The 61732-nt window shown below is 37.0% G+C and overlaps 4 protein-coding genes, 1 non-coding gene and 1 pseudogene across 6 annotated transcripts; 5 read left to right on the top strand and 1 right to left on the bottom strand.

Moving 5' to 3' along the window:
* The first annotated feature begins 15363 nt into the window (after positions 1-15363).
* Positions 15364-20781, top strand: LOC125216305 (mitochondrial inner membrane protein OXA1-like). Its single transcript, XM_048117986.2, has 9 exons — positions 15364-15966; positions 16285-16375; positions 16545-16592; positions 16775-16833; positions 17910-17985; positions 18122-18253; positions 19056-19163; positions 19980-20034; positions 20195-20781. Exons 1-9 carry the CDS (start codon positions 15500-15502, stop codon positions 20473-20475), a joined length of 1317 nt encoding a protein of 438 aa, XP_047973943.1. The 5' UTR covers positions 15364-15499; the 3' UTR covers positions 20476-20781.
* Positions 20782-27374: 6593 nt separating this feature from the next.
* LOC125211764 (long chain acyl-CoA synthetase 4-like) lies at positions 27375-35616 on the top strand. Of its 2 annotated transcripts, XM_048111683.2 has the most exons (19): positions 27378-27673; positions 28769-28832; positions 28955-29044; positions 29471-29527; positions 29798-29846; positions 29972-30048; positions 30282-30321; positions 30408-30502; positions 31800-31967; positions 32111-32221; positions 32301-32388; positions 32765-32831; positions 33151-33226; positions 33320-33437; positions 34157-34402; positions 34484-34623; positions 34884-35069; positions 35181-35300; positions 35418-35616. In XM_048111683.2, the coding sequence occupies exons 1-19, from the start codon at positions 27522-27524 to the stop codon at positions 35451-35453; spliced, it is 1980 nt and encodes a 659-aa protein (XP_047967640.1). In that variant the 5' UTR covers positions 27378-27521; the 3' UTR covers positions 35454-35616. The 2 variants fall into 2 exon arrangements, with proteins under 2 accessions (XP_088925602.1, XP_047967640.1); XM_089069476.1 differs by having other exon boundaries at positions 27375-27673; positions 34157-34623.
* Positions 35617-39959: 4343 nt separating this feature from the next.
* On the top strand, positions 39960-41373 carry LOC148931013 (putative late blight resistance protein homolog R1A-10; annotated as a pseudogene).
* A 217-nt stretch (positions 41374-41590) lies between these two features.
* Positions 41591-42493, top strand: LOC125210256 (putative late blight resistance protein homolog R1B-16). The gene has a single exon (XM_048109819.2). It carries the CDS (start codon positions 41591-41593, stop codon positions 42491-42493), a length of 903 nt encoding a protein of 300 aa, XP_047965776.2.
* Positions 42494-48200: 5707 nt separating this feature from the next.
* LOC148931012 (small nucleolar RNA Z247) lies at positions 48201-48336 on the bottom strand. Its single transcript, XR_016137484.1, has one exon. It is a non-coding gene; the product is annotated as a small nucleolar RNA Z247 (small nucleolar RNA).
* An 8626-nt stretch (positions 48337-56962) lies between these two features.
* Positions 56963-58340, top strand: LOC125210252 (abscisic acid receptor PYL8-like). Its single transcript, XM_048109814.2, has 3 exons — positions 56963-57206; positions 57282-57497; positions 57792-58340. The coding sequence occupies exons 1-3, from the start codon at positions 57096-57098 to the stop codon at positions 58023-58025; spliced, it is 561 nt and encodes a 186-aa protein (XP_047965771.2). The 5' UTR covers positions 56963-57095; the 3' UTR covers positions 58026-58340.
* Positions 58341-61732: the final 3392 nt, after the last annotated feature.

The following is a 61732-nucleotide window of genomic DNA, read 5'->3' as shown; positions in this document are numbered from 1 at the left end:
TTTGGGTATAGCTAGGAGTGAGGCTTTGTTGATAGTTTGTCAATAGTGAATGTTGTTGAGAGTGGTTGCTACCATAATTTTAGTGGGGATTCTTTGGTTCCATTGAAGGTCATTTTTTTGTTGAGTTGAAACTCCTATTTTTTTGTTGTTTTTATTATTTTTTGTTAGAATCGGCGGAGGAATCCGGCCCAAAACAACAACCAACAACAGAGAATCAATCAAAATGGAACAGCACCCACAATTACGTGGTTCGGTCGTAAGACCTACGTCCACGGAGAAGCTTTCAACCAATTTATTCAACGCACAATCACAATCAGAGTATTTGATTACAATCGCTCAAGAATCACGCTGAGAATCACTCAAGAAATCAAAACGCTCAAACTCGAGAGCTCACTCTACAACTTTCGATTTCCTCACATAGAAAGTAAGTCTCTCAATCATGATCAATCTATCTCTAACTGAATTAATCCCTTATATATTTGGGATGTGAGAACTCACCCATGGTTCAGTAGAATTGAGGTCAAACTGCTCCGGTTGTAACCTCCAAATACAGAAATAGCCGTTGGGAGCTAACCCTTCTTTCTCCCCCTTTTCTCTTTTCTACTTTGCTATTAAGTCCCTCAATTTTCATGTTATACAATATGCATCCACATATCACAAATTCTCCACCTTGGATCATGATTGAATGACTTGATCTGTTTCTCTTTCCCTTTACTTTCTTCAGTGTTGGACCACATTCACCATGTACAAGCATTTCTTAAGCTCAGAACATGGCAGAGTCTTGGTAAGCATATCCGCTGCATTGTCTTCCGTGGATACCTTCATCACTTTCACATCCCCTTTATTCACTTCATCCCTGATAAAATGCAGCTTCACATCCACATGTTTACTCCTCTTGTGGAAAGTTTGATGCTTGGTGAGGCAGATTGCACTGCTTGAATCATATAAAATAGTAACTGCCTCTTGCTTTATCCCAAAGTCAGACAATATTCCCTTCAGCCAAAAACTTTCCTTTACAGCCTCAGTTAATGCCATATATTCAGCTTCCGTAGTAGATAATGCCACCACTGACTGTAGGCATGACTTCCAACACACAACTGAACCATACAAGCAAAAAATATACCCAGTTTGAGACTTCCTTGTGTCACAGCTGACTGCAAAGTCTGAGTCACAGAACCCCACCAATGGGTCTTGATCAATTCCCTGAGCACATAATGTTGTAGTCTGATGTCTCTCCCAGATACCTCAAGATTCATTTCAAAGCATGCCAATGTTCAATGCCAGGGTCTGCCATGAATCGGTTTGCAACACTTATAGCATGGCTTACATCAGGCCTTGTGCACACCATCGTGTACATCACACTCCCAACAATACTTGCATATGGGATTTTGTCCATTTCTTTCCTCTGAGCTGCTTTCTCTGGTCTCTGAGTCACACTCACTTGAACTGTTGCCCAAGTGGTACTGAAATCGGCTTGCTTTTATCAAGCTGAAACCTCTTCAATACCTTGCAGATATAATCATTTTGTGCGAGCCAAAGCTTCTTCTTATGTCTGCTCCTAACAATATCCATACCTAAGATTCTTTTGGCATCCCCAGATCCTTCATATCAAATTCAGACTCCAATCCTTTCTTTATTGATCTGATTTCTTCCATATTTGCTGCTACAATGAGCATGTCATCTACATAAAGCAAAAGGTAAGCAATTGGTGTACTGCCCTTTCTCTTAATGAAAACACAACTATCATACATAGACTTCTCAAAGCCTAAATTCTGGATATACTCATCAAATCTCAGAGACCATTGTCTGGAACTCTGTTTCAAACCATACAAACTCCTCTTGAGTAAATACACTTTCTGCTCATCCCCTTCTTTGACAAAACCTGGTGGTTGTTCCATGTAGATCTTTTCTTTCAACTCACCATGTAAGAAAGCTGTTTTTACATCCAATTGATGTAATTCCCAATCTCTATGAGCCACTATAGCAAGTAAGATTCTGATGGAGGCATGCTTCACAACAGGTGAAAAGATTTCATTATAGTCGATTCCCTCTTTCTGAGTGAACCCTTTAGCCACCAACCTGGCTTTATACCTCGCTTTGTTGTTGTTGAATGCTTCCAATTTCTTCTTGTATATCCATTTACACCCAGTAGTTTTCTGACCATAAGGCCTAAGCACCAGAATCAAAGTTTGATTCTTATATAGAGAATCAATTTCATCCTACATTGCCCTCAACCATTTGTCTTTCTCCTGACTTCTAATGGCCTCCTTATATGAGGATGGCTCATGATACTCCACTTCTTCTGCTACAGCCAAAGCATAGTAAAGCATGCTATAATCACTGAATTTGGAGGGGAGTTTTATCTGCCTTCTTGCCTTTCTGGCAGCAATGCTTGGCTCAGGTGGTGTTCTAGATGGGGGCTCTGGATCTGGTAAAATAGTATCTGAACTTTCATCATCAGTGTGCCCCTTATCCCCAGCTGCATTCAGCTCCACCTCAACTCGAGTGCCAGCTGATTGTTTGCTCAGATAAGAAAACTCTTTTTCTTGAAAAGTAGCATATCTCCCGATCACTACTTTCCCATTCTTTGGTTCTGTGCACCATAATCTGTAGCCTTTAACCCCTTTCTGATATCCCAATAGTGCACACCTCAAAGCTCTTGGTTCAAGCTTGCCCTGCTGTATGTGTGCATAAACTCTACATCCAAAAGTCCTCAATCTAGAATAATCCCCATGTGAACCATACCACTTCATGTCTGGAGTCTCAGAGTCAATGGCTGATGATGGGCATTTATTGATCAAAACCGCGGCTGTGGAAGCTGCTTCTGCCCAGAAAGTTTTAGGCATTCCAGAAGTGAAAAACATGCACCTCACTCTCTCCAAAACTGTCCTATTAGCCCTCTCTGCAACTCCATTTTGTTGTGTGTTGTTAGGGACAGTTCTATGCCTCTTAATACCTCTTTCCTTGCAGTATTGATCAAACTCATGTGACAAAAATTCCAAACCATTGTCTGTTCTAAGGCATTTCACAGTTTTTCTTTTCTCCAATTCTACTTCTTTGCACCATTCTTTAAACTTAGAGAAAGCTTCTGATTTTTCCTTCATAACATATATCTTTTCTAGAAAAATCATCTATTATGGATAGAAAATACCTTCCTCCACCTGTGCTAATGGTCTGTGATGGCCCCCAAATGTCTGAGTGTGGATAATCCAATGGAGCTTGTGAACTATGCTTTGCTTCCTTAAAACTTAGCTTCTTGCTCTTGGACAATATGCACTGCTCACAGCTACTAAGATCCACAGCAGCAGTTGACTGGTCAAATTGAATAAGTCCCTTCTTGACTAAATCCTTAATCCCTGCTTCACCTACATGCCCCATTCTTCTGTGCCATATGGCTAAATCAATTTTCTATACTGCATTGACCTCTGCTGCTATAACATTTGCCTTCAGATAATAGAGGCTATTTCTTCTAACTGCCTCCATCACAATATTGCCATTTTTTAGCACCTTCAACACACCACCAGCTGAACTGAAACCATTCCCTTCCTTTTTAGAGTCCCCAAAGATATCAGATTTCTTTAGATTTCTGGGATGTATCTCACATCAGAGAGTATCTTGGTTGATCCATCATGCATACTCAACTTTATGCTTCCTATTCCTTTTATATCACAGGTGTGTGATTGTCCCCCAAATGCACTGTTCCATCTGCAACTTTTAACTCAGAAAACCATGCTTTGTTGGAGGTGATGTGGAAACTGCATCCTGAGTCCATCACCCAAGAATCCAAGATTTGTGCATCTGAAACATTCAAGATATGTCCCTCTTCAACCATTTCTGTAACATCAGTGATGTGTATTTTTCGAGTTTTTATATCAATGAACTAATAACACACAAATATATCAAATAGCTATAAAATTACAACCGAATCTGCAAGAGTACAAATGTAGTTGTAGTAAAAGAGTGTCGAACCACATGGAGGCGTACGGTTATCTAATTCGAAAGCAAGTAAATTTTGGAATTTTTGGATTGAGAAACTAAATTGGAACAAGAATAAGTGAAGAAATAAAATGCAAACACAAAATATAACCAAGGGAGTGAGAACATTGCTCCTAATATGCTCCAGATGTGAATTAACTTAATGGACCAGTTAACCTATGGATTAAAGATTAATCTAATGAAAGTTGTAAATATCTCGTTCATTCTACTCACACTGAACATGTTCGCAGATGCTTGAATTTAACCTTGCTGAACACTAAGATCAAATTCGTACTCATTGGATTATCACTTCTACGGAAGCATAGTAAGCTCTAATCCAACTTCTAATTTCCAACGTACATGATATATTTACAAAATCAATTGAACATTCCTACGGAAGCACAGTAAATGTCCAACAATTATTGTAACGACATGAAATCAACTTATCCAAGATTCATATGCTTAACACAATACAAATCTCAAATTCTTTATCTACGTTTCCACCTTTTAACCAAGTTAAAGAGACATTGGCTAAAAGACACGATTGAATAATAAATCAGGCCGGAATTATAGTTCAACGTAAAAAGCATCGTAGAAAAAGATCATAAATTAATATTAATCCATAGAATCCAAAAGTAATTCACATCTTTCACAAATTAGGAGCAAAGTAAGAGTTTAGTTACACATCCACAAACAATAAAGAAGAACCATAGAACTCATGAAATTGATGTGTGGATGGTAGCAAATCTCCTCCGGGATGATGGAAGTTGAGTGATTGCCCTCCAATCTTCCTCCTCTCTTCCTCTGATAATTTTTCATGCCAATCTCCCTGAATATCCCCTAAAAACTGCCTCAAAACTATTTAAAAAGGGAACTCGGCAGTAACTGCGTCATCGTACCCGGCCGCGTGAATTATTAGGCATGAAATTCACCCGGCCGGGTGGCTCATTTTGAGCATATTCTGGACTCGCGATGCAGACTGGGCAAGCTGTCAAACTGGGAAGTCTGTCAAATTGGGCAGTCTGTCAATGACTTTGTTCTCCATCCAAGCTTCATTCCATGTCTCGTTCACCATCCATTCCGCTTCCTACACTATAAAACATATTTTTGCAAGCATCAAACCATACAAATCATGTAAAGTAGGAATAACCGTGACAGTCAATGAAAAGAATGAGGTCTTAGCAACTCGATTGGTGAACTCATGGAGAGTTTGTATGGACTACAGAAGATTGAATAAGACGACAAGAAAAGATCATTTTCCGTTGCCATTTTTGGATCAGTTGCTTGATAGGATTGCGGGTTATTCTCATTACTGTTTCTTGGATGGATATTCGGGGTATAATCAGATTGCAATTGCCCCGGAAGATCAAGGAAAGACGACATTCACTTGCCCTATTGGTACTTATGACTTCCGTCGGATGCCATTTGGTTTGTGCAATGCCCCGGCTACATTTCAACGTTGTATGATGGCAATATTCTCCGACATGAATGAGGACATTATGGAGATCTTCATGGATGATTTCTCCGTGTTTGGCTAATTTTTTTACGGTTGTTTACACAACTTGGGTCGTGTGCTACAAAGATGTGAAGAGTCAAACCTAGTGCTTAATTGGGAGAAATGTCAATTTATGGTGAAGGAATGTATTGTTTCGGGACACAAGGTGTCGGAGTTGGGATTGGAGATGGATAAAGCTAAGATTGAAGTGATTTCCAAGTTACCTCCTCCAACAAATGTGAAGGGCATCCGTAGTTTCCTTGGTCATGCGGGATTTTACCGGAGATTCATAAAAGATTTTTCAAAGATTGCAAAACCTCTTTTCAATCTACCTGAGAAGGATTTCAAGTTCGTCTTTGATGATAAATGCCTTGAGGCATTTGATTTGCTCAAGAAGAAGCTAGTCGAAGCTTCTATTATTATCACACCTGATTGGTCGAAACCATTTGAGTTGATGTGTGATGCTTCGGACTACGCTGTGGGAGCCGTTTTAGGACAAAGAAGAGAGAAAGTCCTACATGCCATCTACTATGCTAGCAAAGTACTCAATGATGCCCAATTGAACTACACCACGACGGAGAAGGAAATGTTAGCAGTTGTGTATGCTTTTGAGAAATTTTGTGCATATTTACTTGGCACGAAGGTGGTAGTGTTCACGGACCATTCAACTATCAAATATTTGATGAACAAGAAAGATGCAAAACCTCGTTTGGTGAGATGGGTCCTATTATTATAAGAATTTGATGTGGAAATCAAAGATAAAAAGGGGACCGAGAATTTGGTAGTTGATCATCTTTCTAGATTAGAAGGCGTGGAAGAGACAGAAGATGAGAAAAAGAAAAGGATCAATGAAAAATTTGCCAATAAGCAAGTGTTACAAGTGGAAGCTCGGGAAACATATGTGCCATGGTTTGCTAACTTGGCAAACTACCTTGTCACGGGTATTCCACTAGAAGGGTTATCTTCTAACCAAAAGAAGAAATTTTTTAGTGACACCCGCATGTATGTTTGGGAAGATCCATTTCTCTTCCGTATTTGCAGTGATGGAGTCATTCGAAGGTGTGTTGGAGAGCATGAGTGATGTGAATCAAATTGTAGTCCTTATTGTATTGTTTTAACACACATTTTTAGGTGAAAAATGGACTCATTTTGATATATTGTAGGACAAAAGACCAATCCATAAGAGAGAGGAGGAAGAAAACAAAGGTCCAAATCTGATCAGTAATCAGCCCTGCAATATTAACTTAAAATGCTTCTACAAGTCCACCATTCCATTCACCTTCGAAAGAGCTTCGCGTGGATACCTCGCACGCCTCAATCGGAGTCCGGATGAAGAAGATACGGCTGTTTTACGAAGACTGCGCAATGCAGTGCAAAACGCGCGACCGGGCGTCAAAACGCGCGACCTGATCGAGAGTATGACAAAACGCCCGATCGGGCGTTTTTTCAAGATGCAAATCGCCCGACCGGGCAAATGCTACTGGGCCTGTTTTTCGGGCCCTAACTATTTAAATAGCTAGGGCACGACTTCTAATGCATCTTTTGGCGGCTGGAGGCGATTCTTAGAGAGAGAAAGAGGCTTGAAGTCCATTTTTCGGAGGAAGAAGAAGAAGCTTGAGGCTAATTCTTCCCTAATCTTGCCCATATGGTAGCATTTACTTGTTTTCTTGTATTGTTGCCCACCATGAGTGGCTAGATTTTAGGGATTACTCCTAGTTTGTTAGGGAAGCTTGTAAATATGAATCTATGATTGTGTTTTGATAGATTTCCATGTTTTGGTTCTTGTCTATGTGTTTATTTCAATCCGTGTTGGGTTTTGCTAGCAAACTTAATCCGGTAAAGGCCTTAACTTCAATGTCTCTTTAACTTGGAGTAGGGAGCTAACATAGATAAGGAACCCTAGGCTAAAACTGATCAGGGGATAGTCCGGGGTGGATCTTATGTGTTGAATGTTTGTAGAAGCCAATCTCGAGCTTACTATGCGACTGTAGGAGTGAGGGGTTGGTGAGTAGAGCCTAGGAGACGTGATCAGCTTATCCTAGGTGTAAAATTCCACGATCAGTGATCAGCTGCGTGAGAGCGTAAAAAAATCAACACGATCCCGATAAATATTGAAAAGTAATTAGACTTTAGGATTCATGTGAACAAGCAACCCGAAACAAGCTAGGAGTAGTCTTCCCTCTTTATCGTGATTCCCTTGTTCTTTTTCCTTCTCGTTTCGTTCTTCACTCGCCTCTAGATCAAAAAAAAAACCCAAAATTAATTTATTTTACTGCTTTTTAGTTAGATTTACTAGTTTTAGCAATTAATCTCCTCCCTGTGGGTTCGACACCTTTTATACTGCATTGCACGTCTGTATACTTGCAGAGGTAGTATTTTTAGGGATTTATTACTTGTTTTGTGTACTTAAATTGCACCCTAAAAATCACAACAATGAGCACCTTCAGATTTTGTCTGCTTGCCATGATTCTGAGTATGGCGGCCATTTTGGAGCACGTCGAACTGCATTTAAAGTGCTTCAGTCCGGATTCTTTTGGCCATCTATCTTCAAGGATGCAAAAGCCTATGTAGATAGATATGACAGTTGCCAAAGAACCGGCAATATCTCGTGGAGAAATGAAATGCCAATGAATAATATTCACGAGGTAGTTCGCTTTGATGTTTGGGGAATAGACTTCATGGGACCATTTCCCAAGTCTAATGGGTAGCAATACATACTTGTAGCTGTTGATTATGTCTCTAAGTGGGTAGAGGCAGTGGCCTCGGCAACCAATGATGCCAAAGTTGTATTGAGATTCATCAAGTCTCATATTTTCAACCGTTTTGGAACACCTCGAGCCATCATTAGTGATGGAGGTACTCATTTTTGCAATAAGTTGTTTGCAAATCTCCTTGGAAAATATGGTGTTCAACATAAAGTTGCTATCCCTTATCATCCCCAAACAAGTGGCCAAGTGGAAGTCTCCAATCGTGAGATTAAAAGAGTTCTTGAAAAGGTGGTGAAGCCGACGCGAAAAGATTGGTCTCAAAAGCTAGATGATGCCTTGTGGGCATATCGAACGGCTTATAAAACTCCTATTGGAACTTCCCCTTACAAGATGGTGTTTGGAAAGGCATGTCATTTGCCGGTTGAGCTTGAGCATAAGGCATTTTGGGCCTTGCAAATGCTGAATTTGGATTATGATTCGGCAACTAACAAGAGGATGCTTGAGTTGAATATCATGGATGAGTTTAGGCTGAATGCTTATGAGAGTGTTGATCTCTACAAGGAGCGGGCAAAGAAGATTCATGATACAGCCATCAAACCTCATCGATTCCATGAAGGACAGTTGGTCCTATTGTACAATTCTCGGTTGAAGCTTTTCCCGGGAAAACTCAAGTCAAGATGGTGGGGTCCGTTTGTTGTGCACAAAGTGTATCCTTATGGTGCAATGGATATTTGTGATCCTAAGTCCAATGATGTATGGAAGGTGAATGGTCAGAGGTTGAAGGTTTATCTAGGCGGTGACCTGTTGATGGAAGAAAGGGAGGTGGTCGCACTACAAGATTCACAAGTGTAGACCCAAGGATGAAGAAGGTCGAGCCAACGACTATAAACAAAGGCGCTGATTGGGAGGCAACCCAAGTTTTTATTTATTTTTCTTTATTTTTATTTTCATATGTTGGAGGTTTTGTTTACTCAATTCTTTCCTCTAGCATTTATTTTGAATTGAGTGTTTCTTTATGTTTTGTTTTGTGTTGTTTTGTTTTGTTTTGTAGGAGCACATTGGAGCTTATGAAAGAGCACACCTACAAATTGACGATACACCCACCCTCCCACCCATATGCTACGAATTTCATGCCAAGTTTGGGGGAGTCCTTAATCCCTTTACTTTTTATGTTATTCTTTGCTTGCATTGAGGACAATGAAGCATTCAAGTTTGGGGAGATTGTTTGAGTTTGAACGAATTTTATGCACGATGCATGTTTTCTTGAGTGTATTGTATGCTAAAGGTGTTTTGAATCAATGTAAATGACGGGTGCATGCTTTATTTTCGGCTTTCTAGTTGGGAAATCTTGCTTGATTTTACTTGATCTTTGAAGCTTAGGATGGATGGAATTTGTGCATTGATTTATTTGAAAAAGCATTTTGTGACTACAACCGATTTCTTGAGTTGAGGAGAGTATGAAAGTCATATGTCTTGTGGAAATTATCTTGGATCGCTTTGCTTTATTGAGTTGCGTGCTTGCATTCATATGTGTTAATGATAAGGGACGATAAGGCACTAGGATGAACTTCATGGCCAAATATTCACATGCCTAGTCCAACAAATGATCCCCTAGAAGCCACTTTGAGCTTAATCCCTTTTGTTGTGTACAAATATTTAGCCAATCACTTAGCTACTAAAAATAAGCCTCATTTTAGTCTCATCAATAAACCTTACTACTATTTGGGTGCTAAATACAAGTTTGAGCTTTGTTGATTGTGTTGTAAGTTTTGGGTGGTGTTTTATTAAAGTTTAGAGACTTTTCAGATATGATGTTATGTATAAATGTTGAGAATGAAGTTCTTTGAAAGGAAAAAGACGGCCTCCAAATTGTAAAAGTCGAGGCCTTTGAAAAAAAAAGAGAGAAGAAATAAAAAAAAAAGTGTAATAAAGTAGAACTTCCATTGCTTTGTAAAGATGTACTCTTGTCTAGAAAATATCTCAAGTTTGGGGGATTGAAAGTTTGGGTTGTGAAATGTATTTTGTTTGGTTCTTTAGAAGGAAGTTGTAGGAGTGAAGAATTTGGCACTCAAATATGTAGTTTTTGAGCTACTATCCATATTTATCCTACCTCATCCCTAGCCCCATTACAACCTTTGAATAAAGACCTTGGACTTTATTGTTGATGCATTATGGGTGTTTTGTAAATGGCTTGGTAGAGTTAAAGAAGTTTGATTTGAAATCCACGGGTCTATGTGATAAGTATTGCTTGACGAGTCAATAACGACGGTTTGAGTTGTAGGATCTTATGCTTGGAGTTCTAGGTGGATGAGTGATTGATCTTGAGAGTGGGAAATCTTGATTGGAAATGTTGGGGGTTTAGATTTTGTCATTCACGTCCTTACATACTTGATTCTTTGTGATGAAAACTTTTGTGAGTTGAGTTATAAAATGTTGTGTTTTAAGTGATCTTACTCGAGGACGAGCAAACAAATAAGTTTGGGGGTATTTGATGCGAATCAAATTGTACATTTTTATTCCCATAACTCTACATGATTTATATAGTTTGATGCTTGCAAAAGTATATTTTATGGTGTAGGAAGAGGAATTAATGGTGAAACGAAACATGGAATGAAGCTTGGATGTCATTGAAAAAGTCGTGCAAAATGCCCAAGTTGACAGATTGCCCAAGTTGGCAGATTGCCCTAGTTGACAGACTGCCCAGTCTGCGTCATGAGTCCAGAAACCTCTCAAAATGAGGCACCCGGCTGGGTGAATTTTATGCCTAATAATTACACCCGGCCGGGTACGATGTTCAGAACACGAAAATTCTAGAAAGCCCTCAAAATTGGCCACCCGGCCGAGTGAATTTAATGCCCAATAATCCACCCGGCCGGGTACGAAGACGAATTAACCTCCAAATTGAGTTTTCATATAGTTTGTAGGCGGTTTGGAGAGGGGGATTCAGACATTCTTGGACGAGAAAAGAGAGAGAAAAGGAGAGAAAGAGAGGAGGAAGAAGAGAAGGAAGAAATTCCGGCCAACATTCCGACGATCTGTCTCCACATCTCAATTCCACTCATCGAGAGCATGATTCCTATGGTTTTTATTGCAAATTCCACCATGTGTTTAGGCTAAACTCTCTATGTTGCTCCAAGTTGTAATCTAGGCTTTGTATGGATGTTTCTATACCTTTGAACTCATGTGTTCGTTACCAACAATGTGCTTAATGTTTATACACTATGTTTTTGGCTAATAATGTAGTGTTGTTCTTTCCTTTGCTATTGTCTCTTTAACATAGTTTAGGAATGTTTGATTGTTGGTATGCTATTGAATTAGAATTGTTCAGAGGATAATTTGATAGTGGATTAAGTAGGTGATCATAGTAGATGTTTATTTCTCCAGTGCTTCCGCAAGAATTTATAAACATTGAAAATTGGTTCATAGTTATGTGTTCAGCTAATTGTGAACTACTCATCGTGTACAGGTTCAGTGTATGTGATTAGGTTGATGTTTTAATCCCTTCATATGTTTCGTTATATAGGTGTAGAACAATACAAGCTTAGTGAGCAACTTGGAGTGGCGTATTTTCTCTTTTGAATAGTCTTTCTTTAGTTAACTTGTAGCTTTATTTTGTCAACATCTTTCAAAACCAAAAATCAAGTCTTTATGCTACATCTTTTTAAGTTTTTAAGTTTTAAACAATCTTTTACCTCCCTGTGGATCGACACTTGAAATACTACTAACGAGTTGTATCAATAGGTTTCTCAGCCTCTGCTTGCTTCCTTTTCCAAGCATAACAGTTTTTCTTCAAATGTCCGGGCTTCTTGCACCAGTGGAAAGACCTGGTTTCCTTCTGAGGGTGCGATTTGCCCTTATCAGATGCAGCCTTCTTGTTCTTGAAGGGCCTCTTGCTAGCAGCTTTCACACTCAGACTTTCAGCTGCCGGATCAGTGGTCTTCCCTGCTGATTTCTGGAATTCCTTGAGCTTGAGTGCAGAGTGTACCTCCTCATAGGTAATCTTGGAGTCTCTCCCAAGAAGTATGACATCTTTGAACTGCTCATAACACTTCGGCAAGGAGTTGAGAAGCATGAGCGCCTTATCCTCATCTTTGAGCTGCTCATCAATGTTCTCCAAATCATCTATACATTTCCCAAACTCATCTAACTGCTACATCACACTTCTTGACTCTGAAATCTTGAATGTGAACAATCTCTGCTTGAGATGCAGACGATTGGCAAGAGACTTGGTCATGTAAATTGATTCAAGCTTCGCCCAAATTCCAGCAGTTGTCTCCTCTTTAGAAACTTCCCTTAATACTCGATCACCGAGGCTAAGAATCAAGGTGTTGTAGGCCTTATTTTGGAGCTCCTTCTTCTTCGGATCAACCACCGCCTCATCTCTGGTCGGCTCCTGATCCTTCTCAGTCAAGATCTCTACAAACCATGTTGCATCAACACCGGTTTGATCTTGAGCCTCCACAAACCAAAGTAGTTTTTCCCCGTGAATTTCTCCACATCGATCTTTGCCGAAGCCATCTCGCCGATCAACAATCAAACCCTCAATTCCCACAGACGGCGCCAATTTGTTAGAATCGGCGGAGGAATCCAGTCCAAAACAACAACCAACAACAGATAATCAATCAAAATGGAAGAACACACACAATTACGTGGTTCGGTCGTAAGACCTACGTCTACGGAGAAGCTTTCAACCAATTTATTCACACACAATCACAATCGGAGTATCTGATTACAATTGCTCAAGAATCACTCAAGAAATCACAACACTCAAACTCGAGAGCTCACTCTACAACTTTCGATTTCCTCACACAGAAAGTAACTCACTCAATCTTGATCAATCTATCTCTAACTGAATTAATCCCTTATATATTTGGGATGTGAGAACTCACCCATGGCTCAGTAGAATTGAGGTCAAATTGCTCCGGTTGTAACCTCCAAAAATAGAAATAGCCGTTGGGAGCTAACCCTTCTTTCTCCCCCTTTTTCTCTTTTCTACTTTGATATTAAGTCCCTCAACTTTCAAGTTATACAATATGCATCCACATATCAAATTTCTTATAAGAATAAGTCTTGGGCTATTTATGTCATGCTTTGATTCATATCATTTTGGCATCAGAGCCAAGTTCTTGTTGTTGTAAATTTATGATTTCCTTTTTTTATTGATATTTGTCCTTTTGCCTATTTCCTTTTGAGTTTGGAAATAATTAATGTTGCGGGTGAGTTGAAATTTTAACCATAGAAACTTGGATATTGCATTCTTAGCTACAATATATGAGCCATAAATTCCATTGTTTGATTGGTAAATAAATGCACGAAGTTATTGAATTTGAAGTTAAATTAAAAAATCTTCTACATTGGGGTTATTTTTCTCATATTCTAGATCCTTTAATCTTGTTGTCCACAAATTTTCATTTATTTTGAGGTTGAGTAGTTATGGCAAAATAATTATCCAAGTTGATCATATTTTTCCGCAAAACTTTCAGTTCTTGTTTGCCTTGTTTGTCTTGCTGTTTTTCGTTGTTTGTTGGTTGGTGTTTCTTGTTCCTTTGTCTAGTGGTCGTGTGCATAGTTGGAGTGTAGTTGATTGGTTTGTTGACTAAACACTCGACATCGATTTTGATCGAGATTGAGTGTGGAGAAGAGGATATGACTTGGGAAGTGATCACCTCATAAAAATCCCTCATTCTTACCATGAAGTCACTTGGCCAAGTCATATCCGATGTTGCTATTCAGAAGTTTCCACTTAGCCGAGTGAAATCTAGCTCTTGTAATCACTCGGCTGAGTCACGGAGACATTTTCTGCCATATACTCATTTTATTCCATTTTTGAGCCCTAGGTAATGTTCTTATTTGAATAAGGAGAGAAACCATACACAAAAAGTTTAATTTCAATTAAGTCTAAGCTAGAATGCACCCTAAATGACTATTTATTCTTGGAAAGGAAAATAAAGCATGAAAGGCTAAAATAGGACTTATGTCTGGGTGGGCGTTTGGCTTAAACCTACCCGGTTGGTACACAAACTTTATATGTTTCTAATATCTAGATTTGACTCGTTCGAATGCATAACATATTAATTATGGTCTGATATCTATATATTCTATACTTTAGTATTTTGATATGTTTGTTGAGTGTTGGTTGTAAAAGACTTGAAAAATGCATAAATCGAGAAGAAACGATTTCGAGTCACTAGCCGAGGTCAACGATCTGCTAAACCTCTCGGCGATCGATAAAGATACATCCAACAACTCGCTTCGGAAACACGCTAATAATCGAGAACACGTCCAGCTACCGTACAGATATGGTCAGCAACCCGCCGAGCACATGCCGAGAGACACCGAGAGTAGTCCGCGAAGATTGAGCAGTGCATGTAAGAAGCCATGATTCGAGCCGATTATGTCTTTCGAGCTTTAATTGTTCTCAAATTTGAGAATAAGCCTCCATTTATATATATGCCCCTCCACATACTCCATTAAAGATGATCCATCTTTTGATATTCAATTTCATATTTTTCCACTTTCCACCCATCTCGAAGTTGTGATCAAGGCAAGAGGAACTTAAGACTTCAAGATTCAACCCCATATTTTATCCAGTTGTTATTCATATTTATTCGATTATTGTTTTGATATTCAGGACTCATTTACTTTATTGTTTTTTTGGAATAATAATTTTGATTGCTTGACAACAAATTTATGTACTATGATTTATTTGTGTGTGGCAGTATCGAAAGTGGAAATACACATTGAATTATACTCCCTCCGTCCCAGTTTAAGAGTAAGATTTAGCTATGGCACAAGTTTTAAGAATATACTCCCTCCGTCCAGATTGGGCAGTGGCGGACGCATGATTTCAACTCTGGGAGGTCCAAATTACTCATTAACAGTTGCAGAGTATTTTTCGATATTTACCTCATCACAAATAGTTATGAGGTCCACTACCAAAAAATGGTAAAAGTGAAATGGGACAAATTATGTGGGACGGACCGAAATGGAAAACTGAGACGAATTATCTGGGGGACAGAGGGAGTACTTCTTTTTACTCACAAAATTTAAAAAAAAAATCATTTTATTTTAGTATAAACATAAAAATAAATATTTTATTCTCGAAAATTAATATTGATTCCGCCATTCCGGAGTGGCAATAAAACTGGATTAACGATAAAATTGGGTATTTAAGTGGAAGGTAATTGAATATTCTGGGCGAATGCCTAAACCCAGTTAAACCCTACCTCCTTCAATCCTCGAAATAATTCCCTTCAAACGTTCTATTAAGATCCGATAATTCCTTAATAGAACTGTATCATCTGTCTCGATTTTTGTTGGAATGGCGTACAGGCGGAGCATCACAGCTCGGGCGAAGCTCTTTTATCAACAGCAGCATCGAATTTCTCCTTCAATTTCAAATGTGAATCGCGACGATGATGATTCTCACAAGTTGCAGAACGAACCGATTTCGAGCTATCATGAAGGTGGGAACAATATCTACAACCGATTTTTCGTAGGCAGGGATAATTTCAGCAATTACCGCCGGCCAACAAGCTTTCTTCAAGGTAAGAGATTTGCCGTGCCGGCGGTTTTTGGAGCTCGGAATTATTCGAGTGCGAGTGTTGGAGAAGGAGCGGCTGATAAAATTGAGGTTCTGAATGATGTGGTGACTGTGCTGGGGGATAAGGCCGTAGAGGCTGCTCCTGCGTTGAACGAGGTGGCTATTGCAGCGGCGGATTCGTTTGCTCCGGTGGCCGCCCTTCAGTATGTGATTGACTATGTGCACTGTTTTACTGGTTTGGATTGGTGAGGACATTTCTTTGGATTTACATATTTGGAGTTTTTAGTATTTTCTATTTTGCTGTTTAGTGCTATTATCCTGATTTCTAATGTTTAATTGTATGATATAAGAGTAGTTGTGGAGTTGCATATTGAAATATTGTATTGAGTTTAATAGGAAGGTTATCCTGTTTAGAGTTGATGGTGTGTGCAAGTGTTGCACACAAAGGCATGGATCAGTGCAAATCCTACTGTTGTAATGTTTCTGAAGTGGAGAGATCTTTCTTTTTTTTTTGTGGCTAAGATGTGTGTGTTGGCAAAGTGACTTTTCATACTTGTGTTTAGGTGGGCATCGATTGTTGTGACAACTCTTGTTATTCGTTGGCTTCAAGTTCCGTTTCTTATAAATACTCTGAAGTCCACTTCAAAATTAGCTGTGAGTTCTTCGTGTCCTCTGCAATTTGGGTTTTGTATATTGATGAAGTCGTACAGTCGTACTACATAGAGTTATTATTGTGCCATTATTCTGAATACGACTTCGGCTCACCTCGTTGCTCTAAGCATTTGACCATAAACACCATTTTATGGTTGTACATCTTGTGCAGATTTTACGACCAGAGTTGGAGGCAGTTAGGGAAGAAATGAGTAATAAGGTATGAACTTAATAGTCTGTGTATGTATATTTACTCTGGATCCTCCTTGCTTTCTCTATGGTCTATGCGAGGTTTATGCTGCAGAACCTTATTTATTGTTGCATCCATCAATCTAAATTGCATATGCTCTTTTATTATGGCACTCCATACTAGCGATTGTCATGTTAATGGTTATTTGACAGGCCATGGACCCTAATGCTGCTGCTGAAGGTCAGATGAAAATGAAAGCTCTATTCAAAAAGTATGTATTTTTTTTTCTTGTTATTGATAAGATACATATCTGTGATCTAGCTTTATGTTAGAGAGATTAATTTAAGTTATTTCCTTCTTAAAATAGATCAGGTTATCTTTAAATGTACAAGTTGACAAATATCCAGAAAATCACTCCTGAATATATGTGGTCAATGTATTTCAACAGGTCTCTGGACTCACTGTCTTAAGAAAATTATGAAGAGGTTACGACAGCTAGTTTTTACTTTTTACTGCTATCAATATATGGTAGATTGGAGAATGTCCTTATATATTTTCAGTCATTTGTGACATTACAAGTTTATCCACATAAGAAATGGCTGAGTGTAGCTTGTTATGATTAAGGTGTGCAGTGCATGAATGAATCATGGAGATAGCTATGCTGCACAACTTTATTTGATATGGTAATAGTACTTTGCTAAATGGAAGAAATTTTGTTTTTTTCTCTACAAGTATTTTGGGCACGAACAATTAAGCCTTGTTTTGGTTTCTTTGATGTGAATAAAAAGGTATGGATGCATCACCATTTTCAACGGACAATGTACATGATACGCAAAAAACGAGGTGGGTCCCATTTTCCACTAAAAATAATGGAAAAATTAGATGGGTCCCATTTTCCACTAAAAACGGACAATGGACATGATACACAAAAGTATTTAGGGCACGGACAGTTAAGCCTCGTTTTTAGTGTATAGTTAATACTATCTCCGTCCACATAAAATGGTCTTGTTTTTCTATGTTGGGCCATACACCAAAATTAGTCTCTATCTATTTATAGAAATTTCGCTCTCTAATAAGGTGGGTCTCATTTTCCACTAACAATACTCCAATCACCTTTTCTCTCTACCTCTCTCTTACTTTACCAATTTCGCATTAAAACATGTGCCTTCCGCTACACAGACTATTTTATGAGGACAGGGGTAATATTTCATTTCATCTGGATGGTGAGCTTTAGAATTTTTGATGATATTCTTATATTTCTAGTTCTCCTTTGATCCCCTAGTCCCTTCTAAGCTCATGTCAGCGCGGATATGTATGTACTTATCTGATTGCATTTTGGTTTTGCAGACATGGTGTAACTCCACTCACCCCTATAAAGGGACTTTTAATTAATGGACCTATTTTCTGCGCTTTTTTCTTTGCTGTAAGTACACTTTTCCTTGCTTACGTAATTTCTTTCAAAGTTCCCTCTCTTTTTCTCCCTATTTTTCTATGATTGATCCATCTCTTTCTATACCTTTTAATACAATTCACAATTTAAGGCATAATGTTCTATTCAGATTCGAAACCTGGCCGAGAAGGTTCCCTCTTTTCAGGATGGTGGAATATTATGGTTTACTGATTTGAGTACTCCGGATAGCTTATATATCTTTCCGGTTTTGACTGCATTGACATTTTGGATTACAGTGGAGGTCAGCATCATTATATCTTTTCTTTTTATTTTGTATGTCAAGGTATAGCTTTTTGCCTTTCATGTTATCCTCGGGAGGTCTTATATATGTTTTACAATGTACTTAGTCTTGTATAGGGAGATGATCCAATAATACTTTCCCCCTATGTACAGGGAAGTAATGACATAAAAAGAAGCACTAATATATGTATATTATATAAGCACGGTTCATAGTTTTTTTATTGGGTAGGGGGGATGGGGGTTTATACTAAATAGAAAATATCTGCCTTCAGCTGATCTTCCCCTAACCCATTAAGGTATGACAATGGATTAAACGAGGTTCCTTCTTGATGAGCTGACTCAAATTTGGACTTGCCATAGTGAGGGTGAACCTGACCAAGTTAATTTGTCCTCACACAATGACATTCATCTCACTTCATATCATACAATATGTAAAGATGGAACTTTTGTTCTGGAATCATGCACATAGGATATTAATGAGCATTTTGGATGTTTGATAATTTAAAAGATTTTATTATCTCAAAGTTCCAATTACTTAATAAGTTCCAATGTAACCATTTAAAATTATCGATTTTCTTATAAAGAAAGTCTTCATGTGTAGTCTGGTAAATAAAGTGTATGAACCAGGTGAACGAAGGTGTTTTTATGTATAGCTTCATAACTAATTTTCTACTATCTGGCTGTATTTCTCTTGTTTTGAAATGCCTTTATCATTCCTTCCAGATTTGATTGGCTGGTGCTCAAACTTGTTTCATTTGAGTCCTTGATCTTGGTTTAATAGCTGATTTTTAATCTGTATTCAGTGTAATGCACAAGAAGGTATGGAAGGGAATCCTTCTGGTGCTATCATTAAAAATGTCTTTAGGGGCTTTGCAGCACTTTCAATTCCTCTCACTGCTGGTTTTCCGAAGGTACGTAGTGCATTATCTGCTAGTACTAAACTGTACCCAGTAGTAGTAGTATATAAATGGTCTGTCCACATTGAATATTTACAATGAGTTCTCCTTATGACGTGCGGCATACATCATCACTAAATACTAGCATTGCTATTTTTGCTCCTTCACTTCTTTTGCACGGTAATCCGTAACACTTAAAAAGAAAAAATTATCTTAGTATCATATCAGTGGCATTTGGGTGTGCCTCTATTGCACACTGATTATTGTGAATTTTGTATAGTGTGTAAAGTTTCATCGGCAGGAACCTGACCAGATACTTCAATAATATCTTCATATCATGGATTATATACTCTGAGCCTCTTCTGCTTTCTTATGTATCTTTAGATTTATTGCTGAACTACTTAGCTAACTTTACCTACCTTCAACTCATGCATCTCTTATTAATCCTCCTAAATTCGAGATGGATTTTGGTGTAATTTTTGAAATGCTACACTTGCATTTAACATACACTTACCTTGTTGATTTGTAGAATTTTGTTCTTGAATATATTTACTGATCGAAAATGCACAGATGTATCTGCGTCATTGCTCTTTCTGTGATTTATGGGTATATATGTAAAGCTATGATTATTTTGTGTTGATATCTCTGTACTTTGGAACAAACTATCCTTCTTTATATACAATCATTAGCTTGCTTACTTTCTATCTGTCTCTTCTTTATGTATGATCATTTGCTTACTTTCTCTTCATGTACAGTATGTGCTGATATGATTAATCATTAATGCAATTCATCAGTGAAATTTGATTTTAATGTTGTACTATTTCTCTGCAGGCTGTATTTTGTTATTGGATTACCTCCAACCTGTTTTCACTTGCATATGGCTTAGGTGAATCCTGTTTCTCTCTCTCTCTCTCTCTCTCTCTCTCTCTCTCTCTCTCTCTCTCTGTGTGTGTGTGTGTGTGTGTGTACTGGTATTGCTATATTCTAGCTTGCATATGAAATCTTCTTTTATGAATTTGTTTTATTTTGTTAACTATATTTTCCAGTGGTAAAGAGACCTCAAGTTAAGGAGTACTTGGGCATACCAATTGTACCTGTCAAACCACCATCAACTAATCAGGAACCTGGTCTCTCATTTATCGAATCCATAAAGAAGTATGCAGAGTCTCAAGCCGTAAAAGAAAAACAACAATTTCTATCATCCTTGCCTGAACGATCGCCGAAACCTATGAATCAAAGAATAGCCTCTAATACAGCCCTTAATCAACGGGTTGATGCCTTAGAGCAAAGAGTCAAGGGAAGGAAGAAAGGGAAGAAAAGCAGGTAACTAAACTGAAAAGATATGTTACATACGATTTCTCTCACTCTCAAATAATACCATTCTATCACATGATTCACATCAACGGGTGGGTGTTTAAACCTAGCCCAGAGCTTTGTTATAGGTCTACGGTGCCTAGTGTCATTTGCTTATTAGCGGCCTCTAGTTGTATCCGTGTTCGCCTTTTGTCATTGATTCAGATACTCAAGATTTTGGTTGATAGTCTAAGATTCTTATAGTTCATGCCCACTTCATGGTGGGAAAGGACAATAACATCAGAGTCATGAAAAATAATAAAGGTAGTTCGTTACGATATGTAACTACATTTGGTGTTGATGATGCTAAGAGTTTCTAATAAAAATAGCCGTGATCTTACGCTCATTGGAATTCTGCTTAGGCTAAGAACTTTGAATTCAAAAACTAATTTATTTTAAAAATTGAAATAGAAAATGCTGAATTTTCAATTTACTGAAAAACTGAAGTTGGACTATAAAACCAAACTAAACCGAAAATGCCGAAATTGTAAGAGATTTTATAACAAATACTAAAACCTAAAATCTGAAAAAATTGAATAAAAATTCCATAAAACCATAACATGATTAGCATCTCTCAATCAACAACAAATAGTCAAGATTAAATTTCAACCAAACTAAATTACATGACATCGTATAAATCCACAACAAATTATGACAATGTAAATCTACTTCTAGTCTTCAATACCTCCAACTTTCATATGTTTCAACAAATAATGATAATTTCACAACAAATTTTCAATATCATTCAATTTCAGCAAATAATGAAGATTGATTAATTTATTAAACATTGAGTAAATAATAAAGTTGTTATTCATACACAAAAAAAGTTATATAAGTAAAATAAATTAAATAATCAATAAGAAATCTTATAAGCTGCCTTATGAAAAATCCTCAAAAAATTTAACGTTAATTTTTCTTTTTTTCCAATCTTTCTTTTTGGGCACCCCATCCCCATTATTACCGGATTCAAAATTACTTTTATAAGTTGGGTCTATCAACTCAAACCTAAAAAAGAAAAATTCTCAAATTTTGTTGCAGCTTCCAAGATGAAGAACGTGGAGTTCCATTAAGTAACAACATCTAAGCCCAACAAACTCTTACTTGATTTTTTTTCCAGTTCACAACACTCCTTAAACTTGTCATAACTAGTAGATGAAACCGAACAACATTTCTAATTTTCTTCTCCGAAGACCCATCTCTCTCAAGCCACTATGCACCACAAAATTGAATATAGAGCAATGCATCTATGTGCATAGTCACAATTTCTAACATTTTCCCCCATTGGCTGATAGTTTTTTTCAAATAACGTATGCAAGATAATACGATGATGCATTATCAACAGTAATAGTGAACAGCTTATCGATTCCCCAATCATGCAAGCATTTCTCAAGTTCCAAACCAATGTCTAAACCCTTATGACTAGTAACTAGACAAAAATTAATAAGTTTCTTGTTCAATTTTCAATTATTATCAATATAGCGAGCAGTAAAACACATGTAATTCACATTTTGACAATAAGTTCATGTATTTGTGGTAAGACATATTCTTTAGTTGATCGGTTTAAAGAGTCTGGCTTACCATAGATACATGAACTTCTTGTCAAAAAGTGAATTACACGTGTTTAACTGCTCACTATAGAAAATGATTGGAAATTGAACAAGAAAATTATCAATTTTTGTCCAGTTACTAGTCATAAAGGATTAAACATCGGTTTGAAAATTGAAAAATGCTTGTATGATTGGGGAATGGATAAGGTGTTACCGTTGATAATGCTTCCTAGAATGATCTTGTATTACGCTATTTGGAAAAAAAAATCTAATAGACTATATGCAGATGCAAGGAAGAGAGATTGGGTCGTCGATGAAGAAAATTAGAAATATTATTTGATTTTTTAGACACTCATATACTAGGTTGGAAAAGTTTAGAGTGTTCAGTTGAACTGCAAAAAATATCAAGTAAGTGTTCGTTGTGCTTAAACGTTTCTACTTGATAGAACTCGACATTCTTCACGTTGGAAGCTGCAACAACATTTGAGAAAGCTTTTTTTTTAGGTCTGGGTTGATAGACTGAACGCAAAAAAGTGACCTTGAATATGGTGATGATGAGGATGGGGTGCCTGAAAAGGAAGATGGAAAAAGGCAAAACTGATGTTGAATTTCTTGAGAATTTTTTATGAGGCAATTTACAATATTTCTGGATCGTTAAATGTTATGACTAATTTATTTATTTGTGAGATTTACAAAGTGCAAGGATTGTTGAAAGCTTTAATTAAAATTAGTAATGATGAATTGAGTAAAATGGCAAAGAAAATTTTGACAAATACTCACTCCGTCCGCCATTAGGAGTCTCATTTCTTGGCGGCACAGGTTTTAAGAAATGTTAAGAAAAATGGGTGGAAAAAAATTAGTGGAATAAGGGTTCTATTTGTATTTAAATGAAATGTGAGTGGAATGAGTTAGTGGAAGATGAGACCCTATTACCATTTAATATTTATGGTAAAAGTGAACCGAGACTCCTATTTATGGACGGACTAAAATGAAAAAACGGGACTCTTATTCGCGGACGGAGGGAGTATTGGGGATACCATGAGAGGATGAATAAGCTAGTTACGGTTGTTATTGATCCTCGATACAAGTTGAAGTTGGTGAAACTTTTAGTGACACGTATTTAGTTAACTCATTTGCAAATAAAGTTGAAGCTGAATTAGGTGGCATGCGTGGTGATTACATACAACATATTGTTAAAAAAAATGTTGGACATGGAGAATTGGATTTGTCAAATGCTAAACGTGATGATAATGAAGTATTGAAAAATACTATATAAAAAGGTTTGGATTCTTATAGGAGACTTTTCACCATAGGAATGACATAGGAATGAAGTTACTTATGATGTAAAAAATATGTTAAGGGGATATTTAGAGTGGTGTTTTGATATCTAGAGGAGGATATCAACTTATCAATAGTGTTGGGCTAAAATTTGATATTTTAGATTGATGGAAAAACAACGAATATTTATCTTATACTTTCTCAAGTTTTCTATGATATTCTATGGGTATATATCTCAATGTAGTGACTACCTGCAAGGGACGGAGCCAATGGGTGGCAAATATCCCTGCTCAATTTTGCAAAATTATCTAAATTTCTCTATTTTTGTCCCTTTTTGAATTCTCAAAATTTCCTCGCATATAATTTTGCGTCCTTCCATTTATGTTCCGAGTTTTGCCCCTGCTTCTAGCAGCTATTTTTCTATGGTGACGATTTACACCGACTCTTGAAAGTCCATTTTCAGCATTTTAAAATTAAATTTGGGTAGCCTTTGGTTTTAAATTTCAAGACTATCTAATATACTAGTACTAGGCTCGATCATTTTATATAAATCAATCTAGAAGCCGCCTCAAGTTGTAATCCAAGACATAAAATTAAATGGTTTATGCTACTTTATGGTCCAACGTTTAAGTGGAGTTGTAAATATATAACGAACTTTAACAATAATTCAAAAACTAAACCATGAACTTTTGCAAAATTTGCCAATATGGTTAGGGCTATATCTTCGAGCTTGATTCTGATAATACTCTAATTTTGTGTACATACTACTTTGATATCGGATTCAAGGCATACACGTCAAAGTTCGGACAAATTAGCATTTTTAAAAAAAATTAACACATATTAGTTTATACTAGTACTATTTTTATTATAAAATTTGATTGTCGACCATTGTGCTTCAACTAAATGCAATCGTTTAATCAAGAATTAAAGTCCTTAAATTAGATACGTAAATGTTAATTAATCACCCTGCGATTGTAATTTATAAGCCATCTATATAATACTGGATAGCCAAACTAATTAATAGGCGTCGATTTCATTTCGGTACGTAGGCAAATGAGTAACTAAAATCATATTCTTAATTAATTAGGTGAGAATGTATTGATTCCCTACCAAACTAATGAAACATCATCTAAAGTTAGGGTTATTGATTTCATTAAGGTTGATAATTTTTTTAACACTAGGGTTATTGGTTTCAAAAGTTAACCACATACTTTAATAACTAGTACTACATATTATATTCGATGAGCAATTCTAACAAAAAAGTATCATTTGATTAATTCCGGCCAATAAAGCTATATTTATATGTGAACTTTGATGGAAAAATAAATAAATGAGAGTCCCTCCTTTATTTTGTAGAATTCCACATCGTGACTTTTACGTGTGCTGTGCATTTGATAGAACCTATTCTCGTGTGCAATAAATTAGTACTAATAATCTACAAATCTTACAACACAGCTATATTCGGTACTAACTGAAAGGATAAAATATACTCCCTGGTCTATGATTTAAAAAACAATTTTATCATTTTGGTTTGTCCAAGATTTATAAAACTATTTAATTTATTCAATTTTTAGTATGCGGATGTTACATCCAATTTTTTACACTCACAATCTAATATAAAACTAATGTTTTAAATGAGTCACACGTTCCACTCACTTTCTCCTTTTATTTTTCTTCACAAAGTCAAATAATTTCTTAAACCCGTACTGAGTCAAAATGGATCTTTAAATGGTGGATGGAGGGAGTAATGATTAATTTATTTACAATTATAAAAATACGATCTTTATTAGTCATTTTCATGAAAGAAGAGAAACACCCCATCTCGCCACTAATTAATGAATAATAAGAAAATTACGGAATTAAAAAATTAAATTGCGGCCGGAGTTATTGCTGAAAATGAGGCCATATTATAGATGTTAGGCTGAACATTAAAATAGTGACACGATAAATAGAATTTTAACTTAATTTGACGTTGAAAATAAAGCTAAATTATCATGAATGGCCTCAAAATCACAAATAAAAAGGTTCTAAAAGAAAAAGAAACACAAACTTAAAATTAAATGTGAAATTCCAAATAAAGATGAATGATATGATATATACCTTGTGTGAGCATCAATCCTGTTTGACACACGTTTAGCATTGTTCATTTCAATTTATGTATTTAGTTTGATTTTAATACATTAAAAATTGTTATTGAAAATTTTAATTTTATAAAATTCATAAAATTCAAGCTTGATGTGCTCATATTTTCTATAATTTCAAATAAATTAATAAAATAATAAATTAAGTTTTGATTTATATGAATTTTATGAAATTAAAAATTTTAATAATAAATTTTAATGTATTAACCAAACTAAATATATAAATCAAAATGAATAACGCTGAATGTGTGTCAAACGAGAGATCAGTGCACAGATAAAATATGTAGTGAACAATTACTTGTTAATAAAAATCCTCACACCTAATAGTTGGCTGAGATATTTCGTTTGATGACCACACTATTGCCAAATCCATTAATAACAGTTTGTTAAATATAATTGCAACATTAGTTGGCGGTGGAACTTTTGGGGCACCACGGTTATTATAGTACTAGTAATATTTATTAGATTTTGTTAAAAACAATATCTTGTCTGGCTCCGGAAAGAGAGTGAAGTATTGAAATTGAATCAAAATCTGATCTGTCAATTCTTATTATAATTAACCATTTATTTTGAGTTTCGAGATGGAATTTTTGAATCAAAAGTTATGAAGGTAAAATGACTAAACTCTTCAATTTTTCTTTCTTTGGCTCTAAGAAATGTTCATATGGTGGTTATATAAAACCTTTTGATATAATTGATAAAATTCCTGAAGGTTATGATATTGATAGGTAAGAAATGAGACATGAGTGATGAATAGTTATTTTTTTACTAATCGAGGCTACAAAGGACTGAATCACAACGGATTGAGAGATGAATAGTCTTTTTGACTTTATGTACAATATTTATTTATCCAAATAAAAAAGGGTTTGATTCTGTAGCAACAACCAAGCGAACTGCATGCGACAAATCTAGATTTCCTTTTTCATATGAATAAACAATACTATGTCGTGATTTAATACGTATTTTTTTTTTGTCGATACTCACTCCTTATAAACAATTATAGTATTGTTACAAGTTCACATCTCATTTTAGATAATTTACAATGAAACTCAATGTATACTTCCGCTAAAAACTAACCTTACATGCTGACTATTCTTCTTCGAAGCAAAACATACACCTCAATCTTTATACAAACAATCAATTAATCAAAGAAAGAACTACACGTAATTTCTTATTTATCGTGGAGGACTATACAATTGACTATCAACTATAGACATGACATTTTCAATATAGTAATGTGTCAAGATTTTTGTGCATGAAAGTGTTTAAGTTTAACCAAATCAATCGAGCTGAGTTACGATCATTTGGAATGTGCACAAAAAATAGTCTCATTTTTATAAATAAAAACTCTTTCTATCATATTTACCTACTTTTCTTCTACATCTCTCTTTTAATTTACCAACTTTTGCTCCTTCTCTCTTACTTTACTAAATTTGTCATTAAAATTCGTGTCATCTAGCTAAAAATTGGACTATTTTTTGTGATTGGAGGAAGTACTTTTTGTGGACGGAGGGAGTACTATAGTATTCAATAGGACTAATTTCGTATTGTTATTGGGCCTTATTGATATGCGATATGTAAGTATCGAAATTCGATGTACAGTACACCACAATATTGTTACACCATTATATATATACTTCATCTATCACATAATAATATGCACTTTTTCTTTTTAGTCAGTCCCACAAAAATATACACTTTTTAAATTTAAAAACTTTTTCTCTCAAATTTGATACTCATTACTACTTTTGATTACTTTCCCTTCTACTTCTTTCTTACTTTTAAAACCAATGTCCACTAAATGTGCGTATTCTGAGTATAATAAAATAATTATAAAAAAACAATACTAAGAAATAGGAGGTCAGCTTCTCCCTCCGTTTGGCATTTTGTTATTTGATGAAAGCTGTATTTAATGGTAAATAGCATATGAGGTTGTTATGAAATTGTAAGCTACAAAATGACACCAGACCTATTCAATTCTCCTCTATAACTGCCCTCGACATTTGCATACACATTTCATCTACGCAGCGACAGAGAGCTACACAGATTTCAAAATGGCGAAGAACAAGTATATCGTCGAAGTAGAGCCAGGGAAGCCTGCCAAGGACGGCAAACCGTCGATCGGACCGGTTTACCGGAGCATTTTCGCCAAGGATGGTTTTCCCCCTCCGATTCCCGGACTTGACAGCTGCTGGGATATTTTCCGGTGTGATTCTCTTCTTCTCAATGCTTTTCTTCCGAGAATTTTACGAAATTGTTTGTGATTTTACTTGCATGTGCCGCCAACTCATTGATTCAACGTTTTTATTTGTGAATCGTCGAATTTTGAATTGAAGCATTTCGTTTTTGTGCGATTGAATTTTATTCTAGAACGAATTTTTTGATTGAAACAGGTTTCTAGCAGTGGGACCCCTGACTGATGAGATAGTGCAGTTTTTTTATTTTTAAAAGTGAATTTATGTACTTTAATTAAATATGGCTATCTGCATAGGGCATATCACCTTTTTGGTATCATGATGATATTCTAGCAACGTTGACATTTCGATCTTTTTCTAATATCTGGATACTCATCATCCCTGTTTATATTCAATTTCATCCCCCACTGTAACTGTATTTGATTATACAGTCTCTACTGTGATGGGAAAATTGCAGGCTGTAGGAAAGCTGTGAAGTCTTTAGCGTGACATGCAATTACTAAAACTCTCTGAGACACATAAAATAGATACTTTGGAATTACATGAGTTTTAATGCACAATTGGTAAAGTAAAAGAGAGAGAAAAAAATATATAGGAGTATTTAGTGGAGAATGGAGCCAACCTCTTAGAGAAAAAAAAGTTACCAACAATTGAAGTGGACTGTTTTTATGAATCAGTCTAAAATGGAAAGAGTGTCTTGGAAATACAATTGATGACACGAATGCCAGAAATTTTAAACATAGTGCCAATAACTCCTGAGAAAATTCTGCTTTTTTACTCTTATTTGTGGGGATGATAGCTTCAATTCTACCGGTTTGCATAATCTTTTTGAATTGTTCATACATGAGGACAAGTAGAAATCACAGGATTTTCAGAAAACTGAATGTGAAATTTAATGTAGATTTTAGAAGTTTAAGCTATGCCTCTATAGCCCCCCACAGAAAACAAAAGAAGAAAAGAAAAAACATACGCAAACTTAATACTGTCTCCGACACATGCTACGTCTCTCAAAGAGTTACTGAGCTTCCTGTTTGATTAATTTTCTAGACCCCCCTTCAACTGTCAATGTCATAGATCTTGAACCCAACTTTTCTTTTGTGGTGCAGTTTGTCAGTAGAAAAATATCCCGATAACAGGATGCTTGGTCGCCGTGAAATTGTTGATGGGAAGGTATATGTTAATGCTTAAGATTAAGAATTAGGTTTAGATTTCAACTTCAACGTACTTTTTTAATCCCTTTGAACCTCCATGGGAACCTCTTGGCTAAGCGTCATTATTTATCTACCTCACAGCCAGGTAAATTCTTATGGATGACTTACAGAGAGGTGTACAATGTAGTGGTGAAAGTTGGTAACTCCATCCGCAGTTGTGGCATTGAGCAAGTAAGTATTACTAGACTAACTTTTTTATTACTTGTAGACTAGCTTAAGCCTTGCTGTTAAGTTTTCTTTTACTCTGTAGAAGGTACATTGTAATCAAATTTTTATGTTCTCTAAAAAGAGAAATCTGGCTGCAAATCTAATTATAGAACTACGCAGTTATGCAGCATTCTGTTTGTCATTGCTGAAAATTACCGTTAACCAGTATATATACTTCCCACCTGTTTTTTCTTACCAGTTTTATAACGGCATCCAAAGGTTTCCACCCTTCTCAGTACTCTGTGCCTATAACTTCAACGCTGCTCATTATGTTTTATCAAATTAGTTGAATCAATTTTGTTCTATTATTATTATTATGCTTACGATTTTTATTATTACTGTTGTAATGGTTTCCATCTTACCCTCCTTTGAACTGACTAATTATGATAGGGAGGACGTTGTGGAATCTATGGCGCCAATTCTCCTGAGTGGGTTATTAGTATGGAGGTACTTAAAGAATTTCTGTTCTCTTTTTGTTCATCCTTGTTTGTTTACATGTCTATTTGGGTCTATAAGTACAATGGATTTCTATACCTTTGATTTTTCCTATATCCACTGCATGCTAAACGTCTGTATATATCTCAATTTATTTTTTCTCACATCATATACTTCCGTCCCTTCTATTCTTGATTGTTAGCAGCCCTTGGGCCTGAGGCCTTAGAAGGTATCACCCATTATCTGGAAATAATTTATGTGCTGACTATAATATTTATGCAGGCATGCAATGCTCATGGACTCTACTGTATCCCTCTATATGACACGTTAGGTAAGTAATCGGTCCCTCCTTCACTATTACTGTCGTAACATTAAGAGACAAAACACAAGTTTATAGGTTTCATCACCCGAAGTAGATATTCAGCCAAACTTAATTATTCTCTTTGGATGGTTCAGGGGCTGGGGCTATTGAGTTCATCATCTGTCATGCTGAAGTTACACTAGCTTTTGTAGAAGAGAAAAAGATCTCTGAGGTACATTTATTAGATTAGAGAAAAAAAAAAGTTCCTTAGAGTTTGTATCATATATTTACATGTAATATGGAAGTTTTTTCCATTGTTATTCTTGTTAGATTATAATGTTGTTGATGGATAATTTGAAGTGAATCCATATATATGATTCCAAAGCCCAGTATATAAGTATTGGATAAATTTAACCAGGATATCATCACGAGTAACTAATGGACACTTAACTGTTGGATTTGCAGCTTTTAAAAACATTTCCGGGTGCAGCAAGTTACTTGAAAAGTAAGTACTTTGTGGAGCCACAATTCCTTAATCATTGTGCATTCATGTTTGTGACAATGATGATAACTGTACAACTTCATTTTCAGCAATTGTAAGCTTTGGGAAGGCTAATTCTCAGCAGAAGGAAGAGGCTGAAAAATATGGGGTGACTATGCATTCTTGGGATGAATTTTTGGCATTGGTAAGCAGATGGTTTTAATCTGTTATTTCTTTCTGTAGTATCACCAGTTGGATTTACATTTGCCCTGCATGACTCCTGACACTTGCCATCATCGAGTCTGTGACCACTTTTAGCTGGAAAGCACATTGGTCTAAAATTGCTTCATTACAAATTTGTTTTGATTTTCTAAGTGGAGTCTTCTAGCATTATTATGGTTCTAGTTAGGTGGCCAGTATTTTATCATGTTCCTGGTTCCTGAATTTTTAATAGAAAAAATATTTTGTTCCATCAATTTACCAGAAAGGAGAAAAAAAAATGCTTATGTTGTTATTTCTGCCAATAAAATTGTCGTACTTATGTGACACGCGATAAGCATATAAGATAGGAAGCCCTAACTTAACCCAAAACCATGGTCAAAGGGTAAAGGGTTGACTCCCTATTATATGCTATTCCACACTTTCGTGTGAAACCGATGTGGGATCGTATCAATCCATCCCTCTTTTAAACCGGACGTCCACGGACGGCACATGCCGGGTGGCAAACCCAAAGCCACGGGCCCACCATCCCCTTTGCTGCCCTTTTCCGGCCCACATTTTTCAGTGGCACCCCTTTGGGTCACACCTACGGGTCCCCTTACCGTAGGACATCCGGATCCACGTTCACCGCACCAAATTGATAAGCATATAAGATAGGAAGCCCTAACTTAACCCAAAACCATGGTCAAAGGTAAAGGGTTGACTCCCTAATATATGCTATTCCACACTTTCGTGTGAAACCGATGTGGGATCGTATCATTGATGGAGCAAATAGACTTTGGGGGCTCTATGTTTGAATATTTGGTGACTTCTGGGTTAATCAAGCTAATGATCTTTGCATGTTATCTGTGTGTTAGATACTTACCTAATACTCCCTCCGTCCCAAAAATTAATCCAATTTTCCATTTTCGCCCGTCCGCCAAAATTAGTCCTATACTAAAAATGAAGTTACTTCTAATTTTATTACTCACTTCTGATCTTTCTTTCTCCTACATTATTCACAGTTTCTCTTTCTCTCTAATCCTTTACCCACTTTATCCTCTTTTAATACTTTACCAATTTTGCATTAAAACACGTTTTGTCCACCAATGGGACTATTTTTGGTGGACGAAGGGAGTATAAAATAAGAATATTATGAATTTTTTGAATTACTTTGTTATACTATCTGTGAATTTCATGTTACACAAGAATCCATTTATCTATCTTTTCATACAACAGCATCTTCAGTTCATTTATTTCTGATTTGGAATTATATATAATTCTCCTCCATTTATCTTGTGCAGGGCTCAGATAAGAACTTTGAACTTCCCGTGAAAAAGAAAAGCGACATTTGCACTATCATGTATACTAGTGGTACCACTGGAGACCCCAAGGGAGTCATGATTTCTAACAACAGCATTGTCACTTTAATAGCTGGAGTGAAATGTGTACTAGAGAGTGTCAATGAAGCGGTAGTTACTTATCTATTTGATTATTGTTATTGCTTGTATACTTGAATTGAGAGATTGGAAATTTTGATCTTATCTTACTATTCTTATTCCTAAACAATCACTCGGGAAAGAAGCTGCAGTTTTCACTCTTGCTTAATTTGCAGTTGACAGCAAAAGATGTGTATCTATCATACCTTCCATTGGCCCATATCTTTGATCGTGTTATTGAAGAATGTATCATTAATCAAGGGGCTTCAATTGGATTTTGGCGTGGGGTAAGAGGGTTATATTTCAGGTTTTGAACAATGGAGACAGAGTATGACTAATGGAATTATGATATTTTCTTATTCACAGGATGTGAAATTGTTAACGGAAGATATTGTGGAGCTTAAGCCGACTGTTTTCTGCGCAGTTCCTCGGGTTTTAGAAAGAATTTATTCAGGTTGGTACCTGTCATTCAACATAATAACTGTTGATGGCTGAATGATTGATTAGTTGAAGATGGATCATAGGAATGTGAGTTGCTGATTGGAATACTTGTGAAGGATTACCTTTTTCCATCATGATTGATAACACCTAAAAATTTGTTATTTCTGGCAAAAGATCCAATATCTGGCATATAAATTTTACAAAGTTATGGGTCAATTATTCTGACCTGTACTCCAGTCCACTGAGGCCTATTAGAAAATCTTTTGAGTCCAGCCTGAAAACCATCCCTACACAATGTATTGATTAAGTACTTAACTTCACACTTTTGAAGACTGGACTCTGGTTTTTGCTTTTCCTAGCAACCTTAATGTGTTTGTTTTCTATTTCAGGTTTGCAACAGAAGATATCTGCAGGGGGTTTTATCAAACAAACCATGTTTAATTTTGCTTACTCTTTGTAAGTTATTGCTCATTTTCACAAACTCACTCAGTTTCTAATAGGGGAATAAAAGGAGAAAAACAAGAACAAAATCATAGTATGAAGTACTGATGCAAGAAAAAGTTTTCTAACATTCCTTGTCATATATAAAAGTCCACAACATGATCTTTTTTCTTATAACATTCTTTAATTTAATCACTAATGAATAAGACTTTGTTGGGCCTTAATGTACAGCTTTATTCTTACTGCTGTCAAGCTGTGACCTCTGTACTTGAATGGTATGGCATTATCATGTTTCCTTGGTTCTAATACCTGCACATAAAACTCTGTTTCCCAGAAAACTAGGTAATATGAGAAAGGGCCTTAAGCATGCCGTGGCATCTCCAATGTCGGACAAAGTTGTGTTCAGTAAGGTATTTTTTTTTTATCATATTTAAATGGTCTTATTCATATCTGTCAAAGTTGTCACAGATGTGTGACTGCACTCTCCTGGTATCCTGTTTCAGATAAAGCAAGGTCTTGGGGGTAATGTGAGGATAATCTTGTCCGGAGCAGCACCTCTTGCCTCCCATGTAGAAGAGTATCTGAGAATAGTGACAGGTTCTCATGTTCTTCAGGGATACGGTAATTTCCTTTATCGTATGAAATTTACTTACTGGCACCCTATTTTTTCTTTTCTTTTCCTTTTTTTTGTTGAAATGTCTCTTGTTTAGCCCTTGCTTGTTTTTGGGGGTTGCATCTTGACTTGCCTTTTTGTTGGTTTTTCCAAAAGATGGAAACTAAAGTTTACACCTGTTTACATGTAACATTATTACTTTCTTAAATGCAGAAAATTCTGGCTACACTTCTTCTTAAATTTTATTGCCTCCGTCCCACTCAAGATGTCCACCTTTCCTTTTTAGTTTGTCTCACTCAAGATGTCCTCGTTCTATATTTGGAAATAAATCTCTCTCTTCTCTCTCCTCATTAAAATATTCAACTACCTTTTTTCTCTCTACTTACTTCACCTAACAACTCCTAAAATCCCGTGCCACTCAAAAATATGGACATCTTGAGTGGAACAGAGGGAGTACTATATTGATGATATTTTCCATAAATTGGTTATAACAATCTCACTATTTAATAAAATATTCCCTTTAATATAACTTGAACTGAATGTTGATGATCTACACTAGAACTTACAAGACTGCCTTAGTACGCTCTTAAAAGTTTAACTATGATATGTCTTTTCAAATTTGCCATGGCTTTTATTGGTCTACATTATTTTTGGACTTCAGTCGTTAATTGATGGTTGCAACTGTTGGTGTCTTGATGTTTTTGTTTTTCGTTTTGCATGCATGTAGGCTTGACAGAAACTTGTGCTGGTACATTTGTTTCATTACCGGATGAGTTGAATATGTTGGGCACAGTGGGACCTCCAGTGCCTAATGTAGATGTTTGTCTGGAATCTGTTCCTGAAATGGGATATGATGCACTTTCGAGCAAACCACGTGGAGAAGTATGTATAAAGGGGGATACTCTATTTTCCGGCTACTACAAACGCGAAGACCTTACCAAAGAAGTCTTTGTTGATGGCTGGTTTCACACAGGTTACCATCACAGTGATCATATTGGATTGGTCTCTAGTCCTAGTTTTGTTTTCTTATTCCTGGAAATCACTATTTTTGTAGGTGACGTTGGTGAATGGCAGGCAGATGGCAGCTTGAAAATTATTGATCGTAAGAAGAACATTTTCAAACTCTCACAAGGAGAATATGTAGCAGTAGAGAACTTGGAAAACGTCTATGGTCTAGTTGCTGCAATTGACTCGGTAAGTGCGACTGTTATTGTGTTCTGCATTCTTTTTCAGATACAAGAGGCTATTACTTGGCAAAGGCTTGCAAAGTTGTTTGATCTATCATACAATATATATCATGAGAATTGTATCAGGAAACCATTCTTCTATTGGTGTCCGTTTATATCTGCTTGCGGATCATAAACTTGAATCAAACAATCCCATGAAGAACTTCCAATACTGTTAAATATGCTACTTCAGGTCTTCTGAGTTGGATTATGTATTTTCTGTTGCAGATATGGGTATATGGGAACAGTTTCGAGTCTTGCCTTGTTGCGGTAATAAACCCAAGCAAACGTGCAGTGGAGGAATGGGCCGAACAGAATGGTGTGTCGGGTGACAACTTCGAGACCCTCTGTGAAAATCCCAAAGTAAAAAAATACTTCATTGGAGAGCTTGCAAGGATTGGAAAGGAAAAGAAGGTTTTTCTCTTCTCTTCTGTGTTGCAACCTCCTATCGACTTGGAGATTCAGTTAAATTATTCGAAAAGCTTTGAATATCAAGTCTAAACCTACCATATTATTGTGTTGCAGTTAAAGGGTTTTGAATTCATCAAAGATGTTCACCTTGATCCAGTTCCATTCGACTTGGAACGAGGCCTTATCACGCCAACGTTCAAGATTAAAAGGCCTCAGATGCTCAAGTACTACCAGGTGGGCTGTCTTTGACCTCTCTAACAATATTATGAGATGACATTAATTCATTGAATTACTACTTTCCTCATATTGTTGAAAATCTTTTGTGCTTATTCTTATGCTGTGTTGGTGCAGATTGCTATTGACAACATGTACAAGAACTTGAAATAGGCTGTCTGCATACAACCAAAGAAATGGACTCTCACAGTAATGTTATGAAAAGCCCAGAGCTTGAAATTGACTTATTTTGGATTATGTATATGATAATTCCTTTAGTTTTATTTACCCCTAATAAACTATTTATGAATGCTAGTCACTACATGGTTTTAGTGTATTTCTCTTGGTATTCGTATGAAAAAAAAAACCATGTTGAGTCCAGTCGCCTTCAAGATTATTACTATAACTTAAATAATTAAATTCTCATTCAAAAGTTATCACAGCTGCGCTTCTATTTTATATCCTCTGCTGAAGACCTGTATTCTATAAGGTATATTCCTAGGCCAAAATCTTGTCTTTATTGAACTATGACTATTTGGTGGGAGAAAAGAGAGCAAATTGCAATAGTAAACTTCATCTTTTACATTTTTAGAAAATAATATACATATATATTGCTTTTCCATCACACCTTCCATTTTTGGGACTTTATCCCTTTCAAATGAGGTAGGGACAGAAAGCAAATTTCGGGAGGGGCTAAAAGATGATAAAATAAAAGTATGGGGGACCAAAATAGTAGTAGTAGAAAATATACAGGGTACCAAATCCTATTGTGCATTAAGTTTTTTCAATTAATGATGTACTTCCATTTTTTACTCCCTCGGTCCCAAAAAGATATCGCACTTTCTTTTTTAGTTTGTCCCATAAAAGATGTCACATTTTCCTTTTTGAAAAAGTTCTCTCTCACATGAATATAAAAATTATATTTTCTCACTCTATTTAATACACAAAACAAAATCTCCTAAAACCTCTAATTATGAAGTTCTAATTTATTTGCAAAAAAATTTTCGAAGTGGCTACTAGTATTTGTTTTTTTGTATTAAGTGACGTCATTTTATGAAAGATAACATTGTTTTAACTTATTCCATGATTTTCTGTTCCGGCCACCATAACTTAATATCATAAGAGCATAGAGTGAAAGTGAGGGATATTTCTTTTTTGATTCTAGAGGAAAACTTAAGTTCCATATTTGTATTGGACTTTTTTTAAAATCCGACTATGGGAGAGACGCATTAAGATCATGCGTCTCCTTTTAATGAAACGCACGAGCGTCATGCGTTTTAGGGTAAGACGCATAGCCCTCATGCGTCTCTGAATTTTTATTTTATTTTTTAGAAGACGCATAAGCGTCATGCGTCTTAGGGTAAGACGCATAAGCGTCATGCGTCTTTCTTCGAACTTAAAACAGACGCGAGGCAGAGGCAGTAGCTTCATTCTGCGCAAGAGAGGGAAAGAAAAGGCGATTTTCCGGCGATTTTCTGGCGAATCTCGGCGTTTGAGATGGATTTTATTGGTGAAATTCAATTGTTAGTTCTAATGGATTTTATTGGTGAAATTCATTCTATAGTATAGTTTTTGATATGTTTGAGATGCTTGATGCTGTGATTTTTGATAAGTTCGAAGAGAGACGCATGACGCTTATGCGTCTTACCCTAAGACGCATGATGCTTATGCGTCTTCTAATTAAAAATAAATAAAAATTCAGAGACGCATGAGGGCTATGCGTCTTACCCTAAAACGCATGACGCTCGTGCGTTTCATTAAAAGGAGATGCATGACCTTAATGCGTCTCTCCCAAAGTCGGATTTTAAAAAAAGTCCAGTACAAATATGGAACCTAACTTTTACTCTAGAAGCAAAAAAGAAATGCCCCGTGAAAGTGAGTCTGCTAAGCTGAATTGAATTGAAAAATCAAAATAAATTGAATATATTTAAAAAAATTAAAATTAAAAAATATCGAAAAATTAATACTATCTTCGTCCCACAATAAGTGTCACATTTTGTCATTTCGGTCATTCCCACAATAAGAGTCATATTTCACTTTTACCATAAATTAAAAGTAGACCTTACATTCCACTAATCAATTCCACTCACATTTTATTATAAAACTAATATATATAAGTGAGACCTATAATCTACAAACTTATTCAACACACGTTTCTTTATATTTCTTAAAATTTGTGCCCACATTAAATGCGACACTTAACGTGGGACGGAGGTGGTACTATTCTTTCTTCCGCGATGAATTGACGATAGATTTTACACTCCACTAATTACACTAATTAATTAACTGCGGACAGAGATAACAAGGTAAAATTTAAGATATACTCCCTCCGTCCCAGAGAAGTTGGCATACTTTGAAAATGACACGGGATTTTAGGAGGTTTTGTTTTGTGTGTTAAATGGAGAGAGAAAATATAATTTTTATATTCATGTGAGAGAGAACTTTTTCCAAAAAAGGAAATGTGACATCTTTTGTGGGACAAACTAAAAAGGAAAGTGTGTCAACTTCTCTGGGATGGAGGGAGTACTAAAATAAGCAAAATTAGATGGTTATTTTCTATTAAATTTTAATGATATACAGCAAATCAAAAGTTAATCAAATTTTATATGGCGAAATTCACCTAGTGGACATAATCATACAATAGTAATATTAGTAAGTATATTATTCATATCGGCATGCAATATCTTATTAAATATGCAGACCATTCTCAGTGGATTACAGCTTAAAGCATCTCCAATGCAAATAGGTCAGCCATAGGGCAGCCAATCTCTCTCCCTGCCACGTCAGCAGCACTAAAAATCCATTTGCCACATCAGATTTAGGCCAGCCATAGGCCAGCCGCAATAAAAATAATTCAAAATATACTACATTTACGGAATTAAAATTACGATTAAATTACGGAATTAAATTTACGACACATATACGGGAAAATTCATTAATTGCATTAAAAAAAATGTACATAGATAAAAAAAAAATTACATAATACAGAAAAAAAAAACTAACGGCGTGCAGCCCTCCGTGCCCACAACTCTTCAATTATATCCTTTTGGAGTTGAATATGAGCTTCCACTTGGTGCATGTCAGCAAATTCCTTGAAGCGGCCGGCTTCATCGAGAGGTACCCCACGTCGTACGCTAGGGGTGGCCGTTCCGTGGCTTGGACCGGCTTCATCGTCATTGGCCCAACTAGTCAGTTGTACGCCTTCGTCTTCGACGATCATGTTGTGCAGGATAATGCAGGCGTATATTATTTGGGAAACGCATCTGACATCTCACAAACGCGTTGGACCCTTAATTGCCGCCCATCGAGACTGGAGCACACCAAATGCGCGCTCCATGTCCTTGCGCGCCGACTCCTGTCGTTCCGCAAAGTAGGCCTTCCTTTCATCACTTGCGTGCCTGATCGTCTTCACAAAGACAGGCCACCTAGGGTATATCCCATCCGCCAAGTAGTAGCCCATATCATGCCGGTTGCCGTTGGCCACAAATGAGACGGCTGGACCGACGCCCTAGCACTTCTCGTTGAAGAGGGGAGACGAGTTCAGGACGTTGAGGTCGTTGTTCGACCCGGCTACCCCAAAATACGCATGCCAGATCCACAGCCGGTAATCAGCTACGGCCTCGAGGATCATCGTGGGATTCTTTGACTTGTAGGCGGTCGTGTAGGCCCTCTTCCAGGCAGTCGGACAGTTCTTCCACTCCCAATGCATACAATCTATGCTGCCTAACATCCCGGGAAACCCATGCTTCTCCCCGTACATCTCCATCAAATTTTGACAATCTTGGGAAGTAGGGCTTCGAAGGTACTCCTCACCGAAAATGTTTATCACGCCCTCACAGAAATACTTCAGACATTCCAGGGCTGTCGACTCACCGATGTGGAGGTACTCATCCCACATGTCTGGCGCGCCTCCGTAGGACAACTGCCTGATTGTCGCCGTGCACTTTTGAATAGGGGTGTGGCCGGGTCTGCCAACCGCATCGTGCCTGAAGCGGAAACACAGATATCGAAGCTCCAAAGCGTCAACGATACGCATAAACAACTCCCTGCGCATTCTAAAACGCCGCCGGAACATGTTTGCGGGAAACCGCGGGTTCTCTGAAAAGTAGTCGTCATACAGCCGCTGATGTGCAGCTACGTGATCCCGATCAATCACTGCTCGGCGGTGGACAACCCGTGGAGGGCGAGGTATCGCCTGCTGTTCCACCCTACGCATGTACCGCTCCATCTCGCGGTTCATGTAGGCCTCCATGGCCTCGTTCATCCTCCGTTCGTACTCCTCAGCATCCCCACCACTACCACCACTGCTACCACCCGCGTTACTCATCGCTCGATGATGCTCTTGTACAGAAAATTAGAGAGCGAGAAAACTCGTTAAAACAAGTGGTGCAAATGAAAATGAAACTAAAATTGTGTTTATATAGGTTTTAAAAAAAAAAATTAAAAATCGTCGCTGGCCGATCGGGCCGCCACAATGGCGGCCAGCGCATCGGCCAGCCACACGCGATCGGCTAGCCCTGGCCGGTTTTTTTGCCGAAATGGCGCTAGCCTGCTCCAATGATTCGGCTAGCCGGTTGGCTAGCCGGCATTGGAGATACTCTTGGGTAGTGATTGATTTTGCTCTACTGTCTACTCTCACTGCTGCAAAGATATCAAAACCTTTTCCTCTCATTGAAAAAAATGGCATACAATCTTCAATCCCTCATCACCATCCTTCAACAAATCCTTCATCCTGAACAAACTCACTGGACTCTTGATCACAACAAACCACAACTTCAATCCCTACTCCAAAAAGCTGAATCCTTATGCAGATTCTTGAAAAGTCTTCACACATCCAAATTGCCAGTTTGGAGAGCCAAATCAGAGATACAGTATATAAAGCAGAAGATATTATTGAATCACAGATGGTTCATCAAATGCTTTCCAACCCAAAAAGCAAGAGATTGACCTTTTCAACACCAGATTTGCAGCAAGTCACTCAAGACCTTGATTCTGCAATGGTGAACATGGCTGAGAAGATGCCTACTCCCTCAGATTTGCAGCAAGCAACTCAACAACTTGAAACGGTGAAGCTCGTGGAAGTGGAGGAAAAGAGTGCTTCTTCCTCGAGATCTAAGATTGATTTGGTAGGAGTTGATGCAATTATGTTGGAGTTGAAGGATCGTCTCACGAATATGGAGAAGAAGGTGAAGATCATACCCCTTGTTGGTATGGGTGGTATCGGTGAGTCCACCCTTGCTCGAAAACTTTATGACGATCCGTATACTGTTTCTCACTTTGATTATCGTGGTTGGGCTGCGATTTCACAAGTTCCCAATATGCGGGAAATTATGTTAAGTCTTCTTCGTGGCCCGGATGAAAAGCTAAGCGGTGAACTGATTGGACGTGGAGATTATGAGTTGAGAGAAATATTGCATAAGCGATTGTTTGGGCGAAGATATATGATTGTGTTGGATGATATATGGAGCATGAAAGTCTGGGATGAGATAAGGATGTATTTCCCGGACAACGGTAATGGGAGTCGGATGTGATCACCACTAGGGAGTCTGATATGGCGGAACATGTTGCAGGCTCGAAGAGTTTGCATCATGTGCACTTGTTAGACGAGTCTGTGAGTAAGGATCTACTTTGTCGCATAGTGTTTGAAGAAGAGGATTGCCCTGGTGAATTGCAAGGGCTGGTGGCTAAGATTGGGAGTGATTGCAGTGGACTTCCTCTTGCCATTTATGTGATTGGAGGGCTCTTGTCAAAGGTTGAAAGATCAAGAGATGTTTGGGAACGTGTTTCAACCGATGTAAAAGTTTCAATTGTTGAATCAGACAAGCAGTTCTCCAATATACTTTCCTTGAGTTATAACCACTTACCTATTCATTTGAAACCTTGTTTCTTATATATGGGAGCTTTTCCAGAAGATTACATAATTAAGGGATCTAGACTTAGAGTTTGTGGATAGCTGAGGGATTGTGAAATCCAGTGGAGATAAGAGTTTGGAGGAAGAAGCCGAGGATTACTTAAAAGCTCTGGTTGAGAGGAATTTACTTTTGGTTAGACAGAAAAAATCCAATGGGAAACCAATGAGTTACTCAATCCATGATCTGTTGAGGGATTTGTACATAAGGAAGGCAAACGAGGAGAAGTTTTTAAACGTCAAGAATTGCATGCGCCGTGCAAGTGTTCAGTCATCACATGGAATGGAAGATGTGCGTGCTTCACCCCAATTGATGTCACTTGCTCGATCTTTTATATGCACTGGGAAGGAGATTATATCTTCTATCTTTTCCATATTTAAATTGGTCAGGGTGCTAGATGTAATGGAAATGTTATTCGAGGAGTTCCCCAAAGACATGTTACAACTTGTAAACCTACGTTACATAGCTTTCTCTTGCACTTCAGGTGTACCTATTGGGATATCAAGATTGTGGAATCTACAAACCTTGATTTCTAGGCAAGAAATGATGCACAGTGTGCCAGATGAGATATGGGAGATGTCTGAATTAAGACATCTCTGGTTGGTCACATTAATCGAAATTGGGAAGGGATACAAGATAAGATTTGTTCATAAGAAGTTGCAGACGATTTACTTTGTTAGGATAACTCCTTCACTTATTAGGAATGGTTTCTTTGAGATCATCCCAAATATCAGAAGCTTAGGAATCCATTACTTGGATTCACCAGACGTTGAAGTTGATCTTAGTCATCTTCACAAACTCAAAAATTTAAAATGCTTTTCTGTATTGACTAAAGATGGTAGCTGTTTTCTGAACAAACTCAGATTTCCATGTAGTATTAGAAAGTTAGTTATTATTGACTGTGTAGTATTTCGGAGTTTCTTGACAACTCTATGTGCACTAACGAATCTGGAAGTGCTCAAAATAGCCTATTGTGTGTTTGAAAGAGACGGAGAGGCAGAGGAAGAAGAGTGGGAGGCGACAGAAGGAGATGAATTCCGCTCACTGGAGTTTCTGTGTCTCCAGTCCTTAAATATAGTGTGCTGGAGAGCCGACGAGACCAACTTCCCTAAACTCCGAGTGCTGCATGTATTCAGATGCAATGAGCTAGTGGAAATCCCATGCGGCATTGGAGATATCCCAACCCTCCAAGAAATTGGCATACGTGAATGTGGCGCTTCTGTAGTGGCCTCAGCACTACAAATTCAGAAGGTGCAACGAGAGGAGTACGACAACTACGACCTCAAAGTTATTATAGAAGATTAGAAGCCAAGAGGTAAATATGCTAAATTCAAGCAATCAAAAAAGCATGCTCCATTTCTTCATACACACAATCTAGTCCTTCATATTTATGATTGTAAGATTTGTAAGATTTGTAAGATGTAGACTTGGTATTGTCTAGCTATACATTAGTGTGTAGTGCAGTCTTCTCTCTTAATTTGATAGCAAACTGCTCGTTTTTTTCAGCTGCTGCTGCTCTTACGTCGCTCGCAATATGCTCCTAAACATCCCTTGGTTGTATTCTTAGGGGCAGTTTGGTAGCAAAACATGATAAGAACACACATTTTAGAAGCCAAAAGCTACAAATGCAACTCCAAGCAATCAAAAGCATGCTCCAATCTGTTCATATACACAATCCTGTCGTTAATATTCTTTTTGCACTTACACCATTGGTATAATTTCTTGATCCCGACTTCTGGTTATTAAACTGTATGTCTTCAGTATGGTGTATCATTTTCTGCAACTCGGATAGTTTCAGCAACGCGCAAGAATCACTCATGGCTCGAGCTGAACATATGATAAGAACACGCATTTTAGATCATATAACTTGAGCATTGTTTTGGATGCAGAATTCTGCAAACCTTGATTTGTAGGCGCAGTGTGTTTATTTATTTGCCATCTGAGATATGGGAGATGTCGGAATTAAGACGTCTCGAGTTGATAACGTTAACTGAAATTGGGGTGGAATGCATGTTTAGATCTGTTCATAAGAAGCTGCATAAGATTTTCTTTGTGAGGATAACTCCTTCAATGATTAGGAATGGTTTCTTTGAGTCCATCCCAAATATCTTAAGCTTAGGAATCCATTTCGAAGATTCACCGGACATTGAAGTTGATCTTAGCCATCTTCACAAACTCGAATAAAGATGATGCTTGTTGTTTTCTACACAAACTCATATTTCCATGTAATATTAGAAAGTTAGTTCTAATTGAATGTGCAGTACCTCAGAGTTTCTTGACAACTCTTTGTGCGCTACCGAATCTAGAAGTGCTCAAAATAAGGTATTGTGTGTTTGAAAGAGATGGAGAGGCAGAGGAAGAAGAGTGGGAGATGACAGAAGGAGATGAATTCCGCTCACTGCAATTTCTAAGACTATGTTCCTTGAATATAGTGCGTTGGAGAGCCAACGAGACCAACTTCCCTAAACTCCGGGTACTGCATGTAATTCAACGCAAAGAGCTAGAGGAAATCCCCTACTATATTGGAGATATCCCAACCCTTCAAACAGTTTTAGTACATGAATGTGGCTCTTCCGTCATGGCCTCAGCGCAAGAAATTCGGAAGGTTCAGCAAGAGGAGTACGACAACTACGACCTCAAAGTGCTCATACGATATTAGAAGCCAAAAGGTACAAATGTTAAACTATGAGCAAATTAAAAAAAAAAAAAAAAAAAAAAAAAGCATGCTCCATTTGTTCATATACAACACAATCTAGTCCTAAATATTCGATTTGTACTTAAATCGTTGGTAAACCTTCTTGATCACGACTTGTGGTTATTAACGAATTCTGTATGGTGTAACTAATTCTGCAGCTCGAATAGTTTCAGCTACGCACAAGAATCACTCCTGATTTGACCTAAACATATGTAGTGTACAAAGGCGATCCATGTTTATGCTTGTTAGATTTGGGTTTGGTATTGTCTAGCCATGTATTACTATGTGAACAAAAATAGCAACAAAGCAAAGTAGGCAAAAGAACTTCATTGTGCAAGTTTTGAATTGCATTTCTAATTTGATTTCTCGAATCATCAACAAGTTACAAAATAAGCTATATATATAGTCATCTACTGCAACTGACAGAACGTGCAATCTGAAACTAACTAGATCATGGTCCATCATCGTTTCTTCTAACCACCATTTCACACACGTTGTTAGTGGCCCAACAGAGCAGCTTTCCAATTCATGAGCTGAGGTGGAACTGCTTTGGATTCCTTATCTTCACGATCAATATCCACACGTGTTGCATTACATCCGTATTTTTCGCTCGAGCTCGTTTCTTCATTCATCAAGTCGTGGGTAGTTTCAACACCTCCCCTCAATTCAAGCGACGTTAAGGAACAGACCCCAAGTTTGTTTCTCAACTTCGCGAAGAATTGCAAGCTCAGCGGCTTTGTGAAGATATCAGCGATTTGATCAACTGACGGCACATGTCGTACATCCAGTTCCTTCCTTATCACTTTGTCTCTCACAAAGTGCAAATCTATTTCAATATGCTTTGTCCGAGCATGAAGAACAGGGTTTGAGGCCAAGGCAATTGCACTCAAGTTATCCACCCAAACTATCGGTACTCCTCCAGGCTTAATTTTCAACTCACTCAGAATCGATTGCATCCACGTCACCTCCGAGGCAACATGCACTAGACTTCGATACTCTGCCTCCGTGCTGGACCTCGATACCACCGACTGCTTTTTAGCACACCACGATATGAGGTTCGACCCATGATACACACAATATCCGGTTGTAGACCTTCTGTCATCAAGATCCGATGCCCAATCAGCATCGGAGAAAGCTGTAATTTGCCCATTTGATCTCGTAATGTGAATGCCATAGTCCAATGTTCCGGCAAGATACCTGAGGATCCTTTTTACGGCCTTACAATGTGAATCGAGTGGGTTCGCCATGTATTGACTCACTTTGTTTACTGCAAAGCTGATGTCGGCGAGTAATGGTGGCGTATTGCAGTGCCCCTACTGTACTCCTATACACCTTTCCAACGATTGAGGGATTTCCAATGACTTTGCTGAGTTCACAGTTGGATATCATGGGAGTTGGGCAGCTCTTTGCATCATCCATTTTCACCTTTTTTAAAAGATCTTTAATGTAGCTTTCTTGGCCAAGATGAAAGCCTTGTTGGGTTTTTGAGACTTCAATACCCAGAAAATGCTGAACCTCCCCAAGATCTTTTAAAGAAAAGTGAGTATTCAATTGGTCGATCACCTTTTTTATGGACGTCGAATTAGAGCCAGTCACCAACATGTCATCAACGTAGAGAAGAATGTAGATGATGTCTCCATTTGAGGACTTATGAAACAGGGACACATCAGCTCGAGATTGAGCAAATCCGAGAGAGACAAAAACCGAGTGAATGGTATAAAACCATGCTCGTGAAGCTTGTTTGAGGCCGTAGAGTGCTTTATTCAATTTGCACACAAGGGATGGAGACCCTTGTTCGAAACCAACCGGTTGTTTCATGTAAATATCCTCCTTCAATTCCCCATGGAGAAAGGCGTTGTTGACGTCAAGATGATTGATAAACCAACCAGCAGCAATAGCAACACTAAGAATCAAACGAATAGTATTTGGCTTCATTACCGGACTGAACGTATCATGAAAGTCAGAACCGGGCTGCTGTGAGAATCCTTGAGCCACAAGTCTTGCTTTATATCTAGCAATGCTTCCATCAATGAGCTTTTTGAGTTTGAAAATCCAGGCTGACCCAATCAGATTTTTACCAGGAGGGAGAGTGGTTAGAATCCATGTCTTGTTTTTTATAAGAGCAAGGTATTCCTCAAGCATTGCTTGCTTCTAGACAGGTATAAGTAGCGCTGCAAGAGCAAATTTGGGTAAGAGAATTTCGGGGATGGTAACAGTGAAGACCTTAGGCTTAAAGATGCCTGCTTTAGACCTTGTCACCATTTTATGAGAAGGAGCAGGAGGTGAAGAATTGTGAGCAGGAGAGGCAGAATCAGTGGTAATGATATCATGAGTAGTAGTAGGAGCAGATGAGGACGAGCCAGCATCTGAAGGGAGTGAGTGATTAGTGATTGGATCATTTGTGGCTGGAGAGTTGGAAAAAACAGGAGCATTTGAGCTGGTGTCTGCAGCTGATGGTGAGTTTAGAGTAGGTGGAGATGGAGTGATGTGGTCTATGATACATGGATTAGGAGAAGGTGAAAGAGAGGATGAGGAATGAGTTTGAGTTGCAAGAATTGGTGTCTTCTTGTAAGGGAATGATGACTCATCAAAAACAACATCTCTTGAAACTATCACTTTACCATGAGGGAGTAAGGCCTTGTAACCTTTGTGGGAGCTGCTATATCCAAGAAATGTAGCAGCTTGTGATCTGTACTGCAGCTTATTGGTGTTGTAAGGCCTTGTGAGAGGGTAGCAAAGACACCCAAATACTCTCATAATAGTGTAATCTGGCTGTTTCTTGAAGAGCATTTCAAAAGGAGATTTCATGTTGATGATCTTTGAGGGCAATTTGTTGATCAAATGAACCGCAGTCAAGAACGCGTCATCCCAAAATTTAGGAGGCAAGTTAGCCTGAGATAAGAGAGCAAGACCAGTTTCAACAATATGCATGTGCTTCCTTTCAGCTAGACCGTTTTGTTGATGTGTGTGTGGGCATGACAAACGGTGATGAATTCCACTATCTTTCAGAAAGCCAGATAATCCTTGAAACTCTCCTCCCCAATCACTTTGAGGAACTTTAATTTTGGTAGACAAAAGATTTTCAGCCACAGCTTTTAAAGTTCTTAAATGCAGCATAGACATCACTTTTCAACTTAAAGAGGTAAATCCAAGTATGTCTACTGAATTGATCAATAAAGGTAACATAATAGGAGTATCCACATCTTGAAGTTGTCGGCGAAGGACCCCATAAATCGCTATGAACAAGTTCAAGAGGATGAGAGTATGTAGATTTAGAATCAGAATATGGGAGCCTGTGTCTCTTGGAGGCTCACCATGGATGACAAAGAGGAGATGTTTTCATTGAATCAAAAGGAATATTACATCCATTTAGAACATGTGTTACAATGCTAAAAGATGGGTGACCTAATCTCCTATGCCATAGGCCTACACTAGAAACATCAATGCTGGAAGAGGAAGCTAAGGTGGCTGAGCATGCTATAGGAGGGAGAACTGCTGGATTTGGAGGTGTTGAAATGACAGCAGACTTAGGCAGAAAGAAGCGGTAAAGACCTTGATCAAGAGAACCCTTGAGGATTGTTTGTTGGCTGTCCTGGTCCTTAACAAGACAATGAGTAGAGTGAAATTCAAAAAATACTCCATTATCTCTAGCAAATTGTGACACACTCAACAGATTTTTAGTGATAGCAGGGACATGAAGCAAATTTTTGAGAAAAAGAGGTTTAGAGCATTGTGAAGAAACAGGACAAATACTTGATTCACCAACATGATCAATGTCAACACTAGAACCATTCCCCAAAATAAGTTGTTTACCTCCATGATACTCACTGCTAATGTTGAGGTTCGAAAGGTCATTAGAGATGTGGTTTGTGGCTCCTGAATCCGGGTACCAAGAAGTCAGTTGGTTACCCTCAAAGTTGTACTCTGATCGAGGTCTGATAGATGGAAGAGGAAGTGGCTGATGAACTCGAGTTTGAACCATGTTGGCAGAGGGATTGGATTGTTGTTGCTGCCTGCCTTGTTGAATTGGCTGTGGAGTGAAGCTTTGTTCAAATCTGTGCCAGCACCTATATGCTCCATGTCCTGGTTTTTGGCACAATTGACAAATGATTTTGGAACTAAAGCCTCTTCCTCCACGACCTCCCCTCGATGACCTGCCCCCGAAGTGTCCTCGACCTCCTTCATTTTTTCCAGAGAATCCTCCTCGATTACTTTGATAGTTGTTGTCCCTTCTTTGCCCAGTAACCTGGGCGAAATTTGCAGTTGGTAGCACTCCATCCGCTTCCACAGTTGATTGTTTTCCACTATCCAGTCTCGATTCGAAACTAAGCAAGAGTGTAGTGACATCTTGCACTGTCCACATATCACCTCTTGAAGTGATTGTTACCATCACAGAATCATACTCGTGGCCCAAACCTGCAAGGATGTATAGGATTTGATCTTGCTCAAGAACTCGGCATCCTGCGGCCCCAAGCAGATCACAACATGACTTTAGTTTGTTAAGGTAATCCTTCATGGAGAGACCTTCCTTCTTCAAGGTCTGCAACTGCAGCCTAAATTGCATCACTTTCGCCTTCGATTGGCTTGCAAAATTAGTTTCAAGAGCATTCCAAACATCTTTTGCGCTGCTCAAGCCAACCACCAAAATCAAGGCGCTATCTGACAACGACGCTTGTATCCACGCCGAGAGTAGCTGATCCTGACTATGTGTCACGACCGCAATTAGCTAAGGATAGCATAACTCGGTTTATCGCGACTAAGGAGGGATTATAAGAAGCGGGGATAGAAATTAGGGGAGATTAAAGTCGAGACATAAGGAGACACACGATTATAATATTAAAGGATATTACTTATAACAAAATATATTCGATCAAGGGGACTCGAGAGACTGTTCTTACAAGTTCGACTTATCAGAGTTTAGAAATTTAACAATAAGCGAGCCATTATCAACGGCACAGCGGAAACAAAAGAACGCGGTTCATGTGTGGAGACATGAACCTCCGAGAGTTTTATTCTTATATAGCTACTAGTCTGCCCTCCACAGCACTTGATCCACCCTTCCACGATCAACCTGCACATTTAGAAATATATGCAGGGCTGAGTACGAAGGTACTCAGTGAACATATTGCCGAAAAAAAAATACACATATACATCTTTAAAAAAATATATTGTCAAGCCATTACTACAGTAATACTCAGGGATTTTATTAAAAGACCCGAGCTTACTAAAATTATTCACATTGGGCTGCAGCCCCTTTTTCCTGTACTTAGCCATATCTGATCATCTTGTGCCGCTGAGATGGTGTTCTCATACGGTCACCTTCCCTGCCCATCATGACAGAGGTATCCTTGTGCCGGGAAGGTGGCCACCTTCCACGGTCACCTTCTCTGCCGTCCGTTCACGGCCAGAGGTATCCCGTGTACACTAGTCCGAGCGGGGACACCACCCTCACTGGGACCCGAATTCGACTTATATATCATCATTCATAATTCACTTGGCCTTAGCCAACAGATAGGCATCATACACAAAACATTTATGGCAAGACAACATCATTAAAATCACGAACATGTGTTCGAGTTTTCACAAAATATAATTTGTATTTTTAGTATAAGAAAGCTCACCTTGGTCGTTTAATTTCCTTACTTGAATCTTTCGTTCCAACTCGACTTGCGAACGTACCCTTTTGAAAATTTTACAATGAGAAAGTACTAGTTTAGTTTTAAAACTTATCCAATTTAGAATGAAGATCTCACGCTTAAACCTATTACTAATACTAACATTATTATTATTATTATTATTATTATTATTATTATTATTATTATTATTATTATTATTAATCCTTAAGAAATTTCTAAACTTACATTATTGGTTATGATTTCTTTTGTTATTTCCGATTCTGATTAAAATTGGGTTCCATGTCTTAATAGTATTCCACGAGTTATAGCAACTTGGATCATTACTAAATATGTTGCTTAACCATTTACTCTTAGGCCCTGAATATTTAAATTCAAAGTTGGGCTTACTTCCATCATAACTACAAGCCTAAATAATTAAAAGCAGTTGGGCTTGATGTTATATTTTACATAACCTAAACAATTTATTCATGAGCCCAATTAACAAACCCACACTCAAATACCCTAACTTCATCTTCCTCCCTCATTTCTCCTAAAACAGAAGAGCTGCAATTCCTGCCTCCACTGACCCCGCCGGACGTCCCCCCTCCGGCGCCGCCATCGTACCGCCGCCGATTTCGACGGCGTCTCCCCCCCCCCCCCTCCTTTCTCATCTCTCTCTCTCTCCCTCTCTCGGTCCTCCTCCCTTCACCGCCGGCATGCACCGCCTCCGCCACCGAGGTCGTTCTCCGACAGATAGGGTAATCAACCTTCTTCTTGTTCATCTATTTTTTTTTCCCTCTTTTCCCCCCCTTTTTATTTACCAAGATTTTATTTTTGAAGTTGGAACTTGTAAATTCAAAATTTCAGATTTTAAGGAATGAAAACAGTGGCGAATTTCGGAGCGTGGGCTGTCGATTGTCGGCGACGGAGTGCCGAGTTCGCTGCCGGAAGTCTCTCCGGCAAATTTCTATGTTATTTAAGCTAAGTTCTTAGTGCTCCTTAAAGTCTGCCATTTCTAAGTTCTTGAGAGCCTATAGCAACTAAGTTCTTGAGGTGCTAATTCCATCAAATACTAATTTAGCATTTTGGGACAGAGGCTGTTTTAAGCCTACGTGCAACATGTTTGGATACAAAAATTTGTGTCTTGAGCAGAGACGTCTTTGCCTATGTGTAAAATATTCATGGATGCCAAATTGGGGTTCTACCTATTTGAAATTTTGGCAGAGACATGTTTGGTCTATATGTCATGCTGAAACCTATATGTCATGTTGTGAATATGGGGAGGAAAGTAAGGATTTTTGGTACTCACCTTGTTGTGATGTGGAAAAAAGAAGGATTTGTTGTTAGCTGGATTTTCTTCTATGTAAACGTCCTTTTCTTGGAAGGATTCTTGTTGCCTTTGTTGCCTTTTTAGAGGTGAATATTTTGGTTTGTGAAAGAGTGTGGCAGTGAAAGTGACGGTATATATGTGTAAGGAAGCCAAGTTGGCTGACATTCTTCTGCCAGTATATTTTTTTGTCAGGAGAATTATGATTCTCCTGCCATATCAATAAATGCAGCATTAAATGTTGCTGAAAAGATGATCCTCTAGGATCCGGCTCTTTACATAATGTATTTGTATTAATCATGATTTAGAATCTTGGTTTACTCATCTATTTGAATTGTTTTGGTGTAGGAAAAACCGGTCCAAGTTCGTGGCTGCTCTCGTTGATTTACCCGCCTTCTTCGAACATTCGATGTATAAATTAAACTTTTGTTGGATGTATCGGACATTAAAATTTTGGTTTTGGTATCCTATTTGTCTAATTAAACTTATTATATTTCTACATATATATATATGTGTGTGTGTGTGTTTATTTATTTGCCTAATGTTGAAAATAAACGACGACGACAATCTATCGTAACTTAGATGTAATCACATAAAATGTCACAAGCAAAAGTATATATAATTAAGCTAAAAATTATTATTTCTAGTCGTAACGTCTTAGCGGGTCGTTACACTATGCCAAGCCAGAAAATCTTCATTCACCTCCATTTGGTCTGATCCGTTCACCGCTATGAATTCCGGTGGGATCGGTAGGCTTCCTGTCAAGTGAGACTCCAAACGATATCCTCGCACAATGGCAAGGATCTGCTGTTTCCAAATGAGAAAATTATAATCATTCAGTTTGACTGAAATGGGGTGGTTGTGTGAGAGCACTGGCGTAGAGATACGTGGGAGAGAGTTTTGTGCGGAAGCATGTGGGGTTGTGGTTGAGTTTGAATCTGATTCTGCCATTGTAGGAGAAAAAAAAAATGAGGGTGAAAAGGTATAGAGTCAGGGCCTAGGCACCTGCTCTGGTACCATGAACAAAAATAGCAACAAAGCAAAGTAGGCAAAAGAACTTCATTGTGCAAGTTTTGAATTGCATTTCTAATTTGATTTCTCGAATCATCAACAAGTTACAAAATAAGCTATATATATAGTCATCTACTGCAAATGACAGAACGTGCAATCTGACTAACTAGATCATGGTCCATCATCCTTTCTTCTAACCACCATTTCACACACGTTGTTAGTGGCCCAACAGAACAACTTTCCAATTCATGAGGTGGAACTGCTTTGGATTCCTTATCTTCATGATCAATACCCACACGTGTTGCATTACATCCATATTTTTCGCTCGAGCTCGTTTCTTCATTCATCAAGTCGTGGGTAGTTTCAACACTATGTAGTTTTTCCCCTTCACTTGATAGCGAACTGCTCGTCTTTTTAGATGTTGCTGCTCTTACATCGCTTGCAATATGCCGCTAAATGTCTCGTGATTGTCACTCTTGGTAGATACTATGTGATTGTACCAATGTAGCCATTCCTGTTGATATTTGTAACTGCTGAGACATGTGAAGAAGGATGCAAATTTAGTAAGCAGTTGGTTTTTGTGATATTGTGTTTGTGATTTTGTATCCTTGAATGTATCCTTTGTTTTAAATTTGGCATCTTTGTATATTCCTTGCCTACTTCCCAACTATTGCTCTGTTTTCTTCAAATATGCCAAGTGAGATTCGAATCTCCAATTTATTGATTGACACCGGCGTTTGCACAGTACACATATATACTATTTAATCCAATCTTCATGGAGATAATATTAGATAATATCATATATCTTCAATTTTTTTTATATTGATCTAAAAACAGTCAGGGAAGGATTGTGAAATACTCCAAGTGTGTTATGTTGATTCATAACACACACTGACACACATATATATTTATTGCTAGTATGTAGGAGTGTTATATATGTATTGTCAGTACACACAGTTATATTTATGTGTATCAACTATTGGCAGTACTTGTATATATGGCTGAAATCAAGTGCAGGTACCCGACTCGTCGGTGCGGATACCCGCAGGTACCCGTTTCGACACCCCTACCCATGGCCCCATTTATATGCATATTTTACTAATGATTTAAGAGTGAAATTTTGTTATGTTGTGCAAATAGTTTGAAAATTGTAGGATGATATCGAAAATACGTATGGTGTTAGAGTTCCGCAGCCAAACAATTCCCTAAGCTGGCAGAGAGAAAAAGAAAGTGGACAGTTATCATATCCTTCCTATTTAAGATCCAACAATATCACTATATAGCTCTAAAACTAGCACTGTTTCTCGATGTAAATGCACTTTGTTTATTTAATGTGGAAGGACTACTTTTGTGTCTACATTAATGTCTTCATTCAGTGACTTTTTTTAGCAGTTTCGATATTCTACGACTTTAAACTGAACACATCAATAATGTGTTTTTAACTCGATTATCCGATTAATTCATTTCTAACCAATACTATAATATATAATTAAATTATATTAGTTCCATAAAGTTCGAAATAAAATATTAAATCACAAAGTTTCAGTTTTACTAAACGGTTACAAATTTGGTGATACTTAAACTAATATTGTTCAATTAAAACAATAAAAAAAGAAAAAAATATTTATTATTCCTATTTCTTATCTTGGACCATTTCTTCTTTGTAAAATCCTAATCAAATCAATTCATGGAAAAACTACTAAAATTACATTAAAATAAACAAAATATTTCATAATTAATAAATTACGAATTTCAGTGGACATCGGCCTGAATTGACATATTACTCAGGGATGTAATCAAATGCAAACTTTAAATACTATACAAACTCCAAACTATGATCTGGACATTTGAAAAATATCAACAGATAATAAAATTACGTCAACAAAAAATGTGTCAACACAGTGTCAATAGTTGATGTTGTATTGACATTGTGTTGACATCGTGATGACATTTTGTGTTGATGTAATTTTATCACTACCCCGATCACCAAAATAAGATGATTTGGATCTTGAATATTAAAGCGAATGCACATTGGATTCAGTATTTTCATGCATATAAGTTGTCCTATAATTTTCAAAGACAAAGCGAGAGAATTCTCTAAAATAGAAAAAAAAAAACGAAGGTATTTATAAATAAAATAAAATTAGAGTTTAAGATTAAAACAAATTTAAGCACGCTTCATGGCATTCTGCGATTAATCTATTATGAAGAGAGCGCTCAAGACTTTGAACCGCATTGAGCACGAGAATGCATGCTCGATTTAAGAGGGGAATGTATATGATGAAAAAATGATGTGTGTTGCCCAATTATAAAACATTTAACAAGTACTCCCAATTAAGTTGAGTCAAAACTTTTAGGACACAATTAAGAAATTGTGTTGAAAAGTATGAGAGAAGAATAAAATAGAAAATATAAAAAGAGAAAGTAAAGTACTCCCTTCGTCCCATCTCAACTGATTGATTTCTTTTTTGTCGTTGTTTTCCTAAGATGATAATAAGTAGTTAAAGTGGAGAAAAAATAAAATAAGAGATAGAATAATATGGAAGAGAGTCAGAGAGAGTAGGTGATGGAATAAAGTAGAAGTGATTGAATGTTTTGTTTTTTGTTAGAAAAGTAAATGACTCAACTTAGTTGGAACATCCAAAAAAGGAATACGACTCAACTTTGTTGGGACAGAGGGAGTACTATTAAAGACTTGAATTGCATAGAACTTTATTAAACCTTAAAAATTTACATATTCGGATAAATATTAAAATTAACTTTTACTAAAGAAACAAATATTTATTTACAAATTTCGCATAACTACTATTCCCTCCGTTTCATAGTAGTGGAATCTTTTATTTTCAGCATGAAGATTAAAAAAAATTGTACGAAAGGGAAAAGGTAAAGAGAATAAAGTAGAGAGAAGAAATATGTTGACTTTTACTAAAAAAGAAAAATGACTTCACTATTGTGTAATGTACCAAAAAGACAAAATTACTCTACTATTATTAAATAAATGGGATTACAACTCTTGGTTGAATATAATAAAATTCGAATTTCTCATGTCACTCACAGCTTCCAGAGAGAGAAAGAGAATTGCGGAAGCTATTAACAAAACATAACTATCCCAATTTGTCTTTTCTTACCAAATTAACCAATCTCCTTTCCTTTCCCACAAAAGTAGGATTCAATTTACACCAATCATATCAACCGTGTTAATACTCACCCCCAACCAATCCTCTTTAGTCTATTCCACACACCAATTATTGAAATTCAACCTTACCCTTTTCCTTTTCTCTATTTTACTTAAAACCTCTTAGATAATTCAATTTTGCTTTTGGGGATACGATGGTCTTCATAAAGTTGAGAAATTGGAATGTGAATTTAATTTTGTATGCAAATGAAAAGTATTAGCAAGTGAATAGTAGAGGTAGTACTGTGTATCGTATTATATATACTCCATCTTGCACGTATTTAAACATAATAGGATGAGAAAAATAGAAAATTTTGAAATTACCCATATTTTAATATAAAATTGGTAAAATAAGAGAGAAGAGAAGAAATTGAATAAAGTATGAGAAAAGGTAAAAAAAATACTCCCTTTGTTCCATAGTAATAGGGGCGTTTTTCCATTTTCGTACGTTCCATAGTAATAGAGTCATTTCCTTTTTTAGTAAAAGTCAACACATTTTTCCACATCTACTTTAGGGTGTCCACTATAGGCGAGCCGCGGCTCCCTATAGTGACGGGGGTAGGCAGCCGCGGCGGGAGGGGGGAGGGGGGGGGTGGACGTGGGCGCGCCACGATCGTGGCCCGGCAGCGAGCCGTGGCTCTCCTATTGCACTGGCCACGGGCCGCGGCTCAGCCGTGGCTCTCTCTATTTTCTGTTTTTTTTTTTTTAAAATTCTATAAGTATACACATTTTTTTACCTCATTCCTACACAAATTCTATGAATATACCATTTTTTAATTAGAATATACACAAAATGAAAAAAATAAATTATTTGGTGGCTTTGGCATGTCCACTATAGTATAAAACATGGGCGTTGTTGGCCCGGCCACGATTTTATGGCTTGGCCTGGCCAACTATAGTGGACACCCTTACTCTCTCTTACTTTTTTCTATCTTCATCTCTCTACCTTTTTCATTTTCCACTTTATTCTCTCTTTACTTAATTCACCTAACACAATTTTTCTTAATCTCCGTGCCGAAAAGTTTTGCCTCCATTACTATGGAACGGAGGGAGTAGTATAATTAGTGTTAGTTCAGTGTTGAGTCTATTTTTTTTCTGAACTAAGATTTTATTTTTAAGAAAAAGACTTAAATATTTATACTTTTAAAAAGTTGAGGGAGTACAAATACAAAGTGAACAATAAGTACTCACTCTCACTCTCACTCTGTCCGTAAATAGGAGTCTCGTTTTTTAATTTCGATCCGTCCTCGAATAGGCATGTTCATTTATACGTTAATATGTCCAACATTCCACTAACTCATTTCACTCTTATTTTATTTAAAAATAAGTATATACAAGCAGGAGGTGCGTTAAAATGAGAACACCTCTTAAAGTAACATCACACCACTATTCCTAGTCATAATGTACACGTGGACGAATAATCAGCTGTCATGTGGCAATCATAAAAAATACTCAAGGATAAATTTTCTCGGACATCAATATCCGATACACTAGACAACAATTTACAGTAATTTTTTTCGGCCAACAATATTCAATACGCTAGCAATCTATAGATTGTTGTCTAGCGTTTATAATATTGCTAAATACGTGGTGTCACAGTGTCACTTTAAAACACAAACCTATACAAGTAAGGTCTATATATTACTCCTTCCGTCCCATTGAATATGACTCACTTTCTTTTTTGGTTTGTCTCAACCAAGATGATCCATTACTTAAAATGGAAACATCTTTATCTCTACTTTATTATCTCTCTTACTTTACTCTTTTCTCTTAATAAATAAAATATAACTGCATAAAATTCCGTGTCATCTAAGAAATGGATCATTTTACTTGGTATGGAGGGAGTACTAAATTTTACAAATCACTTTTCTTTAACATTTTTCAAAATCCAAACCGAATAAAATGTTACTTATATCAAGGGAGTAAAATAACAGGAAGAATAACAGTATTAATATAGGCAAGTTGCAGTTGCCAATGGCGGTGTGTTTTGGACTGTTGTGAAATCTGACTTTGATTCTCATTCACTTCCTCTCACCCACTACCAATTCTCCTTCTCCCTCAATTTCGCACCAATCAAATCAGCAATGGTCGCCGGATCCGAGGAGGATTTCATCCGGAGGCACCACAAGCACGACGTCGCCGACAATCAGTGCTCTTCCTCCTTGGTCAAACACATCAAAGCTCCTCTCCCCCTCGTACGCTTCTACACTGCTCAGATCTGCGATTCATTTCCCTCAGATTTGACGATCGACTTGTGATTTCTGCCTCAGGTTTGGTCGCTCGTGCGGCGGTTCGATCAGCCGCAGCGCTACAAGCCATTCGTCAGCCGGTGCATAGCGCAGGGCGATTTGCGGATCGGAACTGTGAGAGAGGTCAATGTCAAATCGGGGCTGCCTGCTACCACCAGCAAGGAGCGCCTCGAGCTGCTAGATGATGAGGAACACATTTTCAGTGTGCGGATTGTCGGCGGAGATCACCGCCTAAAGGTATTCCCCATTTCGCTTTTCCTTCAATCACCTGCATTTCCCCAATTTTTCATTCATGATCCAAATCGACGCTATTAGGCTTCAATTTCGGTTTTCTAAATCCAGATTATCGCTTATTCAATTCTCAATTGCTGGTGCCAGATTTTAGCTAACAATCATGAACTTTAGGTTTTTTTCCCCCAATTTAGGAATACATTTTGTTTGATACATTACTTGAATTTGTAATTGGCTGGTGATTTGAGAGTACTGAACAATTTGGGTGATGGTATGAGCATGGAGTTTTTCCGATTGCAGAACTACTCCTCCATCATCACCGTCCATCCAGAGACGATTGATGGAAGGCCGGGGACAATGGTGATCGAGTCCTTCGTTGTGGATGTACCGGAAGGGAACACCAAGGACGAAACATGCTACTTTATGGAGGCTCTGATCAAATGCAACCTAAAGTCACTGGCTGATGTCTCTGAGCATCTGGCCGTGCAGGACCGGACAGAGCCCCAATCGGTAATAGAGTCCGGTGTTCAATGATGGTGGTCGGTGGATGATGCTATATACATATATCTAAAAGTGAAGTTGATAGAGTGGAGTGGGCGTGGCTCCACCTCGGCTGTCTTTCAGCCATCTCCGATCCCATTTGAAGGGCGAACATTGCTTTAGTTTTTCCATGATTGGCCCGATCTCGTTGCAGCCGAGACCATCGTCCGTTTTGGTATATGCTTCAAACCTTTGTTTTGTAAATATTGTAGGGTAGTAAGATGAATTAATTTGATATGTTTGGAGATGGATGGATTTGATGTTACTTTTTGTGTTGTGATAATGTGACTAAGTTGCCACTTCGATCTATTGGAAGTATTGGAAATATATCTTGATTAAAAGTTGCAATTTAAACAAACATCAATCAACCATCGGTTTATAAATGTTTAGATGTAGCAATTTTCATGCTACTGATTTTATTGACTTGATTGGAGGAAAGCTGTTACATTGTGTGCAATCTAGTTGAAGTAAACTTCCCTTAAAAGGAAAATGTAATTGGATGAACGGTAACAAAAGCGGCCGCCATTTGAGGTAATCCACAGACAAGGTAATCTTGACTTCCAGCACTCCACAAAACCAGTTATATTAGTCTAATTATAAGTAAATGCGGGTATCATGTGCTAACACATGCAACGAATCTAATGCTATAATTTCACAAAAGTAAAAATTAAATAATAATTATATTACTTGTACTATCAAATCAAAATTATTACTTAAACAAAAATAATTTGTACTACTATCAATATTATCCTAATACTAGTATGACTAGAGTCTGTTTACAATCGTTTGAATTAGGCTACACTTGTGCACCATGACTTGGCATGGATAAAGTCATAAAAGTCATAAAACAATGTATTATGATCAAGAAATCGTGGATTGAACACCATGCAAATATGTCATCAAACAAAGGGATTTTTGGCTGGCAGCTGTGTGGAAAACAAAATGGAAGTTCGATTTTGTTTTTCTACAATTTAATTTTTAATATTTTAAGAAATTATCATTGAAAAAATTATTCACTTGGATATCATGTGATGGCTACATATCGCATGAGTCTGATCAAGTTAGCTGATTCTAACAATTCTGTCCTGTCCAAACTAACTAATGAACAATATTGATGATGATTTGAATATTGTTGTAGGAGCATCTCTTATTGAGTAGTGCAATTTTTTGTAAAGCATTTTCCCTTGATTTTGAATAAACTAAAAAAGTTGTTGGAGAGACAATATAGAAATTTGTGGAGCTTTATCTTGTCGTTCCCACTTCAGTTAGTACTGTTACTCATGCTTTTACTAAAGCTGCCATCCCAACTTAAAAAAGCAATGATATAGTTCTCTATATGATTTCATTTAAATATAGCATTATACTACTAAAGTGTCTCAATTATAGTAATATGAAAATATGATATTCTCTCCGTCCCAATTAAAGATAATTTTTTTTATTTCATATGTTTTAAGAAATAATAATAAATAATTAAAATGGAGAAAAAGTAAAGTAAGAGATAGAATAATTTAAAAGACAGTTCATTTTATATTATTCTCTCTTACTTTAATATATCTCCACTTTAACTATTTATTGTATTTTTTTAAAAATAAGTGTGAAAAAAAAAATTGTCATTTTAATTGGGATAAAGGTTTTCTTTGCACCGTTTTATGTCAATTTAAGCGTGGTTTATAGGAGAGATTTTGCGTCGTTTTCGTTTATAACATGCTCGCACAAAACTACTATTACTCTATTATTGTGCGTGTCAAAATATGAAGCCGGGGTGTGAGTTTAGATTATAGGAGTAGCATATAATTTTAAATTATATTACAAAAATATTTTAATCTAGAATTATATTTTTATCCTAAGTACTTTCAATTCTACAATTTGCATTCTGTAGTACAAGTAAATATTTGACAATTTTTAAAAAAAATCGGTATATAGCAAATAGACCCTACATACAAAACACGCACTGCACACATACAACCCAATAAAAAGATAATATAAAGTTATATCATGTAGTACATAAATAAAATTTCAAAAGATATTTAATTTAAAACTAATACTCTCTCCGTCCCATAAAGATGACATACTTGAGAATGACACGAGATTTTAGGAGATGTTTGTATGTTAGGTGGAGAGAGAAAATGATATATTTATATTAATGTGAGAAAGAGTTTTTTCCATAAAAGGAAATGTGACACTTTTTGTGGGATAACCAAAAAAAGAAAGTGTGACATCTTTATAGGATGGAGGGAGTACCAAATTTTGATCAGACCCCATCGGTGCTCTTGCGCAAGGACGGGCGTTTGTGCCGTCGGCAAGAGCAGACCCTTGCTCGCCGTGCCAATGGCAAGAGCACGAGCAGCCGACACGGCATGCTCTGGTTGGCCGTTGGTTTTATCATTTTTTATTGTTATTTTTTTAAAAGAAATTGAAAAAATCTGAAAAATTCAGATTTAATAATAAAAAAAATTCCCACTTTCTAATAAAATATATCCATTTTTTCCACACTTTTAATTTATTTTTTTATTATTTTTACCCAAAAATTCATACTTTCATCTATAAATACTCTCATTTCAAACACAAAAAATGACACTATACCAAACAACTCTCTTAATCTCAATTTTTAAGATTTTTTAAAGGATTTTAATTATGTAATTTTTAATTTTTAGGATTTTAATATGTAATTTTTAATTTTTTAGTAATTTGTAATAGTATTTTGCGTATTATTAATGCATTTAATATTGTGGAAATGTTTTTAGTAATTGAAGTATTTAAATTAAATAATAGAATGGTAGGACTCTTGAGCATGCTCTTACAGAAGAGCATGGATGTGGGTGTTGTGCTCTTGCCAAAGAGCAGGGAGTAAAAAATTAATAAAAGTGTCCGGGCAAAATAAGGAGCATAATCTAGATCCCATTGATTTCACAAATAAGAGTGTTCGGTACACAAAATTAGAATTGAATTGGAATTTGAATTCTACGGATTTAAATTTGAAAAAATTGAATTATAATTTAATTTAAATTATTTGTTCGGTAAAATTGATACTGTGTGTGTGTGTGTGTGTGAAGGTGCCCAATTTTATAGGTATGTAGAACTCCAATTTTTTACTTTTGATATGAAATTGTAATTGTGGAATTGGGAGGATTTGAAATTATAATTCAATTTTAAATCTAAATAATCTATTGTGCCAAAAATTAAAATTTGGAACTAAAGGCTCCAATTTCAATTTTGCAAACTCAATTCAATGATACCGAACGGAGTTAACACACATTGCATATAGAAATCTAGCCTTTGATTGAGAACCTATTTCGAAATCACGATTCCTAACTTCCATTTATTTAGCGAATGAACAAATAATTATAATAGTATATATTATGTGACGGTGAACTCAAACCTAGCTTAGACATTAATCAATATCATCACTAACATACATATATATAATACTCTATCATTATATTATGCTAGTTGCTAGTAAAGCTTTATGTTACAAAGTTGATTGATGGTCAATAATGGTGGTAATATAAGCGACAAATTTAATGAAGTGGCGTTAAAAATTAACATTAATGCGACAGGTTGAAGGCACATGCAAAATTTCGGACACTATCTATCTTGTACTTTAATTACCAGTCACATGCACTCTTTATTTCAATACATCCAAACTTTATTGTTTTTGGAATTTGGGTATACCTGCATTTATTTTGTTTCTCTACCAATTC

Source organism: Salvia hispanica, chromosome 3, assembly GCF_029641045.1.
Source record: "Salvia hispanica isolate PSC_SH4W2 chromosome 3, Shi_PSC_v1, whole genome shotgun sequence".
NCBI lineage: Eukaryota > Viridiplantae > Streptophyta > Magnoliopsida > Lamiales > Lamiaceae > Salvia > Salvia hispanica.
This window is presented reverse-complemented; position numbering and strand designations above follow the sequence as displayed.

Coding starts and splice junctions, on each gene's coding strand:
- LOC125211764 (XM_089069476.1), top strand. CDS start 27,522: ATGGCGAAGAACAAGTATATCGTCGAAGTAGAGCCAGGGAAGCCTGCC. Junction 29,528..29,797: donor AGTGGGTTATTAGTATGGAG/GTACTTAAAGAA, acceptor ATATTTATGCAG/GCATGCAATGCTCATGGACT. Junction 32,832..33,150: donor TTTAATTTTGCTTACTCTTT/GTAAGTTATTGC, acceptor TCTGTTTCCCAG/AAAACTAGGTAATATGAGAA.
- LOC125216305 (XM_048117986.2), top strand. CDS start 15,500: ATGGCGTACAGGCGGAGCATCACAGCTCGGGCGAAGCTCTTTTATCAA. Junction 17,986..18,121: donor TCTGCGCTTTTTTCTTTGCT/GTAAGTACACTT, acceptor TGTTCTATTCAG/ATTCGAAACCTGGCCGAGAA. Junction 18,254..19,055: donor CATTTTGGATTACAGTGGAG/GTCAGCATCATT, acceptor ATCTGTATTCAG/TGTAATGCACAAGAAGGTAT.
- LOC125210252 (XM_048109814.2), top strand. CDS start 57,096: ATGGTCGCCGGATCCGAGGAGGATTTCATCCGGAGGCACCACAAGCAC. Junction 57,207..57,281: donor TCAAAGCTCCTCTCCCCCTC/GTACGCTTCTAC, acceptor TTTCTGCCTCAG/GTTTGGTCGCTCGTGCGGCG. Junction 57,498..57,791: donor GCGGAGATCACCGCCTAAAG/GTATTCCCCATT, acceptor TTCCGATTGCAG/AACTACTCCTCCATCATCAC.
- LOC125210256 (XM_048109819.2), top strand. CDS start 41,591: ATGGAAATGTTATTCGAGGAGTTCCCCAAAGACATGTTACAACTTGTA.